Below are 72,089 nucleotides of genomic sequence, written 5' to 3' on the forward strand. Positions count from 1 at the left end.
TTTGAAGTTTCCTGATAGGACCTAGCTCTTCTGTAGGCACACCTGAAATTGATAGTAGCCATTGTTTATACACCTAATTTTCTACATCTAATTCTGGCTCTAGTGAAAACCAGTATATTTCTGAGTCATGATCTTGACAGATATAAAAGGCTAGTGCTCACATCTCACCCTGTGCATAGGTTTCTAGAGAACATGGATAATAAAATCAATGCCATCAGATGTGAGGAAAACTCCATTGAGACGCTGGTTCTGGCTCCTGTATTGCCCACATGCCAAACTTTAAGTAGCTTGGACTTTGTAGAGAAATCCCACCAAGGCCATTTCTCATTATCTGTCTCCTCAGAAGAAAAGTGGTCATTAGGCAATGCCAACAAAGGTTTTAGCCTTGATCAGGCTCGGAAGAAGGAGACTCTCTGGTCACAGTCACAGTGGGTCAGCCCACCTCACTGGCTGCTTATGAAAGCCACTGTCAGAATTACAGATGGAAAATGCATTACAAGATCTGACTGTTACAGCCACAAGGACCACAGTGGCTGATCTCGTCACACCCCTTGCAAAACCCAACGCACAAAGCTATGCCTGGCCAGCTGGCAGTCCAGATGTTTTGTTCTTCCCCAGCACTTATCAAACCCAGTACATTCTGGTAAACTAGACCACGTGATTCAGCAATTATCACAGGCTAGATGTAAAGAGTCCAAGTGATGACAAATTCACCATTTTTCTCAGGAAATGATTTCAGTTATTTCTTTCCTGAAATCTTGGAAAAAACCCCACCCCTGCATCTTACTTTCAGCTTGAATTTTATGAGTTCCATTTTCTGGATTGGACTGCATTAAGGTTTTTTTTTGTGGAGTAACAGGTCTTTCTGCTCTTGGGTTCATTTTTCCTTAATGGAGCACTAAAATATCATAATGTCCCTAAGCTTCTTCAGATAAATTATGTGGTATCCTGAAGAATTTCTTATCCTAGATAGTATCTTAGAGATTGTATAGAATTTCTGTAGCTCATTTCTGAACCTTTCCAAGTCATTCTGCTTCCCTTTTGAATGTGGGCAAATGTTTTGTCAATGCCATGCCAGTGGGAAATGTTCTTTTTGTTACTCCATATCTCCTTAATTATCTACCAGGAGGAATTGGCTTTCTTGCTCTGCCAAGAGCCAGCTTCCAGTGAATTACCTGTAACACTTCAGAGCTTCTCAAAGTCACTGCTTTCCAGAATGCAACCCCATAAACATGCAAAGCTTGTCTGTTTGGACTACTCCCTGCAATATTCTTCTAGGACAGAAGGTATTACACACATCACCTGGTTGCTGACCGATTATAAACAGCAGGAATCACTTTGTATCACTGATGTGCTACTACAGCCATTTTACTTTTCCAGTGCTCTACCTAGAAACTTTCTAGCATGGGGAGCATTGAAAGGCTGTTCTAGGATTCTGCTGTCTTCCAGAATATGGAATAACTCATATTCCAGTCCACTTCCTTTCTCTGCTTCATTCACATTCACCTGAAACTTTTATTTTTTTTGCTATGTGTGTGCAAACCAGGTTTTAATAATTTTTCTTCCTTTATTTTATTCCCCAATCATTATTGTGCTACTATCCTGGTCAGCATGATAACCTTTGGAAATCTGCATCATTATTTCATAATATGCATTATTTTATAATCTACACTATTATTTCTTTATTTATATGAGGCAGTGACTGGAGACTCCAGAGGGGCTTGTGCCTAAAGCAAGACTGTTGGTTACACTGCACCATCAAAATCTGAGAATCTAGGAAGAAGATACACAGAATCTAGAAGAAAGGATTTCACAATCAATTTGTTTTGCACATGGGGCATAATGACATGGAGAAGTTCAGAATAAGGATGTGTGTGATTCTGGCTTGGCTGTTAAAAACCAAACTTTCCCAGCAGCTGAGTATCAGGAAACAACCTCACCTAACCTTTTGACCTCACTATCGCCTGACATTCATGTCTGATTTATGAGTATCTTGCCTTTCTGTTTCTTTTTCCCTACCCTTTGCCATCCCTGCTCTAATCCTCAGACAGCTGGTCTCATCTCAAATGCACACTTACCTGTGTTGCCTTAGCCATGCTAACTTATTCCACAATAGCACACGTCCTCCTTGTTGATGTAATTTTGGCCGAGGGATCCATTCCTTACTTTCAGAGTACTTCCTGCCACTGAGACATGAAACTGCTCTTTTCTGGCTCTCTGTTCTTCTTTCAGAGCTGTGAAGCCTCCTTTTTTATAACACATTGACCAGAGGCCTCTAGTTTATGCAAAAATGCAAATTCTCCACACCTTATAAATTTTGCATCAGTTGTCCTGCATAGTGTCTTTTGATTGTAGTGAGCACAAAAATCTGCTCTCATGAGAAGACAGATGTAGAATCCCAAACTCTGCCTATGCACCTGCTCCTTTAAGCAGTCCTAGGGCCAGCCAGCTCTTCCACAGCTGGCTAGCAGATGGGGAAAGGTGAGAACAGACAGGCTGCTGTTCAGGGTTTCTCTGGCAGAGTAGTAGGATTGCATTAAGCACCTCTTAACACATTATGCAGAATCTTAAGTCTTTAGCTGAACCAGGACTACAATCCTCTTATGCGACTTTGCTGAAATTCCGCGAGTTACATGCACGCACGCACACACACCAGCACAGAGCAGCCTTCAGGAGCAGCTTACCCCTCACAGGTGACAAACGACACCAGGCAAGTTTGTGCTGGAAAACCCACGAGCCATCGGTCACCTGCAGATGAGAGATGACTTTTGGCTCCCACAGGCTTAACGTGTGTTGTGATTGCCTTCTTTTTATTTACGGCTAATGGACTTGCTTGTTAAGGTTGGCTTGTCCTTTCTTGCTGGGGATTTTTGTGTGTTTGTTTTCTGTTTCCACCGTATTCATGTGAAGTCTTTACCTCCCTTGACCTCCAGCAACAAGGCCACAAGGCAATCGTGTTTGGGTTTGACAGTCTGTGAGAGATGTTTGCCGTGAGTGAAACTCACCTCCGTGCAGGACACCAGGACAAAGTTGGGGAGTTGCTGCAAGGGTGGACATGTCTGCCAACGCTGCATGTGCACATGAAAGTAGGGGAGATCCTGCCCTTGCTTGGAAATGGGATTTCCCAGATCTCATTTCCAATGCAGTTGCAATGAACAGAGGTTTATAGTAGCCATTAGGGTTGTCCTCCTTCATTGCAGTCATTTGATATCATAAGTGTTAATTGGCTATTTATTTGGATCAGGATTTTCAATATTTACTTGGGATTTTTGGTGCCCACTCACCTGGGGGCAGGGCTTTTAATACTTGTTGAAAAAAAAATTCAGGCTTGTTTAAGGTATTTTAAATTGACATTTCAAGTCAGATGCCCAAAAAAATCCATAGAAAGAAAGACGGGTCCTCTCCTTTGGAGCTCGAACCCTCTGCCACCTTGAGAGCCCATGCATCAGCAATGCAAGAGCTGAGCATGATGAACTGAAGAATAGAAACCTCAGGCTCTTGCTACTCGCCAACATGGGTATATTTTTAATTTGTTTTGGCTTTCATGGTCTCTCTCATTCTCTCTTTCATACTCTCAGGTAGGATCTTCCTTCCTGTCCTCCCCTTCTTATAAGCACTGGCCAGTGTCTGCATGCAGGATGTTGTGAACAGCCTTGTGTAGCAACTGAAACTGCAGAAGAAGCTGATTGTGAGGCAGCTGGCTAGGGAACGGGCAGATAGGTGGCATCTTGAGAGCTGAACGCAGTCCTGAGGATTTCTGAGGTTGGCCTCCAGGACTCAATGGTGGCTCGTGGTGCCAGTCCTGCAGCCATGTGTCCTGGTGCTCAGCTGAGTCCTCTGTTTAAGTCCTGTCAGCCAAAGGACTCTGGGGCCATGGGGACTGTGGCATTGCCACTGTCCATGGCCATGGGTGAACAGTGGTTGTCTACATGCTGAGGCTGTCCTCTGCAGGGCTACCATCCGTACCTATTACTGGAACTGTGTCAAGGCAGTCAAAGGCAGGTTGTCCTGTGAGATTCTTTAACACAGGGAATTGCAGCTCTGTACTGCTGAGACATCCTTGGTTTTATTTTACATCAATGCTTTTATTTAAGTTTGCCAGCCATGGGATATTTTGAATCTTTCTGGATAACTTTGGGATTATGTGAGTGTCTCTGCATTTTTATCAACAGTAGGAGTGATTTAAAAATAATAAAAAATAGCCAGCTATGTCAGAAGTGGTGTGGTGTGCTCATGATGGTATTTACAGTAGCCATATCCAGGCAGGGTTATAGGAACAGTTTTAACATTTGTATTTCCTTCAAACAAGCCATTTCATTTCTTCCCTCTGCTGAAGCAGAAGACTGACCACCCTTGAGGCAGAGCATGCCCTTTTCCTTTAAGGGGGCTAAACACCTGCCTTGTCCCCCTGTGCTAGATCTTGGGTTTCCAGCAGCCAGCCCTATGCAAAGCAGTGTCTCACAGATGGATGCAGAGCTGCCACTGTCACCAGAGCTAGTACTGCACTGCAAATAGCTCCAAGCCCTGCAGAAATAATCCACTGCATTACCTTCAGCAGGCCAGTTTTGTGTGTGCTGAGGACTGCTGTGAGGTGGTGTTCTATTGCATGGAGGCGTGTGAAGCCTCACCTTAATATCTCATTCTCTGAACAACTTAAGGTCGCTCCTACTCATGCAGCTGTGGTGGGTTTCATAATCTTGTCAGTGCAGCCTTGTCTTTCAGTTTGTGGCCTCACCAGTTGCTGACAGCAGTGAGAGACTGATTGCAGCACCGCCTGGCTGCATGCCAGTGTGGCCACCACTCCTCCTGACAATATCCCTTACCCTGTCAGTCCACGTTGCCTCACATGCAGCTCTGCTGCTGCTGCTGCCACACTGTCCAGATGTAGAACATCTCCACCACTCTTCCAATCCCATGCCTCTGTCGTCCGTCCTCTGGCCCGAGATGCAGTTGATCTCTCAGCTGGTCCAGAGCTTTTCCAAGCCTGACTCCACCAGTACATGTTTCATCTGACCTCAGTATCCCCCGGCTCCTGATTCATGCTGCTCTGCTAGTCACTGTCTTTTAGAATCTCAATGGAGATGGTTAAAACCTCCATGTTTGTCTTGGTGTTGACTCATGTTTTAGGAACAGAATTATGAAGGCTCATTTCTGACTTATTTCAAACATAATATCTATCAAATCTAGGTGTCTGCTGATATATTTTTTTACTTATGGACCAGACAATACTGTGCAAGGAAAGCTTTGTTCTGTCAGAGGACTGCAAGATGCCTATGGTGTCCTTCTTCAAAGCAGTGCTCATAAGTATTTGAGGACAATGCTTTTAGGAAGGAAGTGCTCCATTGAAAGAAATACTGCATGAAGTTGACTGTAAATGTAATTATACAAGGCTCTATACTGATTTCAAGAAAGGGAAATACACTCTAGTGGTTCCTCTGGTATTGCATTATGATGCTCCCCTTTTCCTTCAGGAAACTGAAACCCGAAGAAAGGTGATTTTCTGAAGTTCACCTGCTGAGTGAGTTTCAGAACCCAAATATCAGCTCAAGGTCTAAAGCCGTATTCTCTCTCTCAAGGATATCATGCTGCACATGGGGACTGCAATCCTGGCATTGTACTTCCTCTAATTTTTACTTAAAGAGCAAATCAATTGGAGCTAAGCTACTCATCCCTGTTTGAAGCCAGGCCAAGTCACAGTTGAGCACCATTTATGAAATAGTAACTGGAGCTCTGGAAACTGAATTACTATATTTATTCAGCCTGAGGTGAAATCTGTCACCAGATAATTGCAAACGGGAATGAACTTATTCCAGTAAGGTCAGTTTTACCGTTTCATCCCTTGCAAGCTCAGTTCATCGTTCCTGTTTGTTAACTGCAACTGAGCTGCACAGAAGGCTTTGTGCTGGAGGATTTCTCTGAGAGATAGGATGAAACAGAGCCTAGCCCAAAGAATTTACAGGAGAGATGTATTTCTCATGCAGGTTAGTAGGGCTTTTTGTTTAAGCAAAAAAATTCCTGTATTTACTGTGCTTCTAATAGGAAAACTCAGATCAGGGTGCTTTCTGGGGGACATTTGATTCTGAAACAGGAGAAAGAGAAATACTTTTGTGGGGGAAGGAGCAGAGGAACAAAGAAAGTTTTGGGCAGAGAGGAGATGGGCATGGTTTGGCAATGAAAGGCTGGTGAGGCAGAGGGGAGTGGAAGGGGCTGACATGCAAGAACAATGAAATATAATGAATAAAAAGTCAAGATCAAGTGTGCTGTAGAAGCGTCTCTGGCAAAGATGTCTGCTTGTGCTGTTGGCTGCACACAGGCGTGACCTGCACACTGTCTGTCCCAAATCTAGCAGCAGTTTCTCCCGAACTGGAACTATCTCCAGAGAGGCTGCCAAAACTGCTTTCCTGGACACTCAGCAGAGATGCTGGTTGAGCTCCCATTAGAGTATTGGCCTGACTTCTGGGAACAGAGCCGCTCCAGTCACACCCCTTTCATGCTCACTGCTCTTGGAGTCACCAAACTATTGTTTGCAGAGCCTCAATTGCAGAATTGCATGCATGGAACTGAATCAAAGTTCCCACACCCCAAGAGCTGAGTAGCAAATCTTCATAGCCTCAGCTTGCTGGGGGTGGGTGGTTGTCACCAAGCATATGTGTGTGTATATGGTCCTGTTCACAGAGGCTTCAGATGACCTGCTGTCTGACACATGAACTGTAGCAGTGCCAGGCTGCTGTTTGGTAGTCTTGGAGCATTGTTTTAAATTGATTTGCCATACAGCATCAGATCTGTTACCTGCTGGATATGACCCCCTCCATGCTAGTACCTGTCATGCCCATTTCTGCACTTAGTACCTCACTTTTTCAAAGGTTTTATATTCCCATACATCACCTCTAGATCAAAAACATAAACAATTATGGATCAGGTGGACAGATGCTGTCCATTCTGGTCATAGCAGACATCTGAATCAGCCTAATGGCTCCATAGCTCCATTGTCCATTCTGAGTTGAAATGTGATTGTTATCAGTTCCTCCAGAGATATACTTCAAGATACTCTCCAGTGGTTGGTTCTGGACTAAGCAAGCTTGAGGGCAAATTCCTTCTCAGCTCCGTGGCCTTGAAATCAGTTTATCAGAAGCAACAAGGGACATTTTTCTTCTGGAAGTCTAACATGCTTTAAATAGTTACTATTCCAACACAACATTTGGAGACCATTATAAATACTACCTACTTAGAAAAATACCTTGCTTAGCTCATGTGCCCCTTAGCACTACGAGACAGTGAGTTCCTGCTAATCTGATAAGATGACAATAAGGTCATGTGCAGTGTTCTTGGGGTGTTGTCTTGCTGTTGGGCCTTAGAACTGGGAGTTCTTTCGTGTGACATGGTGCTGACAAGCTCTGGCCCCACAAAAATTCTGGAGGGATTCAGTTTGCCCTCACCCCGCTCTCCGTCATTGCCCTAAGCTGCAGGACTCCTGGAGCTGCAAGGCAGGACTGATGGCAGCACATGTTCCCCTGAACACAAAGATCAATGCTGGCTCTCAGGAAACCTCATGTGTGCTGAAATGTAAGTGGGAAATGGTGCCTTTTCATTAGCACACAGGAGTATTGGCATGTGCCTGCTTCTGTGCCAGCAGGTATTAATGCCCATTGGAGCGTGCCAACCAGCAGGCACTGTCTAATCCTGGTGTTGTATAATGAATAAAATTTGAGAGGGGGAACTGAAGGTCAGACAACAAGAATGAAACTGTCTGGTGCAGAGCTGCTGTGCTCTGCAGAGATGTCAGGGCACAGTCTCCCCTCTGGGGCCGTCCTCTCTTGCTCCGGGAGACTTGACCAGTGGTCTTCTCTTACTCAAGATAACCATGTTCAGGGGAAAGGCTATGAAGACCCCATTTGGAATAGAAAGAACAAGACCAATTTCAGCTCCAGATTCTTCCACCAGCTTGGGCTATATCTGATCATAGGTGGAGAATAGAGTCCCCCCCACCAGTTTCAGACCATATTGAAAACACAGGCTGGATCCTGAAAAAATAAAGGAAGGCTTCCTTCCCTTGGGCCTGTTACGAGTCTGACAATGTGACTGTACTTTGGAGTGCAAAAGAGTGGGCAGCACCCAAGAAAGAAAGAGTATTTCTGATATTACAGTGCTGTAGTGTTACAGGCATGGAAAATGGGCCAAGAGGCAGAAGTGTCAGATGGATGTCCATACTACCCACAGCTGAAGGATAGAGGAAGGGAAGAGGAAGTGGAAATGTGGGAAGGCAGTCTGAAGGAAGTAAACCCAAGCGATTTTCTTCTCTCAGCTCTTCATCACAAGCAGATACTTCCATCCATTGGTCTTGTCTCTCTTTACCATCATATGAAGAACTGAGGATTCGGAAGATAAGGTTAACTCACAGTAGGCAGAAGAGGGTTGCTGCATTACTCTGTAGGACTTCAGGAATGAGTTGGATGCTTAAGACTTTGGATGGACCCTAAAGGGGACTGCCTATGAGCAACCTCCATCTGAAAGGACTGGTCTGAAGTCTGAGGCATTCAGGAAGGAGGAAACAGGATTCTCAGGGTTGCATGAAGTTCACAGAGAGCTAAGTATCTAATTAATTTTTCCAAATGCACAATTCCCTATCATCTGCCTGCCTTTTCAGTGAAATTATCCAGAAGTAGTGGGAGGGGACCAAAAGCTGAGGCTAATGCACAGCAGCCCTATTAATCATTTATTAGTGTTTGGTTGCTGCCTGTAATGTGTGTGTGGAGATGGCTCTGATGAGCTCTGAACTTCTGGTTCCCATCTGGAACATTTTGCTGTGCCCAGACTTTGTTCGGACCATGTTTACCTTCAATTGGGCATCTGGCCTCTCACCAGGAAACACATCAGAACAGGTATTGATCTGTGCAATTGATTTTGTGTCATTTTCTCCTCTGGGACTGAGTTCACATGAGACTAACTCTCAAAATACCAAGCTCACAATGCCACTGTGGCCCCCCGCAAGGGTTCTCTGCCATGAGAACGCCTCCTCCCTACCAGTGGAAATCTGTAAAGACATAGTTCAAGTGCCAGTGACTGCTGGTACACTGAGGACAATGTCCTCTCATGGATACCTCTCTACATGTCCTCTCAGCCAGGACTGAGAGGGTTAAAGGCCTGGGACACAAAACCTCATTTATTCCTGCTTAGGCCAAATGTGTTTCTGTTGAGCAGTTGTGCCTGGAGAACATAAAGATGCATCTTGTAAGAGCGAGCCCACTGGGGTCTTCGGGCAACATTTTCTTGAATGCCAAAGGAACTTTAAAGAAGTAGTCTGGTCCTTCTCATGTCTCCTGAGTTCTCATGGGAAGGCTGGCATTTAAATTCCTCCCCTCCAGCCTGGAGCAGGTTGTCTCCAGATATCTAGGATTTCCCTGCCACCACCACTCCCTTGGGATCTCTGCCATACCCCTAGCCCTGAGGACGTATTAGTTAAAGAGAGGGAAGGAGTGGGACAAGGATGGGACTATTTTGGAATCTGCGGGCAAGGATCCTGATTTTAGTTGATAAAGCTAGCTCCCAAAGACACAGGGAGTGAGAGGCTCCCTCTGATGGGAAGAGCTGAGGGTGGAACTCCTCTGAGTACAGCCCCACACAGTCGTAATCTACCTCCTCTCAGACCCACTGCTTCCATCATCCTGGTTTGTCCACTCAGCAGCGCCTTGGGTCTGTTCTTGTAATAAGGAAAAGCTCTATTAACCTCAGCATTCCTGAATATCCCCTTTGTCCTGAAAGGAGGCACATATAAACTAAGAGTTGTACAAAACTGATACAGGAAGAAAAAGTTGCTCAATTTTAAATAGTCACTGAGAAAAATAACCACTCCTTCGAACGTATTGTGCACCATTCTTGAAAGTAAGACATATCTGAAGGACAAAGGAAGTACATTCCCATAGCCATTCCTGTTTCCATTCAGTCAGTGGCACAACCTATAACCTCATGCCATAGCCCACTGTTGCCTAGGCTTTAACAGAGGTGTGGCCAAGAGCATGACCTTTCTTCTGTTCAGACTAGATTTCTTCATGAAAAGAATGTACTAGAGGGATTACAATGAGTGCCAAGGGAAGAGGTAAAAATAATAGGAGGACCATTTTCATGAAGAATAAAAACAAACAGTGGCATCAGAGATATATTTATTCATGGGCTTACAAAAGAAATGGGTGGAAATCTGCTAACAGACCAATTTTCTGTCTGTATTGTCTTCTACTGTAGCCATCCTCAATTTTGCTAGCCCCTTTTCTCCACTGGGTATAAACTGAAGGACTTGTTAACAAGTGAAACCAAACTTTTCCATCCTACTCACCTCAAATTTGGCTCCAAATACCAGAGTTAGGCGGCTGGGATGCGTTTTCAATAGCTGTGAGGACATCTGACATTGTCCATCTAGATGCACTGAGCTTCTGAAAAGGGCTGCTCCACACAGATTTTAGAACTTACTTTCAGGCACCAACATTTGAAAGGCAGGGCTGCGCTAAGCAGCTCCCCTGCTGCGGCACTATAAGGGAGGGAACAGGACAGAATCCAACTCTCAGAAATTTTAAATCAGCAGCTTTAGCACTAATATTCACAGTCAGCACCTGCATTTGGCAGCCGGGCACTCTTCAGACATTTTTTGGACTATAGCCTTAATTGATAGGTGTTTGGACTCGCAGTTCTGCCCTGAGATGTGTCAATGTGCAAAGGGGACTGGAGGAGCTGATCCCATAGTGATGTTGGGCATCACATAGCTCTTTGTTTGCAGCCCCCTTTTTTGACTTCTCAGTTTTTCAGACAACTGGCACGCACAGTCCAGTGGAAAGCAGGCTGTTGGCGAGCACCTCAGTCCCTGGCAACCCTGTGAAAGCACACAGGCCTTGCCACACATGTTAACAAAAGCTCCTTTCCCTGCTGCTCACCTGAAGGTCATCCTGTTTGAAAGACTCTGGGGATAACTGGACATTCCACTGCACATTCATTACTTGCATGTGTTCTTCCAAGCTAGCTCCCCTTCTTGCTTCCCCCTTCCCAAAGTCAGCGCTTTTCTCTGCTACATCCAGCCGAGTGGTGGTAGGTGGGGGCTGCAGCCACAGAAGTTCAAGCCAGGCTATTTAGTTTGATCAAAACCACTGAAACCCAGGTGGCAGAGAGGGAGAAAATTTCTCATTTAGTGCTGGGAGTCTCAGTCACAGGACTCATATGTGAATAATAAGACTAGACAAATTAGATCCTAATTGGTATCAGGCATATTCAATGGGCCTTGCAGCTGATGGATGTTTTTCCACTGAATTCATTGCCTTGTGGATAAGGACCCATGGACAGAGGGTGCAAACCGAAACCAGAGCTGTAAAGAATGACAGAGAGCTCCCTTAGGGAAAGAGCTGTTTTGCAGTGCCATGTGCAAGGAAAAGACACTCCTTCAAGGGAAAGGGGGTAAGGGAGATGCTGGAGCTGAGTCTTTGTCCTACACTGTGGGGTGGGAGGACAAAACATGGGTTTTGGGGCAATTCCCACTGAGCAGGAGATGGCTGTGCAATGAGCTCCATTTCTTCCCGGGTCTGAACAAATTATTAAAAAGAAGATTGTGGGCTTGAGGGGCTGATGGGCAGTGGCTCTGTAACCTGCAGAGAGCAGGGAGTTTGTAGGACCTGTTTTCAGGCATCCGTTTCAAGTGTCTCAGATCCTGGTGGCTCTCTAAGGGCACTACTTGACACTCAAAAATACCTTTTGTTTCCCCTCCCTCCCCATATTCCCCACTTTCTTCACAGACTCCTGGCCTCTCCTGCTGCTCCCCCCGAGAGGCGATGAGCCCAGCTGGGGCCCATGAGAGCGGTGCCAGGGGTCAGAGAGGCTGCTATGAGCTGGCTGCGGCATGGATGAAACAGCACGTATGCACTGCCCTGCTGAGCCTTGTGCCTCTGGTTGCACAGCAACCCAGGGACACAGGTCTGGGTCCCAGCCAGCTGCTGGGGCCAGCCCTGCTGACACCTGGTCCTCAGCACCCCTCCAAAGGCTGGATGTGAGTGAGCATCCCTGATTCAAGGAAAGACTCAGCTGATGGTGCCCAACGTGAGGCTCGGGCAGTGCACAGCAAATGCTCCAAGTTCTTGGCAGGCCAAAACAGGGTCTGCTGGGTTTATTTATTTATTTTTGGTGGGGAGGAGGGGTATAGGAGAGAGAAGGTTATGATTTAAATATCTCTCCTGTTGCCAACCAAAAAAGTCAGTGTGGTGTTAAATTACTACTGACTTCACAGGTCAGCATTTGCCCCCCCCCCCCCCCCCCCCCCTTACCCCTGAAGCTCAGCTCTCCCTGCAATGTCTCTCACTCACTCAGGGCTGCTATAAAGGGAAGGCAAGCCTCAGTCGCTGACACTGGAGACGTTTTATTCCTCCCTGCCCCAGCTGATCCGGCTGGGCTCCAAGAGCTGGGCAGGATGGGCCCTGCTGGCTGCCTGAATGTCTTTTTGATTCAAAGTTAATAGTCTGCCCTTCATGAAACTGCCTTGCTTCCCAGTGGGCTCTGCAGAGGGTGCTCCAGGTGGTGGAGAGTGCCAGGAGAGAGTAAGGGGAGCACAGATGAGCTCTGGTCTTCTTTTGAGTTTAGCCTGGCTTTGGATAATTTTCCCTGCTATGCCCCCTTAGCTTTTGGCCAGTGCCAGAGGCCTTCACTATCAGACTGCTTAGTGACTTTAAAGGGGTTCAAGGCTTCTAATATCTTTCATCCTCCTCTCACAGACGGTTGGGTTGAGCTATCTGCTCAGATGGGCTCTTCATGGGGTGAAACAAAACGAAAAGTCCTCTGCCACTGCCCGGTGTTGCCTTTCATGGAACTCTCCAGCAGGGCTCTTTCCAACAGTTGCAGAGCACACAGGGGCTGTGTAAAAAAGAATGTGGGCTCAGATGTCACCCTTGACTGATCTTGAGCTACCAGTGGGGTACAGAGATGAAGTACCCAGCTGAGATCAGGTTGCCAAGGGCTCAGTTGCAGGGAGGGGAAGGTGGTGTTGAAGGGGTCTCATGGCACTAGTATGTGTAGGGGAGCAGAAAAGGTGAAGGAACCCTAAAAAAGGGAGAACAAGGGAGTACAAGAGATCCATAAGAACCCACACAGAGGCAACTCACTTCCCCACACTAAGAGGAAGTCAGGTGAAATAAGAGCCTCAGATCTTGCACTGCAGTCAAGCTAGCCTGGAAGCCATAGTGGGCAGCACTTAATCCTGTGAATAGGCACATTTGTCCTAAGGGATTTCAAAGCAAAACTCTGCGTACTGTGTGTTAGAAGTCAGGAGAGGCACACAGGGAAGAGGATGGGCACTCTGCAAAATCAGGGGCCGCACATCAGCAAGGTTTGTGCCAAAGGAAAAAGAAGTTAATGAAAAGCAGTGTGTCCCTGCAATGACTTGGCTTGTTAAGCCTGCGGGCTCTGTTTGATTACGTTTCTCTTTAATAATATCAACCACTTTGCTAATGTCTCTTTAATGAAGTGACCTGTGTGGGTAAGCCACAGCAGGACCGTACATGCTGGGTCAGCAGGCAATGTGGACTGAAGCAAGGAGGGTGTTCTGGAGTCTGGACTCTGCCTGGGTGCTGAAGCAATGGTGAAGAGACATCTTGGGACCTGAAAATTAAGAGTGTATGGAGTTGGTGAGGAGGCACAACTTGTTCTATGCCTCCTCCAATCAGTCTATCAGTGAGTTCCAGTTGTTCCAGCCCCAAATCACCACATTGTTGAGTCAAGACACCAGCAACAGCAGATTATCGTCAAACTTTCATCACCCAGGGCTGAGCATGAGCATGAGAAATTTCAGTCTCAGGGGAAAAATTCAGCTTTAAATGGTTTCAGAAGATTGCAGAAGCCAATGAAAAGAAGTGATTGAAATAGAAAGGGCCACCTCAACTATTAAAGCAGGCAACATGTAAGTGCATCCTGGCAAGAAGGAGAGGAATTGCGTGGTCTGATGTGGTCAGTGCAGGATTCCATAAAGGCGTCTTACTAAGCAGACCATCAAATGGAGACTTATCATTGTTCCAGCAGGATATTGAATCAGGGCACTGTGAATCAAAAAACCATTGGGTTGTCTATTGATTTAAAGGAGTCCTTTTTGTCAGCAGCTTTTCTCCTGTCAGTTTGCAGCTGCAAGAGTGAAGAAGGATGGATTGTGGGCTCTGTCTCCTGTGAGGAAGTAGTGGTGATTTTATGCCCTGCTCGTAGTATCATTGGTGCTTTCCTGCCCACCCCTTCCTAAACAGAAGGATGACACCAGGATCTGAACAACACTACCGTGAGACAAATAATTCCCAAATATCCAGTACCATAGAGGCCTTTACAGGCAGCCCAGCAGAGATCTTGTCCTGCCTGTACTTCCCTAGCTCCTGCTTATCTTTCGTGCTACACATCCAGAATATTGCAAATCTATGCATATTGCAAAAGAACAACTCATGGCAGCCCCTTCTGCTGCATTTCTAGGACTATTCATTCCTGGGTTCCAACAGCCTTACTGCACAAGTAAGATGTGGTGGCCAGAGCAGGAACTGTGCTTGTTTTAAGCCTGAAGATGGTATGTCTTCTCAATACTCTCTTGGATTTCTGACAAATTTCTGCTGCCTCTTTAAGTTTTGTTTCTCATGAGTAGAAAACCATTTCCCTTTTCTTCTTCAAACCATCCTCTTTCAATTCCACTAAATGTCTTACATCTTTTGTCTCTCCTTTCATCACCATCCTCCTCTGTGACATGGTTGGCTTCCTCCTTCATGCCTAATCCTGCCTTGCCTCTTGGTACCTGCATAATCTGCATGGAAAACTCACTGGAGAAAGGGGCTGGTCTTGCTTGCTGTTGGTCTAGCACCAAGTACACCTCTTGTGCATTATAAATAATTAAATTACAGGCATCTGTCAAATACAGATGAGAGCACACCTGCTCTTGAAGCTTGTATCTGCTTCCATGGCAGCATGCTCAGCTTCCCATGGAGGATTCATCCTGGGATGTGTGAGGAAATGTGGTAGAAGGATAGCTGGCTGTGGTACAACCATCACTTTGGGGAAACTACCCTGTAGTATGAGCTGTAAAGCTGAGTCATGGCTGCAGGAAAAAATTTGAATCCTCTTTCTACATCTCTGTGTAACTGGTCCAAGATCTTTAGTGGTTGCCCCTTTATTACTTTCCTGCATCAGACTAAGGGAAAACGCTAGCTTTGATGAGTTGCCAAGTCCCTGCTGAATTATAACTGCTAGAAACACCAGAAAGAGTGATTCTTGAAAGGACAGGAACAGATATATATTTGCGCATTATGTCCCCAGCAATTTTAGCTGACACTGCCAGGGGCCTTCAGCCACAAAGGGCCACATGGCAGTGGAAAGAGACTGGTTCTGCTTGCAGAGGGTGTGTGTGCCCTGTAAACCACAGGGCTGTGCTCTGGGAAGACAACCAGATTTAAGCAAGAGCTGAGAGCGGGCTGTGGGCCCCTGTTTTCAGGGGCTGTCATGATGATCCTGTGGAGGGATGCCTGCTGGCTGTGATGTGGTGGAGTGGGGGAGCAGCAAGGGGACTCCTCCACTGCTCCCTGTCTTCAGGCGGGGCCATGTGCCTCCCTTTCTGGCCCTGCTCAGACATCAAACCACAATGTTGCATTCTAAGGGCCAAGACTGGCCCTTTCCAGCTTCTAATGTCTGTCTCAAAGAGAAGCCAAGGCAAGACTTGCTCAACTTTGAGATGCTGCAAGGGGCAAGGCTAATATTGGAAGGCTGGATATTCACCTCTGTGCAGAGCATAAAACAAACAAAAAACCAACACAAAGCCCCAGCTCCAGATATCTTTCCCTGCCAGGACCATGTTTTTCTTACACAATGCTGTGCAGGGGGGTGACTGCTCTGAGAATTAACCCAGAAACAGCTGCAGTACCTAATAAGAAGCAGTTTGCTACCACAGCAGGACATCTGCGTGCAGCCTGAGCCCGTGTTTAATGACAGCTGGATGGCAGGTTGGCACAAAAATATGATGGCTACAGTGGTGTCAGAGGCTGAGCATCCTCACAGGATCAATCTCTTCCTGCAGAGTGAGGTACTTGAGAAGTGCCAGAAATATAAAGGACTGATGTTTTGGTAATGGGTTGTCTCAGCAGAGACACCATTATGTTGATGAAGCTGCAAAAAACCTCTCATTTTGCATCCTGCTATGAAAGTCAGGAGAGTTTTGTATGAACCACAAGCCAGACACACATCTCATAAGATACTCAGATGTAAGAACACTCCTTAGTGTTTGTGCAAGGACTGTGTCAAAGCTTCCCAGGGCACTTGGATCAGAATGATCAGAATGGATCTTGTCTTAACATTGTTGTTACTGCAGGACCCAGGACTACAAGAGTAATCCAGATTCTCAGCATTTCAAATACATGCAAAGAAAGCTTTCCTGAGCTTCAGACTCCTTTCAGTACTGTCAACCCAACATGTTCCTTTTGCTAGTGTGTGTCTGCTCAGCAGCCAAAAGAAAAGCAAAATACATTTGAAGGGAGGGAGTGGGGAGAAATGTTATGAAATAAAAGATCAGAGGATCAAGAGCACTTTTGAGGCTCAAACATGCCACACACAAGCTCTGGGCCTGTGGTCAGCCGGAAAACATCAGTTTAAAATTCCACAATAGCCCTGGTATTTAATCCTTCTAATGCAAATTCCCCCCACCCCAGTCCTAGATCGGCACTACTACTGTGGTGGCACAACCCGAGCCTTTAAGCCCTTTTGAAGTATGCAAGAGTCCCTGTTTCTCAGCAGGAGGGCTGGGAAGCTATGTCAACAATGTCAAAAATGTTCCTGTGATTACTGTACCTTTCTGAGCAGAAACCAGGAGAGAAAGCAATTAATGCCTCCTAATCTGGCTCATAAATAAAACTTGTTCTCCTTGGAAGCGTCATCTTTGCAGCCCCTAATTAGGATGGCTCTTTGTCACCTCCCAACCTTCCACAGTGGGAGGAAGGAGGCCCGTTATCTCCCTCTGCCCAGCACCAGGGTTAGATGCACACTTCTGCAAGTGAAGCCACGTGTCTGAATGCAGTTGTGAGCACTACTGTGTGCCTCTGTGATATCCTCCATGGTTTGATTCCCAAAGCAGTCAGATATCACAGGATCTGGACGTTGGGGTCTTGGCCAGCCCCTGTGCTGAGCAACTACAATCCAAGATGTACAAAGGGTGAGGCAAGGGGAAGGAGCCAGAAGGCACAGCTGTTGACATATGATGGAGATGAGAACTGTAGACCACTCCAAGTCAGACAGAGGGAGAGGCACAGTGTGTATTGGCAGATAGTCCAGCCTTATCAACAGCTGAAGTGCATGCCAAGTATTTCCACCAGCCTCTCCTGTGTAAGCAGAGTGACTTCCTATCAGCATCAGGAGTGAGACCTTGGAAAGCCATGAACAGTACTTACAAACCTGTTCTCAGAGGGCGTTCAAGTGTGTCTGCATGGCACGGTCATTCCAGGTCTTTGGTACAAGGGTGCTTTGTCCTTGGATATTCTGGGGGGGGGGGGGGTCTTCCCAGTGGGCAAAATGAGCCATCTGCTGCAAAGCAGAGGGGAAACCTTCTTCCATGGGTGAGGCATCTCCATTAGAGACCAGACTGTGCTGGAGCAGTGCTCAGATTGTCTCACAGCCCGACGTGAGAAGCATACATGTAAAGACCACTCGTGTGCATGGGGAGGAAAATGCACATGGGTGAATGGGCTGAGAGAACACATACACCATAAGGGAGAGGCAAGGGAAACACAGAAATGGTTAATTCTTCTGAAAGTGTGGGGAGGCCGGGCATAGCTGGTGGGGTCATAGCAGGTAATGGATAAATACCTCAAGAGAGGACAAATAGGGAGAAAATGGGATGAAACTGAGACAGCAGGAAGGATGATGGCAGTGGGAGAGACACTGAATGTAGCCCAGGAAAGGCCCATGAGTGTGGGAGGTCTTCCTCACCACCTCCTGCCCAAGGTCCAAGTATCTGTGGGATGGAGCTCACACCTCCAAGTTACACACTGTGGGACACAACTTTATCAGCATCTTTTTGTTTGTCAGTAACACCAAAATTAGCCACTGAGGTGTAACCTAGGTCTCAGCTCCATGTCTGAGACCTGACCCAACCTATTGCTCTCCAGCTCTAGCACCTGCCCTCATACATGGAAGAGAGCCCAGGTGGGAGATGAGCACTTGAAGCTTTGCTTTCTTGCCATCAAAATGCCAACCCAGTTCCATGGACATACACCATCCTTGCTGAATATACTGCACCTTGCAGGGAGAAGCATGTCTTTGCCAGTAACTTCTGCCCACAGGCACACAGTCCTGCCTTGCCTTTTTGGTGGAGCCATGCAGAGGACCTGTCCTACCTGCAGCCAACCACACCTGCTGTCAGGACAGAGCACTTCTGCAGCACTTTTAGGTGAGCCTGCAGGAAGCATTGTACCTGTTTAACTTCAGTAATGTGAAAATCCTACCCCTAGAGTGATGGAGGGAAAAGCCATTTTGGATCCTGTGGAGTGGGGGATGATATAGGAATTTGTGATTCAGGAATTTGTGATACAGCATTTTTCTCTGCTGTTGACTGCACAAGCCTGCAATGAAGCCAGGCTTAGCACTACCGTCCCCATCAGCAATTCTGCTAAGAGGAATTTGAGTTTTTATGGTCACTGATAAGATTAAAGTCTTTGTTGCAGCTGGCCGAGGCAGACTCAGCTGCAGGCTGTGCAAAAGCACTGCTGGGAGGGCAGAGTGAAGGTAGTTTTGTTGCTTTCTTTGGGAATTCCCACACTTGCAAATGTTTGGATTTCATCTGAACTGCAGCATTAACTCCATGCTTGCTGGTGTGTGAAAGACCTAAACCTGTGGATAAAAAGGACAGGAGTCCCTTGGGGTTGGTTTTTCATGACTTTCTTGCTGAGTTCGGCTGACAGCCAAAGTACCCTAGCACATGTCCTGAAGGACAGATGCTGAGGAACAACATCAGGAGCAGTTCCTCTTCCTCCTCTGGGGATGGTTCTCCTCAAATGGGCCTCAGCAAAGGCAAGAGTGGGAAGACGATCAGTACCTTGTGCTCTGCAGCCCTTGCACAGCCTGGGGAAGTTTTCAAGGGTCTCCACTCAGGAAGCCTGGGGCTAACTGGCAGAACCCTGGTCTTCCTTCTTTTACATGACTTCAGCAGTCATTAAGGCCCCCACTTCCAGAGCTGTAGAAAGCATTCCCTGGAAAATCCAAACCAGACCTGCAGCTCCTGCCCTGAAACCTCATTCCCATGTTGAGTCAGCCAGCATGAACTTGGGTTCTTGTTGGTTGTTGTTCCTTTTTCTTGCCAGGCCTCTGAGGCACTCTCTGGAGAGAGAATGACTGCCTTCAGTTGCTGCTGACTCCTCACCTGGAGGACCATGCTCTCACAGTGGGATCTGGCACCAAGGAGCCCCAGGGCCTCACTGAGGGCAGTGCTGGTGAAGGAGCATTGCTGGCAGCTCTTTGTTATTTTTTTCCTCTGCTGATAGGTAGAGGTACTGCTGGGTCCAAATTATGGAACTCATGGAGTTCTTCATGATTCATCCTAATATTATAAATTTTAAAACCCCCGAACAACCAACCGATATGAAATGAGCTATGGCTCTGGGTACCAGGTGTGCCCCATATTTTCTTCTGTGCTAAAAACCCAGTTTCTGTTCTCCTTCTGATTTTCTCTGAAGTGCTATTCAGTGACTAGCCTCTGGCAGATGCACCCTGAAGGACACAGCACTAATTCACTTCACCTTTGATGGAAAACATCAATCTCACAGCCCACTCATGGAGCAGGTATTTTTTTGCTTGAAAATTCAGGAGAAGGTAACATCGTGACTTTGAGTTGAGATACCCAGCTATGAGACATGCCTTGGGCACAGATCATGGACTGGCTGAAAGGGCACAGAGGGAAATGAGAAGTGCTGCATCAAGCTGCTGCCGCTTTCTGAGAGCTCGTCGGTTTCGTTGTACAAGGGCACCGCACACACGGGAACCAAATTGGGCAAGCTGAAGTTCCCAGTGCCCTTTCTACTTGTGCCAGGGGGATAAGGTATTCAGGGACACGTGGGAAGCACTGCTTCCATTTTAAGAGAATTATTCATAACGAGGTCAGCCTGCTGCTGCTTTCTCTCTCTGAGATGCCATCCTGGTCCTGCGAGTTGTCCGTAGGGCACATCCGCTTCCACTGTGGTACCTTTTGAAATAAGGCGGTGCTGTTAGTCAGGTTTACAGACACCAAGACCAAGGAAGTCATGCTTGTCTTTGCAGATCAAGGTCCAACTGACTAGCCCCAGGTATCACAAGGAGGCAGTAGCATCACAAGGAGCAAATCAAGGCTTGTCTGTGCCTGGAGCACTGGCTCTAATCCCCAGGTGTCCCTCCTTGCAGTTGCTGTGATACCTTCAAGGGGCTGAGGAGTGAATGGAGAGCTGAGGTGCTTCATCCTGCTGGGAGAGGCATGGGGCTGTCCTTGCAGAGAGTGCTTTGGAGAGTCATTTGCAGAAGGTGCCAAAAACAAAAGGAATAAATTAAATGAGGTATTGGAGAACAAGGTGTAAGAGCAGGTGCTGTCCTGTGTCAAATAAACACGATTAATGCTGGAAGAGTTTGCTCCCAGTCTCCTGGGAGCCGGTCCCACTTATGTATGTGACAACAGGGGCAAAATCCACATTTCAATTTCATGTAATTTTAAATTCTTGGAAACAATATGCAGAGCAGTGCCATGGTTGTGACCTGCACTTTGCCACGCAGGTCATTACTCCAGGCTACAAAGCTGTTGCCATCCTGTCATGGGAGTGCTCTGAGCCCAAGCCGGGTAGTTAGTCACTACACAGAGCACTTCCCATCAGTCCTAGAGCTGGCACTGATGGTGGGAGGGGCAGCTCTACACTACAACCCATCAGCAATGGGCTTCAGCAATGTCATATTTCAGCAGGGCTGCCACCAGCAGAGGTCCCGAAATACCAGTTTTAATTAAAAGCTGTATTTTCTATTATGCTTCTCAGCTCATACATGCTGACTACTGCTCTTTCACCTCACTGGGGCTAAGTCAACACTCTTTAAAATATGTCATGTGTCAGTCAGACAGAGCCCTTGGGGGCTACAGCACTCAGAAGCCAGAGCTGGGTTCAATGAGAGTAATATGTAGGAAAAAAATGGAAGAGGACAGAGGGATGGTGGGGGTAGTGGGGGAAGACCTTGAATGGAAACAAAAAAATTGATGAGATATTGGAGGCAAGAGAGTAAAAAGAAAGAAAAAAAAATGAGCTAGGCAAATATCTGTGGTAGAGAAACACCAGATGCCTTTCTTGGGATCAGTAGAATTTTAGGCGCAGAGCATGCCCTGAGCTTTCGTCCCATCTCTTGTGACCATTGGCCATGTAGAAATACAAGGGGACGAAAGAAGGAACTGTTATGGTTACAGTGGTTGAAAAAAAAAAAAAGTTTCTAGATTTACATGAAATCTCTCAAGGACTATTGAATGAAAGGGGTCTTCCAGTCTAGACCTTCTCCTGCTTCCTACAGCAATTCTTACCAACCTCTCTGAATAGAAGTTCCCATTTTTTTCTAAATGTTTTGCAATCACTGCTCTCCAACTGGAGCCCTCTCTTTTCAATGCAAGACTGACCCTCCTTAGTATCCTGTGCATGATCACCATGTTTTCTCCAGCAGCTGGCTGGGCTCTGCCTCCTCTCATGTGTTGGCATGGTGCTCATGCAGGTTGCCACAGGCAAGCACCATGCAGCAACCAGCAAAGCTCTCTGGAGCATGGCTGAAGTCTAGCTAGATCTCAAGATTGGTTATTAAGGGCTGAAGGTCCCTTTCTTGCTCTGTGAATCCAGTCTCTTGGCCTCACACAGGTCTGGTCTCCTGCTGCCTCACTAGAGGCATGTGAGGGGCTGCTTCGGAGTTGTCTCCATGGGGCTGTCACACCTGTGGTGGCTTGTAAGTGGCACATTGCCTGTGGCTCTCTGGGCAGGATTCACCATGCCAGGGACCGCCGCCAGTCTTCCCAGCAAGCCCAGGTGGTGGCTCCTGAGTCTGTCTTGAAGTTAGCAGCTGTGTGCTGGAAGAGGTTGTGGCCACTCACAGAGGGCACGGGTGCCCTGTGAGAGGGATGGCAGTGACCCTGGAGATGGTCTTAATGCCAGGAAGCTGGGGTTAGCATCTGGGGTGAGCATCTCGCCCTCCCGCTGGCAAGGGAAGGTAGGGCTGTGCCGCCTTATCTCCCGTCACCTGTAGATGGCTCTTGCATACTCCGGCAGGGCTGGAGCAAAGCTGCCTCAGCCCAGCACTCCGAAACAGCTGCCAGTGATACGGCTACAGTGTCCTCCAAGAAGGAGGAAAGGGGAGGAAAATGACCCCACTCTACCCTTCAAAACTATGCTTGGCTCACATGGAAGCAGAAAGGAGAGCTTAAGTCCTGCACCTGCCCCTTCCACTGAGTTCCCACGCCTAAAATGAGTAGATGCTTGGCTTTCCTGTGATGATGTCACAGAAACAGAGTTGTTGGAAATGACCTCACGCTTTTGCCCTCCTGCTTGACAGGGACATGAGGCTGCTGGGGCACATGACTGTGGGGCTTCAGTAACGCAAGATGGGAGCCATTTGCCCCGGTTATATTAAGAACATTTCACAGGCTCCAGCCTCCTGGTTTAGTTCACTCGCTGGGATCCGGTGTCAGCAGTTTTGAAAACACTCCTCTCTCCAATAGCAGTGGAAATTCGTAGAGTCCCTGTGAGACCATCTCAGCATCCACAGGAGTGCCCGGAGTGCCAGAGCAGGCTAAACATAGCACCGCTAATTTTGGAGAGGTTAGGTGATCACACAGAGGTGGGGGTAGGAGGAGAGGAGGAGAGTCAGTGAAACTAGCAGTGCTAGGCAGGGATAAGTGGGAATCGATGGTTCAAGGGTCTCACTAGTGGATTCCTGAAAGGAGCACGGCTATTCAATGTCAGTAGCTGGCTGCAGAAACTCACTTCTCCTCCAGTGCCCCCAACAAAGCTTTGCAAGGCAGCTCCAATTGCATGCAGAGTATGTCTGCCTCCCACATGGAATAACCAGGAAGGATCCCGTAGTTTAGGTAAATGACCCAGGCAATGCAGTGAATGAAATGATCTCTGCCACTGAGAACAAAGATGCACACTGACTTTGCAAGTGACCAGGAAAAGTTTTAGGATGTTTGCACTCAACACCTACTTGCAGTGATGCTTCTGCTGGAGTTTGTACGACATCCCACAGCTCTGCTAGGGTGGTGTTCCTCAGCTGAGGAAGGACAGAGTCATCTGGTTTAGCTTAACCTGCTGCTTAAACTGGTTTGCACTAAAAACTTCACACTAAAACAGATGAGGGAGAGCTCCCATCAGCCAGCACTAGTGACTGGCAGCTGGGCTGGGTAATATCTTTGCTGGCTCTCTTTAGGACCACAAAAGGATGTTTTCCTCTGCCCTGAGCAAATCAGTCACTCAGCCTAAATCACTTCTGAAGGCCCAGACATATGGTCTGTCATGGGAGATTGCCGTGTGTCAGCTGGACAGGGGAGTGGATTCTGTGTGTGAGCATTTCACAAATATGAGGTGGGGGGTGCAGGTTTCACCGCTACCACGAAATGCATTTAACTCCTCCTCTGCTGTGGGTGAGGAGCCTGGGCATGGCCAGATACTGTGGCTCAGCTGATATCTGGGAGCTCATGGAGCTTTTACAACCAGTTGCACTTCTGAGCACCACAATTAAAGCAAAAGAGCAAATAATCTTTATCAGGTGGACACTGCTCCCTTTTTAATTTCAAGCTCACTGATTCAGTGGCTAGGGTGGCAATATTTCTGCTGGTGGAAATAGATATAAGGCCATCTAGAGCATGGGGGCTCTTCTCACCCAGGTCAGCTGCAAATTCACAGCTTTGTGTTTAGTTCCTGGATCGTGGTCCTGGGACAATTACAATTTCCCAGCAGAAACTGCAGGGAGATGAGAGGTTCTTAAGTTGCTTGGCCTCTAACTGGCTCAAGTGTTAACTGATCTCATTCTCTGGGCAGGTCAGGGACCAGCTTTCCTCAAACAAAAGGGTGAAGGCAGGGGAGAGGGAAGTCCTGAGGAACTTCCACTCAGCAAAATGTTCCTGAATGGCCCCCCACTCTCACATGATTTGAGCTTTTGGCATGAAGACAAGTAAGGCCTGACAAAGCTCATGCTACAGCTCATGAACCAGGCGCATGCTTTGGAGACAAAAATAAGTATTGGCTTCATTTCCATGTTCCCTTATCACTAAACCCCTGGCATCAGCCTGGCATTGGCACTGAACATCTCCCTTTGCCAAGACTCTGGACACAAATAAGAAATAATGTTTAAGAGATGGACAATGAGAATACTAAGATGCCACAGGTGGGATAAAATATTGAAAAGCTCTCTAAGGGCTGCTTTACCCACACCTGGTTGTTTTCCACCTCTCTCCACAGCCATCTCCCCAGCTCAGCAGGTGCTACGTGAAGTGTGTTGGAGACTAGGACATGGTGGCTGCTGGCAGCAAGGATGTCATTTCTGCAGTGTTAATTGCATTTCTTGTGTAACTATAGCAGCCTATATTCAGGTATGTATCTGGGGGTCAGGTCACTTTGCAGTTAATTGATGAATGAATGTTAAAGAAGTAATGAGAAGAGCAATCTGAGCTTCTATTCAATTCCCATGCTAACCACATCATCATAGTATCATTAGATGCTATGTCAAAGTCATACTCCTCTGCTCCTTCTTGAGAAGAACTCTACTTTCTTGTGAAATTGAGCAGGAAATGCCACTACCTGAAACCATGTGGTCAGGTCCCCAGAAAGTAATGACCTGTGCATCTCAGCCCCCTTTATGTGCTCTTTCTAGAACTGCTCTTTAAAAATTGGAGCTCTCTTTTGTGTGTCCAAGAAGGCAAAGCTCCAGTAATTTGGTCCTGCAATCAGCTGACATTTTCCTTGTGGTGATTGTCTTACTACTCATTAAAGCTTCTGTCTGAGCATTCAGAACAGAATGTTACTTTGAATCCTGTTCCTCAAACTGTGACTCACTTATGGGTTCTTATCACACCAATTCACTCATCAGGGCTATAGAAGTAAAGGTTAGAAGCAGGAGAAATTTAACAGCTCAGGCCTCAATTAAGAGTGAGATGGCACAGAACTGGATGTTCCCCAGGCGACACCTTTACATAAGACTGCACTGACAGAGATCACATCTCTAGCCAGATTTTTCAAGTGTGTCCTGCCAACAACTCTTCCCTGCTCTCCCAGTGATGGAGAAAGGACTGGACTTGGAGTTAGGAAGATCACCAAGTGTTTTTGTGGTAGCCTTTACTAGGACATTTATTCCAGCAATATTAATTATCAAACAGTTTTCTCTTGCTCAAAGGAGGGAAGACTTCTTACTGCTTTCAGGGACACAGCTCTAGGCCTAGGGTGAAATAGTCGTATGGTTGCTTCTCTCAAAGAACCTTCTATCCAAAGGGAGGCTATTACTATCTCTCAGTTTCAAAAACAGAGTTTACAACTTGGGGTTTGAAGGAGACTCCTAGAGACTAGACCATCTGCTTCCAATAGGGTGATCTTGAAAGTCTCTTCCCTTAAGTTCGGCCCCTGGACTTCCTATGGCTTGTTTTTAAATTTGCCCATTGGTAAATCTTTCCATTCTTCTGTTACATAGAATCATAGGATTTTATGCCAAGCCTTGCCCTGTGGCTGGCAGCAGAAGTGAAGTTCAGGTGAAAACCAGTACCAAACAGATGAGTTTATCTCAACAAGTCTGGCTAGCAGAAGTAAGCTGCAGGAAGAACACAAACATTGTTAATCACTTAAGCACAGCTGCATCTCTGTACTCAGGTGTCTATGCTCAGGGGTATGCTAAAATTCATATATTTGCAAGTCTTCCACTTTTTTTTTTGGAGGATATAAGTTTTTGGCACATGAGGAGGCCCATGCCTAGGAGTTTGTACATGTGGCAGCAGAACTTTGCGTGTACTCATCTCAGCTAATGACAACGAATCACTTTGATTAAAGTTCTCCTTAACATTTGAGAGCACCTTTTCCTGGATATATTAAACTGTGGTCAAATATCATCCACATGCTTTGCAATGGCCTCATTAGAAAGGAGGCAGAAATGATGAAAGCTTTGAGCTAGAGCGAGGGTGTGTCAGGCCTTTGGATCTGGGTGTGTAAACAAGGGTACAACAGATTTTGTGAGTATAAACTCTGCAGACCTATAAGACTAAACTCCTGTGACATATTTATGTTTCCTCATACACAAATCACATTGACTCTCACACTCCCCTATCACGTGGAGTCACCGGACTTCAAACGGAGCGGAGGAGGCAGCTGGATTCACTAAACAACATCTTGGGCACTATGAACGTGTGCCAGATAATAAGGGGAGAATCGCAATTAAAATGTCAAACTGTATCACATTTCCATAACAAAGTCGGAGAGGATTTCCCTCTCTGTGCCTTTCCTTTCTGTTTAACTTGTTTAGGGAGCTGAGGCTGCTCTTTCCGTGCTGTGGTTTTCAACCCCTGCAAGACATACGAGGGACATTGTTCTTGTGATATTTGCTTCCTTCATGAGATAATTTGTTGAACACTTGAGTAAAAATGTGTAACAGAAGGAGCCTAAGTTGTCTCAGAGGAAGCTATTTAAAACCTCTTGCTCAGCATGATGCCTGCTTACAGAGAGAGCAAGTGCTCTGCTCTTTGCTCTCTGCTAATAATACCTCCACTTTGTTCTCTGGAACTTGAAGCGCTTTCTGAGCACTCTTACCAGGTATATCAAGCTGATTTGTATATGAAGCAAATGGGGAAAATTTTAATGTGAAATCCAGTGTTGCACAGGCTCACCCTCAAGACTATCGCAGATGTTGCCTTCGACCTTTAAACCCTTATTCCAGGCAAAAGATTGAAGCGGTGCTAGCGTTGTCCAAGACTTGGATAAAAATGGAAACTATGGGGAGTTTCAGGTGTTTGGCAATAATAAGAACCCCTTTAGACCTAAAAAGGAATCTCTATCAAGTGTCTGTCTTCTGCCCACCTGGAAGTAACGTGATGACTTGCCAAATAGGGAGGAACTAGACTCTGAAAGAGGAAAGAAAAAATTCAGCATGGACCAAGTATCATCTGCCTGGAGAAAAAATGCTTCCCAGGCAGATTTTACTGCAATACTTAACTGAGTGACCATTTGTACAATGTCTCAAGGCTATTAGTGCTGTGAGCATTATCAACTGTTGTTTAATTGTTGCTATTACATTTGACATGCAACTAAGGACCAAGATGGAGGTTGCTTCCTGTAGCAGCTGGCTCTTGTCCTTTTGAAGAATATCTGAAATCCTGAGCCAGCCCTTTCTGACCTCCATAAACACATCTCTTGTTTTTATATACTGTAATAAAGGAGGCTACACTCTGCTTTGCCTGCCTGTGGCTGCCCTGGCTTTGCATAAGCTCTTCCAGCAGCTGGGTGTAACTTTGAACCCTGGGGCTCCTGCAGCAGCACCATCTGTGAAGGAGAGTGTGGAAACAGATGCTACTGGATAATGTCGGAAGCCACCGAAGCTGCCTCTCAGATAGGAAGCCCCAGGCAGACAGCAGCCCATGTTTCCAGACATCCTGAATGCTATGGACTTCCTGAGGAGAGCCATTGATAAGGATTTGGTGCAGTGTTTCTTCCTCACAGAGGAAAAGAGGAAACTTGGAAGTGGCATTCAGACCTTTTTGTGGCGGAGGACCATGAAAGCCCTCCATGGTGACGTGTACTAGCTCCCGCTCACTCCCTCTGTGGTCCCTGTGAAATCCTTCCCCTGCCTGCCACCAAAGGAGGAAAACACCATGGAAGGAGAGTGGCCTGCTAAAGAAGAGAAGCAAGATCTCTCCATGTCACTTGAATGGGTATCCTGTTGCAGGGTGACCATTGTGGGATCTTGTGAGCTCAGCTATTCAGCCAAAAGGGAGAGGAAGTGGTTAAAATGGATGTGTGATCTCTGGATGTATTCTGCTTTCATCCCATTGCAGCACTTTCCATTGCAGCACTTTCATCCCAGTGCTCCAATGGAATCCTTAGAAAGAGTTATAGGCTCTGTGTAAAGAAAACTCTAATGGGCAAGCCTGCACCATTCCCACCATCATGACTAGTTTCCTCTTCATCTTCGCTGTGCACACGACCTCTCCATACTTACCCATCTGCTCTGGTTTTCTGCTTCTCTCTGAAGTAATTCAGGATCACCCACAACATTTTTATGGGGTTTATCCACAGAGTTCCATCCTCAGTTTACAGGTAACTCTTTTTTTTTTTTTTGTTTTGTTTTTTGGTCAGCACTGTTTCTTTATGCAGGGTGCAAAATCATCATATTACAGAATTACAGAATTGCCAAAATTGGAAGGGACCCAGAAGGATCATCAAGTCCAACTCTTGTGGGAAAAGGTCCATACAGAGAGCAAACCCATGGCCTTGGCATTCTTAATTGCAGGCACAAAGCCTGGGTTTGCTGGGTTGTGACTTGGCTGCTTTGGGCCCGTGGGCACCACAGAGATATGAGTCACCTGTCTCTCTTGGGAAGCCCCTGCAACATTTAATTGAAAAACTTCAACCTGCCCATGCAGGTGGTGTGTAGTGGGGCTGCTGCTCCTTTTGCTAACTTTGACTGTTTCACAGCTCCTTTGTGCTCCACCCAGCTGCTGCCTGCCTCCACCTTTTGGCTGCCTCTGGCCAAATAAAGCGATTGCTGCTGTTTTGAAGCAGACATCTTCTTTCCAAAGTTTGTTCAGTTCTGAGTATGGCAAGGGGTAAAGGGAAAGAAGCCAGGGCCAGGCAGCCTCAAATCAGGCACCAGTGGCCCACTCCCTGCCCAATCCAGCTGCAGGTTTATTTGCAACTCCAACAGAATTTTTAGTGTGATGCATGGTGTAAATATGTCTGAAGGAATTGTGCCTGTACTCCCCACAGGTTTCTCTGCTGAAGGTTAGAAAGACAAAAGGCCAAAGCTGCATTTCTGGACCTTGTTTTCTACTCCACCTTTCTCCACATTCCAACTTTCATCCCTGCCCTTGCCGCAGATAGGCAATTTCTGTTGCACATCTTCCCACAGCAGTACCCCACATGTTTGTTCCTCCTTGCTGATACAGAAAGAGCTGCCATTGCATGTCCTCGTGCCTGGAGTCTCCCCAGTTTTGTCATAATATTCCATCATGGAGCCCTGAGCCACGTGTGCAGTGTGGCCAGTGAAACCACAGTGGCTTTTTTATCATTTTGTTAGTATAGCAGACAGGGATAAACGGCACAGCTGCTGGCTTATCTTGACTATCTGGCATGTGGGTGATTTCACAGAACCACTGCACCCCAGCCAGGGACAGCAGCTGAAGCTGCCATTTTAACTTTTGCTATATGCAGGTTATTTTGGTTTTTTAAGAAGGATGTTTGGTTGCTTTGCTGTTGTTGTCTTGGTCTTTTTGTCTTTAACCAGTTTTGTGTATAGTAGATTCCTTTTCGAAAAGTGGAAGGGGAGATGAAGAGAGCAGCTAATGCTGGGAAGTGTTGTTTGCCTCAGCAGCCCCCTTCAGCCATGGAGGGTTTCTGTTCTAAGGGGATCCCTGCTGTTTGTCTCTGCTGCTGCCCCAGGCATCCCCTAGGCAGAGTAGGAGCACAACAAAATCCCTAGGCTGGCAGCCTGAGCTGTTAATTTGCAGATGGAGAGCCCAGGTTTCCATGTTACCCTCCCTCCCTAGTGCCCTCTTAGAAACTTGGACCAAGTGATCTCCTTTCCAAGTCACACAGAGAAGCGGCAGCACAGGTGGTGACTGTACCCCAGTCTCCTGATCTAGCTCTAAGGAAGGAACTGGTCCCTCCACATACTAATGGGCTCCTCAGGTCACCAAGCACCTCTCCTGTCCTGAGACCACTTGTCCTTGTGCAGGGGGAGGATGTTTGCAGTGAAGGCACCAATGCAGGCTCTGTACAAGCCCAATTCTCAAGGTCACACAAAGAGCCCAGGAGAGCAGGGAACTGGACTCCAGCTGCCCTAGTGCCAGGTTACCACTGCTGCCAATGCATGGCTGAAATATTCCCACCATCTGCACTGCCTTCCCAGAAACAGGGAAGGCACTCCTGGCTCCTCTCTGTCTGCCAGACACTGATTTTGTTTTTTGCCTACTCTGAGTTCACATGGAGTTTAAACAGAGAAGCACAGCTCTGACTCCCTTCTGGACTGTGCACTGGTATCTCAGGAGACCATGGGTGGTGTCATATCCCAGATGTGGTTCTGGAAAGAGGCTGTGTGTGCTCGTTAGTTCCTCTGAGAGAGGACCAGGGACTGTCTGCTGCAGGTGAAGTTCCTGAACACAGAACCACCTGTGCTCATAATTCCTCTGGGATAAGCTCTGGGAAATGGGGATCAGAGGCAGTGCTGCCAGTCCGACATGCCTAACATGCAGCTTCTTCCAAAGGGCTCTTTCACTTTAATGGATCATCCTGCAATGTCAGCTCAGGTTACCAGAGGCAGGTAGGCTGATGCCAGCCAGGGCACTGGTGCTCCCCAGAACTGGCAGAACCCCACCTTTGTGTCTGGCAAGGGTGGGCGAGCAAGAGTGGCATCTCCACAGCTGCTGCAGACCTATGGCACCTTGGCTGCACATCTCCTCAGAGGAGGTTAGGCAAAGCCTGTCCAAAATACCTCCTGTGTCTGGATACACCTAATCTCCAAACCCGAAATCTCCACCCCTGTGTTCAATACCAGTACTCAAGATGCCTCTTTTTAGGAAAGGAAAAAAAAATAAAACGAAAAATAATAAAAGAGAAGCAGAGAGAAAGAATATCCCTCTTGTTTACTTCATTCTTCATCAGGTAACCTTGTGATTCTGTGCTATTCTGGTGTGACATTCCTAGGAGCTTACCGTAATGAGAAGCAAACACCACAAACTAAAATAACAGCATGAACCTGAGTGTAAGCCTTGGATTCCCACCTAGAGATTGACTCATCTCTGAGGGCTGCTGTGTCTGCAGTTCAGTATGACCAGTGGGGAATTAGTGGGACACCTGGAAGGAAGGGAAGGTTGAGTGGGGTCCTGATGGTCTAAAACGATGAGATTCCGATGTGCCGGTCCCTCCCCACCTGATGCTCTATCTGTTGCAAAGCAAATCTCTGTTTTGCCCTGCAGGTGCAATCTCCACTGCAGTTTTTGAATCTTTCCTACTCTCATGTCCTGTGTGTTGTCACAGACTGCAGCAGTGCCCTCAGGTACATGGTCAGCGCCATGCAGTGGCAGGGTGTGAAGATGCTGAGTGTGGGGCAGATACTAATCAAACCCACCACGGAAGGACATGCAAGTGAGCACATTATACTGGCCCAGGAGACCTCATGTACCTGAGGAGAGCAGCAGTTCCTACCCAGACAAGTGCCCCAGGCCCCTGATAGCCTGTGCTAATAGATGTTGCAGGTCTGTGGGGTGAAGTGCCTCAGTAGGGCCAGCTGGCTGGATTGCTAAACCCACTCAAAAGCTGGATGGAAACCTGTGTGCAGTCTCTTGGACTGAATTCCACCATTTCTGGCTGTTGTATTGGAAGTGGGCAGCCACAACACAATATTTTCTGTTGTAAAACCAAACCATTTTAATTTTCAAAGCCCTGCCGCAGTTTTATGGAAAGGAAGACGCATTTCTCTCCTCGTGAAACTTCATGACATTGGACAGGGTACAAAACGGAGGCAGCCTTTCTCTTTAATGGCCATCCTGGAGCAGGCTGTGCAGCATCCAGCCTATCACCCAGCAAAGTCTCCCATAGGCCCCGTTATATAACGCAACCCGAGCTGCCGCAGGACCCCGTCTGAATTCACCTGATTAAATTATTAGCCTCATGTCCTGGCAAACATCTCACGAGGCTGCAGTGCGAGCTTCATAAATCAAATGCTGGGTTTCGGGTGTCAGAGCAACAGGGAAGCACAGCCCAGCTTAGAGCATTTGCTTCAAAACCGGAAGAGCTCTAAGCCCATGGCAGTGCAAAACCCACAAGAGGCTGCTGCCTGTCTGACAGCAAAGCTGCATCCAGCCTGATGTGAGGTCACCTGCCCCCAGGGGCTGCTGGGACCACTTCCCTGCCCACTATCTTCTTTCACTTTAAGGAGCTGGGGAGAAGAGCAACATGGAAGCTGTCACAGAGGTGTGTGAAGAGCTCCCCTCTGTGCTGTTTCCTTCTGACCACATCCATAGGTGTCCTAAAGGGTTCATGGCATTGGCCTCAGGCTGCCTGCTGTGCTCTGGCCAGGCTGCTTCCTCCCTGGCATGGTGCTCCCGGCCGTCACAATGTCCCTTTTCTCTGCTGGGGACGGAGGTATGGAGCTGCGTGGCAGGAGGACTCCACATTCAGCTCATGCCTTCTGCCAGGCTGCGTTCCCCAGAGTACAGTGGGCATTAGAAAATGTCTCAAATTAGAAACTGACTTTTGGGTGTGTGCAGTGCCTGGCAAGCTCCGTCCTGCATCTGTCTAACCTTTGGGAAAGGCAGCCTTGGCATGCTACCCCCTTGTCACTCTGTCTCTCCTTGGGCACCAGGTTAACTTGGGTAATTTTATTCTGCTAGGTACAGGCCCATTTTTCCTCTGACCTTGGCCTTCACCTCTCTGCAGACACTATATCGCTGCCTTGGATACCTCATGAATGCTTTGGAGAATCTCCCAGAGGATCTGCAAGTGCAGAGTGCTCACTCTGGTCTTCCCAGTGAGGAAGGGAGCAGGCAATGCCACACAGCAATTCACAGAAGCATCACAAGGAAAAGAATTTCTCAGCTCAAAGGCTGCCCTATGAAGCCTGCTCCTGGGGATAACCCTGGGATGTGTTCAAGAGGAACCAAGCAGTCTTTATGGGGTTGCCCTGTTGCCTCCACTTCTGGATCACTCGGCACTGCTGGTAGGAGCAGTGATCTAGAGGTCTAGAAGAGGCCATAAACTAGCAAGACAGAGTTGCTAGAAAGTGGAGGGAAAATCAGGACTGAGCAGACTTTGCAAAGATCACTTTGAGCTCTGTGTGTGACTGAGGATGGATTCATGTCTACAAAATTCAGCTAAAGCAAGATGACCCATAGAAAGAAGCAGTGTTGCCTAATAGAATTGGCATTGATCTCCCCCGAGTGTGAGAAGGCTGCAGTGTGACAGGATTTATCCTGGTACATTTTCTGCCTAGGAGATACCTGGAGGTTTGCCTGCGGTTGGCTTTTTATTCGTTTCTCTTGCTGTAAGTGTGCTCAATGGGGACAAATCTGCTGTTTTGTAAAAGGTTTTCCGGCTCCCAAGCAGCCCAGTGAGTGAGCATACAATGCAATCAATGTTACAAGCACTGCTTATGCTACACTCTGGTGCACTGCCAGGATCCCACACAGATCAACCTGACCCAGGCGGAAAAATCATTGAGAAATAAGAGAGAGGGAGAGGGAGCAAGAAGAAATCCCCAAATCCCCAGAAACACAATGTTAAACCCTCCCACCTGATCTGCAAAGCAAAAGCCAGCCCAGACCAAATATAAACCAAGGCTGCACAGCCAAAACAACCAGACTGCAGAAGGTCAGATAATCTGAAATGTGCGTATCGCAGCAGGGCGGACGTGCCTGCAGCCAGCTCGCGGAGAGGAGGAGGAGGAGGAGGAGGAGGAACGATGTCTCCCTGCATGGGCGTATTTGGGATCCTCTGAAACTCTGGTGCTCTTGGCAATCACAGGAGTGACTAGCTGGGAGGGAGCCCATCATGTCCACAGCTGTTGGCTGGCATCTGTGCGCCTGGCAGCTGCCATCCCAGATGCATCACTAGTGCTGTTCCTCCCTGCCCACACTGGGATGCCACTGCAGTTTGTAGGATGAGTGACAGGAATAATGGAAAGGCATCTTTGAAGACTCCAGCAGGCCTGTACCTGAGGCAAGAGGACTAAAACATTAAAGAACTTTAAAGTTGTTTTCTTTTTTCCTCTCACATAACATGTCTGATCCCTTTTAATCTTACTAAGCTAATAGTAAATCCTGCTACAGCAAATGCCCCAGCACTGCTAAAAGTGTTTTCTCTTACTCTTATTAAAATGTTGTTGTTTGCGAGGTTTTACCCATAAGTCCTAGGACAAATGTGTCCCTTTGCCACGTTGGGAGGAGGAAAGTTAAATGTATTTCTAAGAAGTGGAATAGTTTTTCTCAGAGTGTCCAGAGTTGCCACTGTTACTGCTCTACAAAGATGGGTTTGCTCCTCATGATACTGGTGAAAGGGTTGAAGGTGGTGACATCTCCTTTGGTGTCTGTATGGGTAGTAAGCTGGAGAGTTTAGCAGTCACCACTGGTCCCAGCTTCAGCTCAGACCTCAGCAGGACTGTCCCACTGGTGTGGCCTCCCATCAGTGCTATGTAATAAACAGAGATCACCCTCCCCCTGCTCCCTTGTAGCCCCTTGATGCTCCTCCCATGGAGACTGCCGTGGGATATAGTTATTTCAGGCCAGCTGGTGACACTGTATTTCAAATATACTTCAGGCTGAAAGTCTACCTTTCTCCAACTCCACTTCTGGCAACCCATCTCCTACAAAAAGCATCTTCATCTGTGTATAGTAATGGTATCCTTTGAAGCCATTGACTCCATCACCTCCAGGTACTCCATCAGCTCGGTGCTTCCCACCTGTGTTGTGGATGGGAGTTCACAAGAACTGCAGCAGCCAGAAATTGCTCTCTCCCTAGGCACAGTTTTATCTTTCTTATGGTTTTGGATTCCAGTACCATCCTGAAAGACTTCAGCTGCTCATACAAAAGGGAGGATTAAGGCTGAAGCTCATAATTTGAATGCCATTCTTTGCCAACCCAGCTGAATTTCTCAGCTGTTCTTCACCAGATAGTGCACAGCCCTTTGATTTCATGTAGAGATGTTTAGCTTACGGTGTTTACAGTCATATGTTATCCTTACTGTGACAACACCGAAGGGAGTGTCCCTCATGTAATGATAACTCTCGCTTATCTTCTTAGAAACACTGAGGATTTCCACCTGTTTGTTCCTGGACACATTCCCGCCCAGAGACTGTGTACTTACAGTACCACAGTAAAAACGTGTGACTAGAGTGGCTGGATTTAAAAGCATCACCCCTCAGACCCAAGGCACACAGCCCGTATTCTGCTGTCTTGGCAGGGAGCTGATGGCTGCCCAGGAGGAAGCAGAGAAAATCATTAAGGAGTTTTGCATCTTCTCAGAGGGGACATTATACAACTGTCCTACAGGGCTCTGACACAACAGGCTCTCTCCTCACACCTTCCCAAATCCCTCTCTCTCCTGCATTCACACAAGCCCCAATTCATGACCGATCTTTGTTTTCTCATGCCATGAGCATAAATTTCAAGCTGGGGACACTTGTGAGGACTTATGGTAGACCTTTGGTGAGTCTATATCCATCAGCTGCAGAGATCCATCACTGTGTAGACTGTAGAGCTCTTAAAGCAACTGAGAAAATTCCTGCTAATTTTGCTGATTTGCCTTAGAGACTGAGTTTACATGGGGCTACTGAGTTTTGTTCATGTGGGATGGTGGGCTGAGGTACCAGGGATTCAGATGAATTCTGGTATGGCAGTGTGCTGACCTGAAGTACACTGGCAAACCCTACACCTGGTGTTTGGGTCATCAGCCTGCAAAGGCATACTTTCAACATTCCACAATATTTCCCATTTGTAGGTGTTGAAATCAGGTGCTTGCTCAAGGAACCCTTGTTTTATTTAAACATGTGTGGGTGGTGGGGCTGTGTGCAGGGGAGAAGGCTGCTGTAGCTCAAATTGCAACTGATGAATGCTGAAAGCAGAAGGGAAATGCCACTTCTGGTTTGAGAGTAAGTGGATTACAACTTCTTATTGTGAAGAAAATAATAAAAAAAAAAAACACTCAAAGAGGAAATAAAACATGTCCCCAAACATACTCCAGGTCAAAATCCAAAGGAGAGTGAACAGAAGAAAAAGAGCTGAAAAAAAGTGAGTTTATGCATACTTATACAATGGACAGGTAGGCCCTACACTTGTTTTGGGGCTGCAGAGACTACAGTAACAATAAGATGAAGGAAGGAAAAACAGGTATGCCATCTAGAGAAAAGGTGTGAGCAGTGGCATTAGCAGAAGTGCCTTAGCCAACAGGAGCTCTTCCAAAGGGATGGCTTAACTCCATGACTTGACTTCATGCTCTGCAAATATTTGCCTTTGAAAATGACAATATTTGTGGGTACTTGCAATTTCTTTGACAGCTGCTACCAGTAGCTTTCCATAGCAAAGCAAATGGGAAATTTAATTTCTTGAGGAAATTTCCATGAAAATGTAACAGGAAAAAGCTGGCTAATATTACCAGAAATGTTACCTTTTGCACCATAAAAATGCCTTTCTTTTTCATGCTAAACTTACAGCAAGGGGGAAAATCCTCCTCATTCTTACCCCAGCAGAGCAGCAATGAGAACAGACTTACATCCCCCTTCCCTCAACACCCACAGTCTGGGGAGGCAAACTTGCCAGGAAGAGAGTGTTTTGGTGTTGTGATACAAACTATTTCATTTATTCAAAAGGATACAGGGGAAGCTGGGACGTGCTTACTTTTTCTGGTTGAGAAGTGCCAAGAGCTTCCCAGGAGCCTGACAACTGGTAACTGTAACCAAAATGTTCAAAATTACATTTGGAGATTATTAGACTCGGGGTAAGAAGAAAGATCATAGTGAATGATGATCTAGCTAATGGGCTCTGTGGATTGAATAAATAGAAGAACAAATAGGCACAGAACAAAACCTTATGTGTCTCTCACATATTACAGCTGAAAAAGATGATTCAGTGCTAATCCAAATAATTGCAATAAGAGCAACAAGAAATCTTTAGCCTTTTGTAAGCTATTAAACTGATGGATTTAAGAGGAGAGGTAGTCAGACAGGGCTAGCTTGTAAATGGTCTTGTCTCCAGGCCTCACAAGAACATCATGCTGAGCTTTTTGGCTTCATGCTGCAGTCTCCTCTTTCCCAGGGATGTGTTTTCAGGAGGAAACAGTGAGGATTCACTTCTGCACTAAGGCTGCTTTGCCCTTTCTAATTCCCTAAATTCCCTTTGCCCTGCTGCCTCTAATTTTCCTCACCTGAAAACACACTCGGCAAGGTCACCGAATCCCACAACTGCAGTGTGGTTGGGCACGCACCTCTGGAGATACCTAGTCCAAGCCACCCACTGACAGCAGGGTTGGCTCAAGCAGGTTGTTCAAGGCCATGCTCAGTTGTTTCATAAACTACTACCACGATGGATAAAAACTCCATAACCTCTTTGGTCAGCTGTTTCCAGCTCTCCCTTTTTGACAAATCCAAGCCTTTTCAGCCCTTGGCTTGCAAGCCCATGTACTGATAATCACTGCAACAAGTCTGCTCTGGCACCAAACATCTTGCTGGTGCTACAGCAAGGGAAGGCCAATAACCCTCATGCAAATATATGCTAAGAGCCCTGTGTATGCAAAGTGCAGTGAGACGTGCAGATCACCACGCAGTGTGGGAGCCGTGCCCGCGCACGAACCGACGGGGAAAAAGCCCAGCGCTTCCAAAGGGTTAGTACCCTCAAGGTCACCACAGCACAGGCTGACGTAAGGCCATAACCTTGGCAGGGTGGGAGAGGGGGAGAGCAGCCTTTCCATTTTGTGGAATAAATAATACCCAAGGCTTCTCTGATAAGAGGGGCTGTATCAATAGAGAACTTTATTCAGAAGGTTAATGAATTGATCTGATCATTCCTGAGATCATCTATTAGTCCGGTGCTTGCCCATGAAAGAGAGCTGCCCTGGAGCATACGCTGCACATCAGTGAATCAAACGTGCAAAGAAAGACACACGACTGGGGAGAAAAGAAGCCCGAAGCAAAGCCTGACACTGAACAGCTGGACAGCAGCATATAATAATGGAAAGCACGTTGTGAATGCCGCATTATCCAAATAAAACAGTGCAGAGGAGATTTAGAAAGATGAGAGGGACATGTGGTGAGGATGTAAGAGCTACCATCTTATTCTTTCCTGAAACAGGCCATAAATATTCTATGGGACCCTTTGTGACAGAAAAGTGCTCTGAGCCTGATTTTTATCTGAAACAAACTGTCTCAGACACAGCAAGAGAGCAGGAGCTCAGTACCAGCCTGGAGGAAAAATGCCTACAGTTGGAACACGCCCTGCATCTCCTGCAGTAGTGGGGTTTTCCCCAGAAATCATCCCTAAATCCTGTGCCTGTGAGTGCCAAGGGGAAGCATCTCCCAATGGGCTACCGATGGCCACCAGCACTTTGTCTCAGCTCAGCTCCCAGGTGCCTGCCTTGCAAAATTCCCCATCACACTTGTCACTAATTGGTACCTTTGTTAGGAGGCTTATCAAAGAACGGGAGAGCTGGACAGGGTCACAATGGCTGAATTATCTCCTTGTTCCTGGAAGTGACCCTGCTGAGCCGAGGCTGAGGCAACTTGACAGGTCGCTGTAGTGGAAGCAAATGCTCGTGTTGTAGCACTCTGGGAGATGAAGAGGACTTAAGGCTCCAGGGCTGCCTGTTCAGCTCAATGGGCTGCCAGCACTAAACTTACTGTAATGAAAGCAATAATCATGCAACTCTGTCTGTGTTAAAAATCCACTTTCATCAGGATTCACTTCATTTTAGGAGCTGTCTCTATGGCCGAAGTGTTCCTTAAAAGACTGAACTAGCTCATTAGGATTGAATTGTGCCCGTGGAGTTCAAAGAGAAACACTGGCAATACATATGCAATACATACAAGCATGTGTCACGGCCAGACAGGCTCTATAAGTATCTTGAATTATCGTCTAAACCCACTCCAGCCAGGGAATATATTTCTCTGCTCCACTGTGAGTGTGGAAGACAGAATGGGAGACAGAATGGACCTGCTGCTGTGATGAATTATAAAGCAGCAGATTGCCTGTGGTTTGGCAAGAGTGGTTGTATCATAGTTATTTACTGTTACCATTCATGTATGTGAGGTTAAGACAATGGTTTGCCTGAACTACACAGGAGTCCAAGAAACTAGCATGTCTTCACATCAACCTTTCCTTTGGCCTAGGCATAGCATCTGCTGGCTGTATGGATGCAGGAAAGTGCACTTCCAGTGCTCTGCACTCCAGAACTTCAGTGACCAGTGGCTCATTTTTCAGCAGCTCTGACCATCCATTCTTTGTTTTGGAAGCACTGGTGATGGGTGGGTGAGAGGTAGATTGAGTGCAGCCACATTTTTGTTCATGAGCACTGCATTTCAACCTGAGTGGCTGGTTTGTTTTGTTTGCTTGTGTTTAGACCCTTCATGTGGAGTTATAGTAGACACAAATGCCTAATATAGGCATTTGTTCAGAGGTTCAGCTCTCCTTTCAGCTGCTGAGATCCATGCTTCTGTTGGACACCAGATTGGACCATGAGTGTGGGTTCATTCAGTCCTTCTGCCCTGACTCCCAGTCTGAAAGCCCCATTACTTGATGTGAAAGCCTCATTGTCCAAGTCATTTATAAAACAGAATGGGCATGGAGAATCCATCCGACGGTGTTCTGCTCAACAGCGGCAGATCTGACAAAACCCCTCGGCAGTGTCAGCTGGGGCTAGATAAAAGCACCTGGTAAGCTCATCAGCCATAGGGTTGTAAGGTCAAGGAGGGGATAATCCCTCTGAGCCATGTCAATGGAACAAGCTTATTTCCAAGATCTCCCATTCAGTGGCAGGGTCAGAGCTCGACCAACACTGTCAAGGGAAGAGTATTCCCACTCATCCTTACTTTCCAGTGCCTTCTGCCATCAGCCTTTGGCTCACCCACAGAAAGCTCACCAAAACAAGAGAGTGTCCCACTCTAAAGGCTTTTATGGTCTTCACTGGAGATTTGACATGAGGGCATGCCACATGACAGCAGGCTATCACCAATTCTCTTTGGAGTCACAGAGAACAGCACATCCCACCGCATCTTCCTGCCTTCAGGGCCAGTCTTCCTCTGAGGTCAGGTCTAAGATTTGCCAGCTTGTGAAACATAACTGGGACATTTCTATGCTGTCCCTGTCACACAGCCTTGAGTTCAGGGTTGTCTTGAATTCTGTGCTTGGTTTGCCCTGCTTTGATGTCCCACGTTGGGGGTGTTGATTAGTATGCAGAAAGTAGCTGTACCTGCCCTTTGGTTTGGAGTATTATTTATCTCTTCAGCCACTTTAGTCTGCTGATTGTATAGTCCTTCTCCTCTGTTAAGTATAACTGTGCCCTGAGAAGTAAAAATGGCTTTTGGTTGCAAAGATTGCATCTGTTTGTCATAAGGTAATATAAAAACCTCGTGGTAGCACAGTCCAGCAGCTTCATAGAGGGGTGCAACATCTGTTGCATGCCTGCTCAAAAGAAATGGGGAGTGAGCTTGGTGAATTACGCTTAAAAGTGGCTGTTTGGGATCTTACTTTTCTGTGACAGAGGAAGTGGAAGTGGTATTGGGATCTTCTATTGCAGCTGAGTGGATCAAGGGGAAGGAGATGCTGCCCTTTGTGTAAATCCTCATTTTTCAATCTAGTTCCAAATCATCTCCATCTTCCCAGCTGTAATGACTATGAATTCAGTCAGGATCCTTTGATTCTGCAGCAACACCTTGCTCCAAAAGGCCATACATTGTTTGCTCCGACATAGCTGAAATTCTTCTTCATGCCTATCGTGGGGACATCAGCAACAACCTTCCCTATTAAGCCAGGATGTCCTGATTTGGGTTCTCTTGTCCCGTTTCTATTTGGGAATCAGGTAAGTATGGGAGACAATGAATTTATTTCATCTCTGGAGCTGCATGATGAAGTGATTTTGAGCTTGGCAGCCTCACTGGAAAATAATTTAGATCTGGAGAAAAAAACAAATGTAAATTTTTGGGGGTTTAACTCACAGGCAGACGAAGGGGATCAGTCTTATTGTCTTCAGTTGACACAAAATGTTCCATGTAATCCAAAATGAAATGCTTTCCTATGGACACATGCAAACAAAAGGCAAAGAGGGGGTTGGTTCTGCAACCTCATAAGGAAGGAACAGTTATTGCCATTGCAGTCTTTTATCTGTTGTGGAGGGGGCCATAAGAGATTCCCCATCTCTAGTGCAAGGCTAGTTCAGGCTGAAGTCTCTGACTGGAGTAAAGCAGCAGCCCTGAGCATGGGGCTCTGACACCTCCTTGCCCAAGAGTCCCAGTCTCCAAAGGATTCTGGGCTGGCTGATATTTAACTCTCCACTTTTCCTGTTGAAGACATTCTTGTTTAAATACTGATTGGGCCAGAAGACAGCCTTCTTCATCCTGCTGGACTGGAGTACTCTCCCACAAGACGAGATGCACAGATTCCCCTCCTTTTGGGAGGAACTGTGAGCTTTGTGTCAGGAAAAGCCAACAGGATCCTGGAGGCTAAGAGCCGCTCGCACCCTGGGAGGGTCTGGACAGGACACTTTGTGTCCTGCTACCCACAGCCACACTCCAGGCAGCTGAGAGGCAAGGTTGCCTCTTCCCTTGCTGGGTGGGAGTTTAACTTGACTATTCTACAACTCTTAAGACTAGACATCGAGATACAATTTGAAGAGCTCCCCCTCTTTCCTGTTTGTGAAGTTAATTACTTTTTTTCTCTTTTCCTTCCCAGCTAGCATCATTCATGAAAAGCAGTACTAATAACGTGTGAACAGTTTCAGGACAACTAAAACCACATTTACAGAGTATGTCCTATTCTCTGCAAAAGTGGTAATTGTTCAGGTCTATTCATGATCACACACTTGCAGAATTAGTTCCATATATCTGTGAAGGAATAATTTAAAATCCTCTTTCGAAACAGAGCAATTGTTGTTTTTAAAAAATTGATCAGAAAAATAGAATGAGACACAATTGGAAGTGCTTAAAAGCTAATGAAGAAAATGTCATTTGCATTGGTGCCAGCCTCATTGATATTAAGTGAAACACAACTTCATTCAGCAAGCTTCTTCCTGAACCTATTGTGTTTGTCAATGGTCTTGCTTATGCGAAGAGGATGTGCTGCCTGTTAAAGAGCTGTCTTTGCCTGTGTTATATTGGCGAGGGAATCCACTCAGCCTGTGGAGTGGGATTCATGATGTACTCCATGGGGCTGAGTGTGGGACACATACTTGTTAAAGGGCAGGCTCTGTCCTTAAGGAGCTCCCAAGTGAAGCAAGAATCAGCTGCAACAGGTAATGGAAAGACAAACAGGCAGTTCATTATGGGATAAAAGGCAGCAGCTTAGTCAGTGCATGGACTCTGGATGACTGCCAGTATGAAAGACTTGGATATGTGTGGGCCACAAATCACCTTGCTCCTAAGAGAGAACTGAGTGGTGGTAATAGAATATGTCTACCCAGAGAGTTACAAAAATGCAGGAGGTGAGAAGGGAAGAAGAGCTTTGATATAAGGAGAAAATATTGCCAGGGGAATTATACTCAGGTGGGAGCAAGAGGAGGGGAAGCAGGAGTACATAGCAATGCAGTTGACTCCAACCAGCATTGCTACTTCACTTTCCAATGAAACAAGACCAGGACTCTCCCTGTATTTTAAGAAGATAGACTTGAAAGTATAAAAGGAAATACTTTTTCTGGCAATGCATATCGTACTTTCAGAGGGCTCTATGTTGCAGGATGACATTGAGACAAACAGTTTAGATTGAACATGAGATAGACATGGGACTAAATTTACCTTTGCTGTTGGGTAAAGGGAATGGGCTGTGTCTTAATAAGACATGAATAATGGCATCTGCACTTACAGCACACCAGCCACACACATGCCTCCAAAGCCCAGGCTGGCCAGGATGAAATCACAAGCACTGTCAGTGCCCAGCTTCAGGGCCAGAGTAAGATATCCCTATTGGCATGGAATTTAGGTGAATTTAGGAAGGGTTTTGCACTTGTCCTTCAAGCATCCACTACTGTTAGCTGTAGTTCTGGCACTGGACCATGTGGACAATTTTTTGTAATACAGCAATCCTTTCCATCACATGTTCCCCAATAAGCTGATCCCAGGAACTTTCTGCACAGCTTCACCCAAGTGGGTTTCTGACAACATTTTGTCAGAAGGCTGATGTGGTTGGCTATTTTATTTCTGTTGAAATCTGATGGACAGGATGTGCTTTGTTAGATTTTTGCTGTAACAGGAGGAGATTTCTTGGGGCATGGACCAAGGAAGTATTATTTCTTCTGATGAACAAGTTTCCAGCAGCCAAACAAAACATTACAAAACTAAACAGGACAGAGTGTGTGCTACACTTCAAGAGGCTGGTCTTGTTTTGACAAGAATCTAAAACAAATGTTAACACAGAGGACAAATCAGAGAGGACAAAAAGTCATCTCTCCAGATTGGTCAGAAATGAAGTCAGCCTGATGGACACTTCTACATGCAAGACCTGCCTTTCATCTTAGGTTCTTGAGGAAGAGACATTGCTCTCTGAGCCTCTTGGCAGGAGAATTCCTCTGCTTAGTCCATGGCTGTTGGTCATATAAGTCAGAGATGTACTTTGTTAAATGGAGGACAGCACCCTCTCTTTAGATCTGGTTGTCTGCTCTGGGTTTCTCTCTCTTCCTTGGCATTTCATTCTCACTGGCCAGGTCATTTGTAGCTTATATGGCCCCACTCACTCTCATGCTTCCAGGCACATGAAGGAAGCAATGTTTGCATCGCCCAAATGCTGGCTGTTATTTTACCAGGGAGCAGGGAACTACTTGGCTCTTTCTGTTGTCACAGAAGGTCTCAAGAAATATTAGATGTCTGTGGTCTGCCGTAGACCAACCCCACTGGAATCAGCAGGATACTCAAGTGACTATCAAAAGGGACATGTTCAAGTTCTGCTTTGCATTACCCCTGCCACTGGTGGGGAGGTGGGTGGGCTTGCCCCCAGCCTGGGTCCTGGTAGATGGAGCTCTCCATCTACCTGTGCCCATCCTGCCCTCAGCTCTTCCTCCTAACTGATGTAAGAGGAAGGTGCCAATGGTGAGGGTCTCAGGAGACCGTTTTATGCTGTTTTAGGCACACTTGCACTTGGATGCCTATGCTACAGGGATGAGGTGTTAGTAGAGGTCAGTGGCCATTGCTTCCTGGGTTGAGTGACACGGACAGAGAAGCAGGGGATGCTCACAGATCAGGATGCAGCCAGAGTCCAGCCCATCTGTTTGCTTCATTTGCATTGGGACCACAGGAGGGAATGGTGGAAAAGGACTGAAGGAAGGGTAGCTCACAATGTCCTCAGTGGTAATGACAAGCTAGTTATCAGTCAATTATCAGGATCCATCCCCAAAAATTTGCCATCAGTCAGACTCCAGAACAGTGTTTTTAACCCTGACCCTGATGTTTCTAAGGTCTGGATAGTGCTTAAGATGGGAAAATAGCAAAAGGCAAGTGTGTTTACAGCTATAATCAAGAATAAAAAGAGGAAATACAGAACATGACTTTAGGCACGGATGGGATTTACTGCCTGCCCCCATCCTTCAGGACATAGATGTACAGTCTTTCCTGAAGATACTTTTCATCTAAAGAGGGAAAAAACCCAGATGGGCTGATATTTTTTTAGTGCTAAGAGCTGCAGGATGCAATATTTATTTAGCAGAATATAAACTTCAGCAAAGCCAAGTCTGAAAGATAGGAGGGTCATTCGTGTATTATAAAGATGAGAGGAAGTAGTGAGCAGTCTAGAAATAACACAGTTAGAGAGGCTGATTTTGGAGGATTTCTGAAGAAATAAAAAGGTTTATTGGTTTGAAAAATTTCATTCACCTTCCAGTGGACACAAATCTGTCTTTTTTACTTGATTTTGTACACAGATGAGCCTTTTCAGCTATTATTTCAGCTTTTGGAAAGGCATTGCAAACCTAGCTGTGATGACAGACATTTGAACTCAAAATGATCAGTCCTAAGCTTCATGAAATGTTTGACTTCACAACACAATGCATCACAAGATACTGGTCGGTGTCCAGAAACTGGCCTGCTGGCTTCCCCTCTCTTATTGTGCAGCCATTCTTTATCCTGCTACCCACTTTCTTCACACTACACTGGCTGCTTTTGTGATTTCATTGATAAGAATTTCACCTGCCTGTACTTTTGCAGCTCTCCCTACTTAGAGCTGTTGTTCTGAGTTTAATTGCAGTGCCTCATACAGCGCATGATAGGAAAAGGTCCAGAAGGGCTGTCCCCAGTTGACAATTCCAATCCCTTGCTATTACAGGCAAGTGTGTCCTGTCACATCTTTCATAAATACAATAAGCTCCATCATCAAAAAGCTTTTAAAGTAACCTTTTTAGCAGGTTGTCTTGCTGGAAGATCGTTCTGCACCTCTGCTCCTCCCCCTTGGGTGTTCTCATTATTTGTACGTCTCTCATTGCTCATTGCTTTGTTTTCACAAAGACGGATAAAGAGATGGCTTCTTAAAACCCCTCCTTTTATAACTTTGACACGTAGTTAATTCTTTGTTGTTGGTGATTAATCCCCTGGCAGAGCATTCAGAGCCTGGTAATTTACAGAGTAATTTGGAGCAATCATAGCTGATGTTGATTCAGTCCCAATACCAAATCAATGCCAAGGTACACGACTTCTGATCTGCTCTCTAATTTATCAATAAAGGCTACAGGATTAAATGCATCCTGGCATTTGACCAGAACTTAGCAGCTACCTCAGCATTGTGGTATGTCACTACAGAGAGCTGAATTTCACCCGCAGAGAGCACATTCTGATGTGTGCAACATTGCTGTGGGCTTTTAATGACCATTTCCAAGCATCGCACAGCCAGGCTTTCTCTGGAGTCAGAGAAACATATGCTGCATGTGCTAACGCACCATAAATCAGTGCTTGCTAATTCTCCATGGCTTTTCATGTCAGGGAAAGTTTCTAGAAAGCAGATAAGAGAGAAGAATTTATCTACAATCAAGGAAGGTGTGAGACACAGACTGTGAAACAGCTCCAGAAGCTCAGAACTTGCCTGACCTGTTTATGCTTCTAGGATTTGGAAGTGCCCAGACCTCAGACCACCATAACCTGAGATTCTTATAACTTTCTAAGGAATGATGCTGATGGAATATCCACATTGACTTAGCATATAAAATGTGCTCAGTTTAGTGGACAGTTTCTAATTGGCCAAAAGAAAATGAACCAATAAAAAAGTGTAACCAACCACAAATCCATCTCACCAATATTACGTATCTGGGAGGTATACATCATATGCTGCCTTTTTCCAGCTTGGTGTTAAGTCAGTACCTAAATCAGAGGCACTGGAGAGGTATGATATTTTTGTAACAAGTTACCCAAACAGACTAATGCTCTTGGCCTCACTGAGAAGAAGACACATGGGAACTCACCAAGAAAACACTCCCCTCTGTAATGAACACTTTCAATCAGTGTTCATTACAGAAGCTTTTGGAGGGAGAATAACTGGAAGAAATGAGAGACGTAGTATCTTCTTCAGTGACAGGATGAGAAGAGAATCCCTGTCCTGCTTGTGGGGAAGAGCACGCTTCCTCCTGCAGTGTGGTCTGTCACTGCAAAGGAATTTGGAACTTAACTAGATGCGTGCATTTGGAAAAGAGAAAATTCAGACAGAGGAAGGATCATTGAAAAAAAAAGTAAGTAAAGCTAGTCCAGGATTTTATTTGAATGACATCAACAACAGAAGATACCAAAACTGGCACATTTTGTGGACAGAACTAACTTTTCCAGAAGAAATCCATATTAGACTTTGAGGGTTTATGTCAAGTAAAACTTTTTTTTTTTTTTGGTTTTCAGTTGTTGAAAGACAAATGCAATTACATTTTTTAGGGACTGTGTACTGAAAATTGCAACCCAACATGGAAAATTTTCTTTGCAACCAAAGTAGTTCTCTCTTCAGTTTTTTTTTTTTTTCCTAAAAAAAACCTTAAAATCCTTTTAAGTAAAAGATTTAGTATAGTCTTTTCCAGACTAAACTTGCAGAAACAGTTGAGGTTGCAATTCACGTGGCTGTTCTCAAAGTTGGAGAGCTCATCTGACAACCATAGCTGAGTGGTCACTAGAGGGTCACAATATCTGAGATCATTTGCAGTCCATGCAGAATCACTTGCAGAGGATCTTAGGGTTACAGCACAAAAGATACTTATTCTTGCATTAGAGGAGGTTTATATAACTAAGTCAACAAAAAATACAAGCACAGAATGACTAGAAAGCCTCAATGGATCAAGAATAAAATGAACAAACAGATCTATCCTACCACTCTGTAACAGCGTGTAGGCAGACAGCAGTGATTCACTGCATTCTTTAGGACATAAGAACCCCAAATTCGTGTGTGCAAGTGCTGCTGCCAGTGTGAGACAGCTGACTTCTGTACATTCCTCTTTCCTACAGTCTTCAGCATGGCTCTCTGTGTTGTCCAGGGACCAGAAGTTTCTGTTCAGCAGAGGACTTGTATATGAGTCCTACTGCAGATTAACAATAAGCATGGCCCCAGTACTTCCATGAACACTAATGGATGTGAGCAGATCCCTGAAATGAAAGAGATGATTTGCAGAAGTGGGATTGCAGAACTCAGCATGACAGAGGAACTACACTGATACAATCCCCTGGATATCTGTGCCTGGAACTTGCTACCTGGGACTCAGGCACAGCCAGCACTGCTGGTCTGCCAGCCATGTAGGTATGATGGAAGATCCATTCAAGCACTGTGCAAGCCTCACAAATTCCATCTGGCAATTCAAAGAAAGGAGATACTCTTCTACACTCCATGAATATTTCTTGTTTTTGTGCCAGAGGCTGAGGAGTTGCATGTGTGTTTCCTCAAAGCCCAGCCTAATGTCCATGTCATTCCTATATCTTGGGATCAGTGCTAAGCCTCAAACAAGCCAGATTGACTTCTCTTCCTGCTACTGCAGGGGATCTTGCTAAATAAGGCTCTAAATTTTTTTGTGTGTAGAAAGAGGCCTTTAAAATCTGTTCTGATCATATCCAAAATGAATGTCTGACAGTGGCATTTTTGAGGAAGTAAAACCAACATCAGCTATTAAGAGTTGTAGAACTCCTCCTATTTTTTCATCCTATTCCCCTATTCTCTCCTTCCTCATGACAGAGAAACACGACTGTAGATTAATGATCCATTGATGATTTTACTGAAGGTCTCTCCATCCATTCATGAGCACTGTCTGTATAAATTCTGAGGTTTTTGTGCTAAAGCCCTTAGCATTTCAACCAATCCAAGCCTTTTTTTTTTTTTTTTTTTAAGCTGTAAACTCTTGGAATTGGCGATTGTCTATTTCTCTCTGTGTGTTTAAGCAGTGCCAAAAGCAATAGGGCTGTTCTTGATTAGCCACCACCATAAAAGCAAGAGTATGGACAACCTGCTCTCACCTTCACTTTGACTTGAAGATTTGTAAAATATCTGCTGGTGATCCCTCTATAATGAGAAATAACTCACTCCTCCAACATCAGAAGCTAGGACATCTTTATCCAGAGATATCCGATTTGCATGATAACATCAGCACATTGTGTTCTGCTCAGAGGGAGAAGCGTGTTTATGAATGCCAGTGAGGAGCTTGCTCACAGGTATGAATATGAATAGGTTGTTCCACACAGGTAACTCAACTCCACTGTTGTCAGGGCTGGTAACCTTGGGTACTGATGATAGCAATCAAGTCTGTATTGCACACGTAATCCTGGGTACCAAGGTCATCCACATTAACTCGCACCATCACCAAGCATGAGTTTTCAATGATTGTGGGGTCATTGGCCACAGTTAGAGAGATCCAGTCAAAGGAAGATATTAGATTACAAATCTCTCAGAGGGTTTCGATCACCATGAAATGCTCTAGGAGCATTTCCTGCAGAAAAATGTCATAAATCTGAAGGTTATTACCTAGCTATATTTGAAGAAACTCTCCTTTAGAAAAAACTATCAGTCACAAAGGGCGCTTGTAGTAGACAGTGAAGGATCTCAGGTGCTTCTGTTTTGGGGAAGCAGGTGACACATCAGTCAATGATCCCTCATTGTCACTGATATCTCTCATTCTGCTAAGCATCAGTTCTGATTAGTCTCTCCTCAGATGACACAGTGGCTAGATTTAGATGGTGAGTACACATCTTATCTATCATAACGCTTATAAATAGTTGTCATACCCATGTACAGTATCTTGCTGGCCTATTTACAGCACTACCCAAAGCCCCTTGAAGCCAATGAAAAGGATGCCATTTACATTGCAGGGGATTGGATCAGACCATTATAAACTCCTCACTTCTAGAGTATGTGATCGCACTCTGCTAGGCCTACAACTTTGTGCATGGTGAACCATGGTTAGTATCAGGCTTCCATTAGGACCCATTACATTTTCCTAGCTATTTTCTGGGTAAATGATCTCAATGGGAGAGAGGAGAAGTAAAAACATAGAATGTAAGCAAGCGGAGAAGATTTGGAAGGAGTCCATCTTCTGCTTTGATACATTTTCCCATTTATGATAAGGGAAAGATTTGAGGGAAACAAAAATTGGAGAGGGCAAGGTGAGAACAGGTTAGGAGAATATGTAGTGGGAAGCACCAAATTCTGTGGCTTGAAGTCTGTTTGCATTGAGATGCACTGGGTAAATTTTTCCTTTGTTTAGTATTTGTCATTGTGTCTCCTACCTCAAAATGGGAACAGCAAGTCCTAAGAAGGTGTGTGCCCTCAGTCCTTCTGCACAGCAGGTATACCACAGAATCCCGCTGTGTAAACTTCCTCTGGCAAGACTCGCAGCAGGTAACAATGTGCTTTCTACAGTAACGGGGAGAAGGGAAAAGAAACGTGTCCCAGCTTGGAGGACTGGGTGATGGGCTGTTCTGTCACTCCTCTTCCAGCCCTACCTTACTCCTATAATCTAATTTAACCAGCACTTGAGCAGTGACTATGGACTCTATTAACCCAGTAAGATCCTTGTGTTCGATGCTATAAAAACAGAATGGAAGGGTGGTCCCAGCTCCAAGAAAATTGCAGACCAAATATAAATAAAAGGCAGCAGTTCAGGGAGAATGTGTAAAATATGAGACTTTTCTGGCCAGCACACTAGACAGTAGCTCTCATCTTTATCCAGCACCCTGTAGGCAAAGGGGGCGTTTTTATGATCGATATGAAGGAAGGATTAAGGAATGCTTTCCCTGCTCATCTTGCCATGCATCAATGAAAAACAGAGATGAGCATGCTGCAAAGATCCTCATCCCTCTGTAACTCAGTGTTTTGAAGCAAATGGGGACACCTTTCATAATCCAGCCTCAGTACGCAGGAAGGAGGCTGCTGATAATGAGGAAATGGGTGTCAGTGCCATGGGCCACACCTCAGCATGGAACTGCAGGCAGGCACAAGCAGCTGATGGGCTCTTATTGGTGGGAGAAGGGAGCTGGGGCGATCCCCCAGTGCCATTCTGTTCCCTCTCAGGATGCAGGAAGAGAAGGCCAAGTTGGGTAAGGAGACCCCCACCCCCTCCCCGCAGGCAGCATTTGCATCCAGGTAGAAATGCCTCTGCAGGTGTGTGGGGACTCAGCTCCATCAGGTCCAGCCCCATGCCTATGCCTTGCCTGGTCTCTAAATGCTGTGCTTGGAGAGAGGGAGAAAGGAAGTAGGAAAAGGCATCAAGGAAAGTGGGGATGGCTAAGGCTGAGGAGAAAGGAACAGCAGTGATGGGGAAGGAAAACCAAAAATTTTCACTTCAAGTTGTAGCAAGACATGACTGACAAAAAACCCAGGATGAACAGGGGAGAGCTGGAACCAGCTGCACGTGGAGAAAGTACATGCAACAGGGTGTACAGTCTGCTTCTCCAGGCAGGGGCAAAAGCTGGCAGCAAGTAAAAATCCTGAAAGGTAGTGCAAGAGGTCAGTAAAACAGGCCAGGAAGGAGGAGGGGAGGGAAGGGATGCAGATGGTGCTGACTTCTGTGGAGAAGGTTGTATGAACTCCTACCCTCAGGCCTGGCAAACATGCCAGAATTTGAATTGGTTTGTGCCCTGAAGCAGGAGGGTTAACTTCTTTTTCTGTTGCAATCTTAGCTAGACAAACTGCAGATATTATTATTCATGCAAGTATCTAACAAAAGATACAGTGTGGAGCAGCTGGAGCAGAGCTCTGGAAGGTGAATTATATTAATGTTTTTGTTGAGGACTTGGCAGAGTTTAGGTCTTTTCATGCTCATCTGTCATGACACAAGATGGATGACAGAAGAGTGAACAAATAGAAATATATGAACTGGTTGGACACTGTGCCTCAGCATTCAGGAGAAGGCAAGTAGCTGGACAAACTCCTTGTTGCCAGTGTCCTCATTTATCCCTGTCCATGGAGAGGAGACATCACTCCCTTTACCAGAATCGTGACTCATCCATCATTTTTTTTGGTGCCAAAAAGTGGTTGCAGATAGCTAGCATCTATGAGTGGGACTTTTCAGAAAGTGGGAGAGAGCCCAAACAATCCTTGGATAAAACAAAGTCAGTCCTGAGGCAGAGTACTCAGCAGTTGTCCTGGAGAACACGACCTTTTGGTTTCTGTGAACTATGAGGTCAGAGTCTTTACTGACCTTCCTGAATCCCTGAAACCAAAGGGGAGAGGGGAATGACTTATTACCACAAAAGACTTAGTTCATTTCCTTTAATAATGCAGAAGTTGTTCATCAGCCAGATGAAAAGAAAGAAAAAACCATCCCCAAATGTTTTGGTTTGGATAGAAACAAATCTCTTCTTTTGCTTCTTTGTTTTGTTGCTGAAACACTTCTAAAATTTAGTCCGGTCACTGGAAATCTTTAAGTCAACTGGAAGTACAATATGGTGATGAGTGAGTGCCATCTTAAGCTGACATCTTGGCCACCTTCCAGATCTGGGCTCACACCCCCAAGCACTCACCCCAGTGGTGAGTGGCTCTCTAGGACTTCTGCTGATGGGGCTCAGTTTTGCACAATTAATGAGCTCCTCCCTGGATCAGAGCTTATATGTCAGGTGACTCCCCTTCCCAGCCCAGCATGTTCTAACCACTGAGCCAGAAAAGTAGCCCCTTGCTATATTAGCAAAACTTGATCTGCTCTAACAAGAGGTAAAACAGAAAAGCCATCTTGGATACCCTTCAGGTCTGTGGCTGCTTGACAAGGGAGAGACCCCAGTTCACTGTTACCTGGTCCTATAGAACTATAGAACATCCTGTTTCCTTAGCAGTGAGTTATTCACTGGAAAGGTTTCACCACTACAAAGGCTGCTGAAGGATAATTTGTGTCCTCCATGCTGCTGTCTGCCTTTAGGCTTTCATTGTGTTACTTTTGCATGCACAGTCCAGATGTGGACTCTGATCTTACTTGAGAAACTCTCAGAGAGTCTCCTTGAAACCCAAGCCTCAAAGGAAGAGTTAATGATAAGGTTGAGAGGACTCTTTTCTTTTAATTTCAGTTCCTCCTCCCCACATCCCTTTGCTCTGGGCTAACATTAGGTTGGTCAGTGTGAAGGCAGGAAACACAGCTAGGGTAGTCACCACATCCAGCTTCAACTGTATGGCAATGGCTCCTTGCCAAATTGTCATGAAAGAAAGCTCTTCCACTGACACCATCAAGAGTTTAGGTCATGGATCAACAGATGCAGTTGCAACCTCAAGTTTTGCTCTGCCCCATGAGTCCCATTCCAGCTACAAACAATTCTGCCTTTTGCAGCTATGCCACAGCAATACACACGTGACAAAACCTCCAGGTACAGCTGATCTGGTAGCAAGGGTCTAGGTCACCGTGTGTACTGCCCAAGGAAATACATCTCTGTGTGGTATAGCAATTTGGGGAAGGTGGAGAACAAACAAACAGACAAAAATAGTGTTTCACAGTGTCTAAAGGAACCAGTTTTAGGAGTAACCTAAAAAATAAACCTGTCAAAGCAGTTAAGTCACTTGGTGGTTTATGGAAGTGGATAGAGGTGTAAATAAGTGGATAGTGGTGTAGAGCAGATAAAAGTGCTTAATTTTAGTGACTCATGCCTTTAGACTACTATTACCTTTACCAAACATACTGTGAGGTATTTGGAACTCAGCCCTGGAAAATTTAACTAACTCATGTGTTTTAACAAAATAAAACATAACCACAGGCTATTCAGACCTCCTGAATAGTTAATTCTCCTCTCCTCTCCTCTCCTCTCCTCTCCTCTCCTCTCCTCTCCTCTCCTCTCCTCTCCTCTCCTCTCCTCTCCTCTCCTCTCCTCTCCTCTCCTCTCCTCTCCTCTCCTCTCCTCTCCTCTCCTCTCCTCTCCTCTCCTCTCCTCTCCTCTCCTCTCCTCTCCTCTCCTCTCCTCTCCTCTCCTCTCCTCTCCTCTCCTCTCCTCTCCCTCTCCCTCTCCCTCTCCCTCTCCCTCTCCCTCTCCCTCTCCCTCTCCCTCTCCCTCTCCCTCTCCCTCTCCCTCTCCCTCTCCCTCTCCCTCTCCCTCTCCCTCTCCCTCTCCCTCTCCCTCTCCCTCTCCCTCTCCCTCTCCCTCTCCCTCTCCCTCTCCCTCTCCCTCTCCCTCTCCCTCTCAGAAGGGACAGCATCCTTAGCGTGTCCAGAGTCTTCTTTACACTAACTGCTACTCCAGCAATCCTGGTTCTCCTTTGTCTCACAATTTCCAGGCTAACGACACTTGCTGCTTCCCATGCAGCCTTCTTCCCTGTTTATTACTGGCAAATGCAACTGTGCTTACTACAAGGGCAGAAGTTGGCTGCCTAATGCCACACAACACCTTGACAGGTTTCATTTCAGGTGCTTGATGAACTCATATATGGCAAGCTTTACTCTGCTTAATTGTCTTGTCTTTCTATAAAGAAGTGGGAAAGAATAGCAGTGCTCAGATGACTCTGGTCACCAGCAACAAGATGGAGAATCTCTGACCACTGCCACCACTGGTCACAAGACCATGTGTAAGTTAGGTGCGGTTTCATGACCACCCTGAGCCCATCCAAGCCTGGATTTTGCCAAAATGTTTTGCCCTGTCCATAATTTCCCATCCCTTCCTTTGTGCCCGCTGTAAGGCTCATGTGTCTGGGAAATGGAGCACGTCAGGCTGAGCCAGATAAATGCTCCACCCAGCAGAAAACAGCAAAAAAAGGGAAGAGTTTCCTCATCCAAATCCCTGATCTGACTGCTAAATGACTTGATAACCAAAGAGCACAGGTGATGAGGTGGGAACACAATGATGCAGGACTGAGTCATTCCTTTCAGGTGTGGTACAATTGCTTAAGGCAATGATGAAAACAGAGAAAATTTTAAAAAACACCTTTTTCATGTAGGAATTAAAAGAATGCCCATTTGTCATTATTACAGTGTCTGATATCTTTACAATAATTACTGCAAAGTTAAAGGATGGGGCACATCTCCGCTCATTTATACAGCTAGTTTGAGCTATTTTTGCAGATTCCTCTGATCAGTGGAGAAAGAAGCTTCCAAAGCAGGGTGTATTTCATACAAAGATGGGTGTTTGGGGGATCTGAGACATCTGGAGATCAAAGAATCATAGAATGGTTTGTATTGGAAAGGACCTTAAAGATCATCTAATTCAACCCCTTTACCCTGGAGAAGGACATTTTGCACTAGATCAGGTTGCACAAAGCCCTGTTCAGCTTGACCATGAGCACTTCCAGTGATATGGCATCCACAACTTCTCTGGGAAATCAGTTTCAGTGTCTCACCATCCTCATCATAAAGAAAAGAGGAGGCTCAGGTGGACCTTTTCACTCTCTAAATTACCTGAGAGGTTGCAGTGAGGTGGGGGTTGGTCTCTTCTGTCACATCTCAAGTGGAAGCACAGGAAGGAATGGCTTTAAGTTGTGCGGGTGGTTCAGATTAGATATTGGAAAACATTTTTTCACTGAAAGAGCAGTTAGGCATTGGAATAAGTTGCTCAGGGAGGTGGTGTAGAGGAGGTGTTCAAGAGGTGTCTGGATCTGGGCATATGGTTTAGAGGTGATAATGGTAGTGCTGGATGGATGGTTGGGCTACACGATCTTGAATGTCTCTTTTGCTCTCACTACAGGTCCTGGTAAAAAGTCTTACAAAACGGTGAAAGGCAACATTAAAGTCTTCCGGGAGCCTTCTCTTTTGCAGGCTGAATAATCCCAACTGTCTCAGCTTTCTAGGACAGTTGCTCGAACACCTTGAACAATCTGGTGCTCCTTCCTTGGATCTGCTCTCACAGTTTAGGTACTCCTTACTATAAATTCCAGCTCCACCTCCAGGACATCTGCCTTTCACATCCCATCTTGTTTTTGACTAGAGATTGGCTCGGAAATGTTTACTCTCTGGGCACCAGGCTGAGCAGTGCAGGCATCCTCCACACTGATGTGTTCCTGGTGTATGCCTGTACCCTTGCATCTCTCCTCCCCTCCTGCACCAGCACTGCACCTGCCCAGGCCTGACATTTCTCTGTTAGCTTTGGCTCAGACTTGTAAGGCCAGCAGCAGGTTCACAGACACAGGGTTTATCACACTCTGGTCATCACCAGAACTAGAATATGACATCATAAAAGGCAGTTTTGTTATTTCCTGCTTTTTGTCTGCAGCAGAATCAGCAGGCACAAGTGCTGGGCATGAGGCACCCACCTTTCTGAGTGCTGCCAGGGCAAACCAGGCAAAAGTGTATCCTCCCAGAGGGCAAATTATTTGGGAGGCTAGAGGGAAGAGACACTATTTTACGAATAATTTTTTTACAGTTTTCCCTCCGGAAGTATTTTTCTGCTATCTTAGGGTGAGGTCTAAGAGTGTTTAACTTAAAAGATCTGGTATGGAGATTTTGATCACGAAGACTTAATTAAATGAGGTGTTTGGGGAGTCTAATATTACATTTTTGCTGATGGCTGGCTGATTGTTTTACTTGCCTTTGATCAACTGTGTGAGTGGAGGGTCATCCCAATCACCGCGGGCCTACAGTATCCGTCATCACCCCTCGGTCCTATTTGTCTTGCGTGTGTATGCAGAAGGCCTGCTTTTGATGAACTGTGAAAAGAAAGATGAACTGTTGTAATGAAAACATTCCCTCCCCAAGATCCTCTTTAGACAACATTCAATTGGTTTGACCTTGTCCCCTCTCATGGAGGATGGTAATGATTCCTGCAGATGGCTGGGTCATTCCTTGGACACTTGGGAGCAAGGGAGCTGGATTCTCCATCTGTGTTAACTCTCCAGCTATGCAGGCTGCAGCTGGGAAAAGCAAGCGCAGCGTGGGTAGGCATACCTGAGGTAGCTGGTTGGAATCCTCAGAGGTGTTCTGGGATGGCTATTTACACTTGAGGGACCTCTCTTAGGACTGTTTTGCTCATGGCACACACTGGCTAGGCAGAGAGAGATGGATCTCCCGGGGCTCCAATTTCATCTCTGAAGCAAAGGCCTGGCCTGAGAGAAGCCATTCAAGATGTCAGCCCAGCTTTCCTTGCCCATCTTCCTTGAAATAGCCAGCAAATATTAGTAAATGGTCTGTTAGCTAAACTAGTGGTCTCCTCTTTAAACCCCTCTTCCTCCCAAAAAGGCAGTCTTCTCTGATTATGTCACATTTGGAAAAGTGACATAAAAGCTGATGATGAATACAGCTTTCATGTTCATTGTCATAGCTTTAGGGAAATGAAATCCCTGGGGAGACGTGCCTGTCCATCTGTCAGATGAAAAGGTGACTGTGTGGGAATTGGTTGCCCATTTGTCTTCACAGGAGGAGAACACAAAGGCTTTCAATTACTTTTGCTGTTTAATAAGAGACAGTGGAAAGAAAAAGTTCTGTGTATTGCAAAGATTTAACAATATTTGGAAACTAAACCAGTAACTTCATACTTAGAGGCATCAGAGGGCACATGAACCTTTGTAACAGCACTTAGTAATGGCCTCTGCATGGCCTGATTATTTGGTGAGTGTAAGCAAAGAGAAAAGACAAATAGGGAAGAGAACACATGAGAGTGATGGGGCTTGTCCCATGTCACACACCCAGACCTCAAAACCAGAGACCAAACAATCCCAGTTGGTGTCCTGTTTGTGAAACCACCAAATCTACTTTGGTGGCCCTTGAAATACTTGATTTTAGATGAGTTCAGTCTCCACTTCTACCTGAATAGACTGAGGATGTCATGACACACCAAGTTCTTGCAGCCTCATAAATTTGTCCACAGATCCTACAGCAGCACTGTCAAACCCACTTTAAGGCAGTTTATCTTTTTTAAAAATGCACTTATCCTGTTCTTCCATGGCTGCAGGAAGGAGCTGCAGCTACTTTAATGACTTAAGTCTTGGCTGTGGAAATATTCCCAAATAAAGGGTATGCCTACTGGGCTAATCCTTCTGAATTCCTCATACTTCCTCCACTTCAGGAGTTTCACAAAAATACAGACACGGTGTATCACATTTATAAGACACCCTGACACTTGAGCGCAGGCCAAACACTGACCGTTCTTGCTTTGTCATGCTTCAGTGAAGCAAAAATGACACCCTTTCTCCAGGAAAGAACACAGATACCAGCATCTTGGTAGCTACAATAAGAAGCCTTTTAACAGACACTGCTATCTGCAACTCAGAGTGGTAGGGGTGGGATTTTCTGCCTACCTCTGCAGCACAGGATTATGTAGGCGTGACTCATTTAATCAGTTTAATCATGTTTCCTTCCATTTTGGGTGCCTCAGATATTACTGCCTGGGCTGCCCTCCTTTTCTCTTGACCTCTGAAAGAGGCAGAAGAAAATTTGGTGTCCTGGAGGACTGCAGCCCTGCCATTTAGGTAAGCCCACTTACCTAAAGTCAAGGCTTCATAGAGGGGTACTCCACTTTGACTGATCTCAGTGGGATATGAGAGCAGCCAGAATGCTTTGTTCTTGTACCAGGACCACAGCTTACTCCATAGTGCATTAAGTGCTACAATCCACCACAACTGTACTGGGTGAAGAGTTCTTCCGGCTGAGGTGTGCAGATTTAGCTACATCCATTCAGGCAGAATTCCTCAACAACCTTAAAGCTGTTGTTTAGTCTCAGCAAGATCTGCAGTGCTAGGTGTGCAGCTGGCACGAGTGGCAGTTGAGGAAAGATCTGGCTTGGGATTCCCCTGCAGGATTTTTCCAGACAAAGAACCTTACCCAAACACCATTGCAAAAGAGAAGAGGAGGTCTCTCTGACTGGTATCTGAAGCAGTGCCATGAGGCTCAAACCCTGAGCCGGATTCACGAGGCAGCTGCCTGGGTCGCAGCAGTTTGTTGTACGTGTGACAACATGCACTGGGAGATTACTTGCTCCAGTAACTCAGGCTGGGTGTTCAGGACCCAAAGTAAATACACAAGCCACGGTACTGTACAAAAGATTAATACTCTCTACACATAAAACACCTTTCATTCAGCAGCGTTTTAAAGCATTAGTACATCCTGCATACATGGAGCAGAGGGTAAAGCTGAACTCAATAACCTTTGCCCTAAGCAACAATGGGAAGAACAACCAGGAGTTCGTACAGAGCCTGCATCCAGCTGCACCAGATGTATTCTGGCCCTGCCCCGTGTGCATGGCTCCTGGCCATCTGGTATCCAGGTGATCCATGCTCCCAGAGACAACTTGGGCACACACAGTGTGACTTGTGGTCACATCTGTTGTGTTTGTGAGCGAACACACAGGAAGGAGGAGTCTGGGTCTCACAGAAAGAAATATACTCCCAAATATAAAAAATAACTGAATGCTTTGGCACCCTGTCAAAGATCCCTCCAGATACAAAATAGCCAAAAAACCTAAATACTGAATGTGATCAGCAAAATTATGATACTGTTTTCATTGGACAGCACATGAAGGTCGTAATCCCACTGTCCAGGACACACAACTCTCTGTCCTGCCAAGTATTTCCAAAGCATCTGATGGCATTGTTATCCCAGCCCTGACTTGGTACCAGCACTGAACTAGTCAGAAGGGCAACTTTCTCCTCCCTCAGTGCATGCCAGCAGCTATGTTCAGAAGCCACAAGCACATCCCAAGTACTGAGCCACCGAAAGTCCTGGGCACAAGTCCTTCAAGCACAGAAAGCCTTCCAGGTGCCTGAGGAGCGGGATAGAAGTAGAAAAAATTCTCCAAGAGTTGCCACTCTTGGAGTGTTATTCTACCAGACCTGTATGTTTTCAGCTGTGCAAAGATTGGGGATAAAAGAACTGATGCACATAATTTGAAAATTATTTCCTAATTTACAAGAAGTTCACTATATAAACCAAAAACCCCCTCCATCTGCAATGGAAACTTTATCCTTGGAGAAAAGTTACCTTTTACATCCAATGATAGAACCAAGGTTGTGCATAATTTACATTAAGCTTGCTAACCATTTAAAAAGCACTGGAAAAGAGTTAGAGAAACACAGGGATATTCCTTTGCAAGTATTTTTGAAAGCATTTCCATTTTTTCCCATAATTTTCATCTCCAGCATTTATTCTAGATTTTTCAATTGCCATTTCCCTTGATCAGCATGATCAGTTTTTCACAGGCAACAACAAAAAAGACATTTTTTCTTGAAAGAAATTTTTAAAATTTTAGTTGAGAATTTAATATTCCTATTTTTTTCAAGAACAGAAAGATGAACTTAAAAATCTGAGCAACCAGCAAATCCACAGAAAAATAAGCACTTCTGAAATCTATAGAAGTTCAACTGAATTGCTGACCTTCAAAACTGCACAGTTGAAAGAGAAAAATATCCACCCATTTCTAGTTTTTGGTGAAATTAGAAATTGCATGCATTTGCACTCTCAGATGAATGTCAAATATTGCACCTCATCAGCATCTATCATTATTCCAACTTAGAAATGGGTCTGTTGCAGATGAAGTGGAAGGTCGAAGGAGCTTGCTGGCCCTTGGCTGGTGTGTGCGTCTCAAATCTAAATTCCAGAAGAGTCACAGAAGAGGACAAAAGGACACAGAAGTGCAACAGAAAGGAACTGAACCCACAAACAGGGGAAGAGTTGCTCTCCATGAGTATGTCTGAGATGCCTTTTACTTCTAAACTAGACAATGATAATTGTGCTGGCTTGGCTGCATGGAAGAATTCTGCACAGCAGTCCCTGGCTCATAGCAGCAAAGATGGGCTTCAACCTCTTCAGGAGTAGCATCATGGGCAGCCACAGCCTGGGGAGCCCTAAGCCACCACTGCCATTCAAGCCTCCCCTCCTTCTGTGCTGGCCCGTGATTGAGCACTCCTCTGCACAAACGCTGGTTGCATAATGTTCCCTCATTAAAAATGGACAGAATTACAGAAAACAAAGGGCTAAAAATGCAGGTCCAATGAATCTGCTGAAAAGGCAGCTTCTTTGCTGGGTCCTAAGCCCCCGTGCACCTCATGGTGTTTAAATCTGTGAGGGTGTGCTCAATGCTGTTTCACCCAGGTCTCTCATATGCATGGCAGGGTGCCCTTGGCTTTTTCTTTTTATTTAATCTTTGACTTTACAGTGTTGGAACTTGCTTCCCTGTGAAACCGGAGAAGGAGGGATTGTTGTGTTCTGCTTGTTGTGTGTATCAGGCTTTGCTTTTGTTTTTATTCCTTTTATTGAGTTACATAAAGAAACTCAGCAACTCTTGGCTGCTTGGGTATCTGTCTGTTCAGTTTGCTTGGGCACCAAGGTGTACCTCACTGCAAGGCTACCACACAAGTCACCACTGGAGAAATGGTTTAGGACATTGTCAAGGGCAGCTGGTCCAGCAGGGAGACTTACTTATTTTTACATCAGCTGAGACCTGCCTTTCATGGTTGTTTGCATCTGTAACTCCCTTGAAGAGGAGCCCCTGTGGTGTTTTAGGGATTTTCTTCTGGACAATTTTAGGATGGACAATTAATCTCTTCTCCCACCAGACAACAGTCTGTAAAACCAGATGGTGGCCTGGTCACAAAACACCTACCAGAGGACTAAGAATCATCCTTGGGCCTTTTTGCATCCATAGCAGAAATCACACAAAACCAAGCTGGAAGAAACTTTTAAAGGTTATCTTGCCCTTCCACTAGCCTCCAGATAGGATCATCTGTGCTGAAGGTGATGAGATAGTTATCGTAGCTGCTGCTAAAGCCTTCCCAAAAGAGCACTTGCACATAGCAAACCACCCCAGAGGTGCACAAGTTTCACAACTGGAAAATTACTTTTAAAGTCTCACCTTAATTCCCTTTGTTTCACTTTAAGCCTGTTATTTCCTTTCCTGTCCCCAGCAGATGCGAAGAACAGCTTATCCTTCCTCCTTGCAGTAGTTTTTCACATACTTGAAGGGTGTTAGCACATCTACCCGTCTTCAATTCCCCAGACTAAACAAACCCAACTCTCAGTCTTTCCTCATAGCTCATGTTTTCTAACCCTCTGATCACTCTTATTCCTGCCTGCTGGACTCTCTCCAGTTGGTCAACATTATTCATGAAGCTTGGTGCTCACAAGTGGATGTGGATTGATTCAACAGGTTACTTCAGGCCAAAGGACAGAAGGGAGTAGTTTCAAAGTTGGGAGATCCTGACTGTGAATGACCTAGTCATTCTAGTTGTGGCAGCTACGCAAAACTTGGCTCTGAGTCCGACTCGCAATCTCACAGAGAAGCAGCAGATTCAAAGATGGATATCAGCATCTCAGATTCATTCTGGAGCCTAATGGACAGTTGTAGAAAGGAAAGGGAAAAAAAAAAACAACAGAAAAAAACCCTCACCACTAGAAATGCCATAATGGACTCACTGCCTGATACTCTTTGTGATAAATACACAGTTAAATTTATTTTTGCTTCAGTTTCTGGATAGATTTATGATGAGTTCCTCTGAAGAGCATGTAAAGAACAAAACAGTCTGTTAGCAATATATTCAAGCACAAGTGATATTGTCCTGTTGTCCCAGAAAAAGAAATTGTTTCTTTTCATGTGCTAGTATGCCTATACTGCCTTTGCCAAAATTCCAGAGCAAACCCCAGACTCACCTGTAAACTGAGTACAGCACAACACCTGAAGGAAGGTCAGCTCTCCCCTGAAATCATGGCATATTGCCCTCCGAGCAGGCAAGACACTGACACAGTTGTTCTGCCCCTGGTCCTGCCATTAGCTCAGTGGCCAGCCCTGGGATCCTTACAGCATGTTTCATTGCATGCTGTGGACGTGCCCCAAGGAACTTCTTGGGTTTGTGGGAAATATTTTTACTCCCAGAGCTATTTTTCAAGGCAGCAGGGTTTCTGTCTGGTTTCATTGTCATGTTAGAAACTTTTCCCCTGGAAATTGCTCTTTTCAAACTCTAACCCTAACATCCCTCAAAGAGCTTGCCCTTTTTAAGCCAAAATCTTTAGATTCTGTCAAGTGAAGACAATGGAAGGACGAGTTAAAACAGCAACACTGCTACACCTCAGGCAAGGCTCAGCTCCACTCTTTTCTGGGGCACTGCTCAAATACATATTGGCTAGGATTTGAGCCAAGATTTTTTCAGTTAATATTTGCAAAATTTAATCACAACAGCCCAGATGCAACATTGCCTTAATCCCATTGAATTGTTCCTTAGTCTGCAGCAAACGCCTCCGGTTTCAATTAGACCATTCATGGTTACAGGCACTTTTGAATGAGAAGAGATCAAAACCTGATTCTGGAAATCTGGCCGTAGAATCCATTCATCCAAACCAAGGTTGCATTTCATCTGTCCAGTCCACAGCATATTATAAAAAGGAAAGTTTTAAATAAACACTCTATCGGACCATTGTAACAAAAGACTGTGAAGACCAAACTTCTTGAAAAAGAAGAGTGTAGGCTGGGTCTTTGCAAAAAAATCTCCCTGATAACTCCCTCTTTAAATGAGAGATCAAACCTGGAAAACAAGCCATACCTACCCCAGGAGGCAGGCTTGCCTCCTGAGCACCAGATAATAATAAATGACGTGTCTGTAATCCATAGCAGAGGTGCAATGGCATTTTCTTTGACATCAAATGCTAAAGAGGGAGCGAATAGTTCTGTAAAGTGCTTTTTCCAATGCAGGATGAAAGATCTTTCACCAGAGAGAGGATGATCTCTGGGGATGGTTGTTAGTATCTTTTCATTCCACATTAGCATAAAGAACCCAACTGTGTTTATGTACCTAATACTGAATACTTTCAGGAAAAAAAAAAGAGATTCAACTATGGCTAAAGTGAGTCAATAAAAAAGACATATGCAGGAAGGGGGAGAATCTGAATGGGAAAAAGCTTGGAATCAAGGGATAACTGTACCTTTTTGCATCAAGCGCTTTAAATTCAGCCTGAAAACGCCTTTCAAATGCAAGGCAAAAGAGGGATAATCCCAAATCCTCCTATGGGGCAGCCAGAGTGACATTTGGAGAGCACTCCTAACAGCAGCAGCACAGCACAAGGTGGTCAGGGAAAATCAGGATCCATGTACCTCAAGTGGAAAGAAATGAATTCCAGCAGGACAGAACTCACTCAGTTATAATTTGATCAGATCACTCTATGTCTCTCCTCCACAAATACCAAATGCCATCCAGAACGACCTTCCGTTCAACCAAATAGTCTGGGCTCGATCCTGTACCCCACCAAAAGACTAAAGGGCAAGCTTAAACTTACAGGAGGACATTTTAATTCTCTGTATTAATACCACCTTTAAAAAAAGTGCAGCAGGTTTTATTCCCTGGTTATTTCCTAAGGCTACACGTTGGCTCAGCAATGCTGTGTTTCACTGAAACACCTGCTCTTAGCAGGCCCGGCAGACCGAAGGACAAGTTAATTAGGTAACTTACCCAAAGGTCACATGCTGAGTAAAGTAGGATTAGCACTCAAGTTCCTCCTGGCAACTAGTCCTGTGCTGTGACAATTAGAAAAGGTTAACCATCCTCTTTTAGCTTTTGTTTTCCACCTTCCAGAATGGTGCAGCACGTACGCAGGGCTTGGCTGTGTTACATTGCCTCTGTAGTATTATGGAAAAAAAAAACCCCACAAAAAACCCCAGAGAACTCACCCCAGAAAAGGGATTTGAAAAGTCGTCATATCTGGTGGGATATGATGCTTGAAAGGGAATGGAGCAAAACGGTGGATTAAGCTAAGCACACTGAATATGAATTCTGGAAAATGCCCCACTCCCTTGCTAATCCCCACGCACAGCCCTTGCACGCCCGCTGCTCTGACACTCCATCATGCTGCTGCCCACCTCCCGTTCAGAAGGTGCTCTGGCCCCCCCTGCCCCTCTGCCCTGCAGGCAGATGTGAGCTGCTAAATATTAGTGAAGGGTGCTACACATCTGTGTGCCTACAGTGCCATTTTGCTCCTCAGCTGGACTGGTTTGTCCATGCCACCTTCCAGCAGACATGCCTGGGAGCACAGGGCATCATTTTTCCATGCATGCTGGTCCTCACCCTCAGCCCACTGCTAACTTCTCCAGCCTGTCCTCACCCTGCCTTGCCTACAGCCCCATACCCTGGTACTTGGTGCTTATAAGGAGCAACTGTGCTGCAAAGGAGCACAGGTCCCTCCTTGTTCTGGGGGTAGCTTGTGGTATCCTGGGCTGTCTAACACCCTGTAACTCAGCTTGGGTCTGCATGGGTTGACACCTGATCTCCCACAAAATGACTGATCCCTCTCAGTGAGCTGCCTGTGTGCTGAGGGAAAGACAGGTCTCCATCTTCATTTGGGGGCAGCTGTGAAGGGACAGAGGGCTGGTCTTCCCTCTTTGGGGCAGTTTTGTGCTACTTTTGGCAGGAAAGCAAAAGTAATCTAAAGGACTTTTGGTCACACCAGGGCATACAGTCACTCCAACCCCACCTTGGCAGAATCCAGGTAACAATATCATCACAAAGAGGTTCTGGAAGTCATATTTTGGGACCACTGGCTCCACCAGCATTAGTAAAAAGAGCAAATGCAAGTGTGTCTTATCATGGAGAGTGATAGGTTTTGGCTCTGACTGGGCATGAAGTGTGTGCCACCTGATGACACATATTTGTGTGCTCTGTGCACTTATGTCCTGAAGCCATCCCCCCAGGACTCTTCACATTTTCCTAAGAAGCATCCTTGGGGAAAAGGGATTTGACTGTTTCCGAGCAGGAGGAGAAGGTTCCTTCCAGGGAAAGTGAATCCTCCGAGTCCTTTTCCAATTCCTTGAGTGCTGCACCTCCCTCCTCCTCTTGGTGATGAGCAGATGTGAAGATCAACTGCTTATCATATTGCTGGAGTTTGCTGAACACATTTCACCCACAACCTTCAGCAGCAGTGATGTGAGTTGGTCACTCACCTGCCACAGTATCAGAAAGCACATTCCACACCAGGCAGAATACATGGGAGCCTTCCCCTGTTATAAATACAACCCTAAATACAACCTGGGGTAAGGGCTCAAAATGGAAAAATCCCCATTCAGATGGCATTGTGCAATGGCAGACAGTCATTTCTCTGCTTGCCAACAGCTCTAGATTCAGGTGTCTTTGTCATGTGAGAGTTTGATAGACCATTCATCAGAAGCAGTAGTATCAGCATTAGCCAGGGACTATGTCCCAAGATATTAGTCGTTCAGGGTAGGTGAAACTTAAATTCACAGCCATTGAGGGCAATCATAAAAGCGAGATCTGGGTCTAGGCTATGAGAAGGACAACTTGACTTTAAAAAGTCAGCTCATATTTACTGTGGGTTAGAAAAAGCACCTGTTTAAACTCGGCAGATCTGACTAACAGTGGGCATGTTTTGGGCACTGATCCGTTAATAGAAAGGGTGGGGCTTTGCAGTCATTAAGAGCAAACAGCAACTGAAACAAATACAATGAATGAAACCCAGCAATTTCTTTAACCCGAGGATAGTAAGGAGGGTGAAGATCATGACTAAAATAAATCTGTAACAAACATACTCTCATTCCCAGTTGCTGGCCTTCTGACATATCCTCCACTAAGAGGCAAGAACCTCAAGATACATCAATTATTTATCTTCCTAAAGAGATCCCTAGCACTAAATGGTATCTGATGACCCTGAACTGTCCAAAGGTCCAGTGCAAGATATTAGAATTGAAGTAGAACACTCCCATATGGAAAAGAAATGTACTATTCCCTCTGAGAATAAAACCTTGATTAAAAGCCTGAGGAGAAGGAACAAACTCTCTCTGCTGGATTTCACCAACAAGCAGTGTTGAGGGGCTTCAATGTTTTGCCACCTCTTTCTTGCTTCTTGCAGAAAGGACTGTCAGAGGAAGTTTTTCTGCCAATCTGAACTTCAGCTCTCCTCCAGTCAGCTCCTGGGCCAGTCTGGTCTTCTCACAGGTATTTTCAGCACGGTCCTTTTTTTTCCCCTCTTTCATAAACTGCTGTGCAAACAGGACAGATTTCTGATCAACAGCTGTGCCTATCAGCCTTTCTCTGAAAGCGATTCTCTATGTGTTACCTAAAATAAGCAGCTGGGGCTACCCTCTCACCTTCATCTCTGAGGACATCACTGAGGCCATGAAACCTTGGCTGGCTGCCCATTCCCAGGGTCAGGCCTGGCAAATGCAATTCTCATTGGCTTCATGTATTAGCATTGTCTGTCTCAGCAGCCCAAAGGGTTGGAATGCCGATTTATGTGCAACTACTGAAACAGGCAGCGGCGCCCTTCACAGTCAGTAGGCTTAGAAAATATTTCTGGTACCAGGAATGGTATCAATCAATCAATCAATCAATCAATCACCAAAAAGCTAAATGGCAAAAGCATTTGGATATGAAACACGCTGTGTAGAATCTACAGTGTCTTGACCTTGTGCTGAACACTTAATACTTTTGGAGAGCTCCTGTGTTATGGGACTCCTGTCACACAGAGCCCTTGCTCTATCACAGCCATGTATGGCCACTTGAGACTCAGTAATGTGACATTAAAGGTCACCAGCACCACAGAAAATACTTTAATATACAGGTTTTTTTTAAAAGATCAAATCTATCAAAACCAGTAAAGTTTTCTCTACATCAATTTACTGACATTCAATGAAGCATGTCTCTTTAGATCCTAGAGAACGCAATGAGCCTCATAAAACAATAATCTTTGCATTTCATTTCTTGATGCCTCAGTCTATGGAGGTATTTATACAACCCCTATATCTAGTCTGTGGGTATTTACCTCATCTGATTAGAGTATAGATTTACTGAAGAAACAAGATTTGTCTGCCTAACCAACCCAATTTTCTTGAAACAGCTTTCTGAAGGAGAGACAAACCTGTTAATGCAATTAGTCATAGATCATTTTGCTGCAACAAGGGTTTTTTTCCTGTTTAGCGGGATGCTGCTTGGTTGTTGTCATGTAATTTAAGAATTATCTCTCAAGATATGACAGTAAAACCAATCAAAATACGAGGAGCCCAAACCTTAACTGTATTTCAGAACTTTTGCAGCAAAGCAGAGGAGTTCATACCGAGTCTTTTGTCACTGTTGAATTCCCCATGGCACAGGAACATCAACAAGAGAGGTGTGTATTACTTGCTGTTTAATCCCCTTTGCAGAGAGGTTGGACTAATGTCCATGACACAATCTCTGGTCTAATTCAGCCATTCCCAGCTGCCAAAAGGAAGCTTTTGCTGACATGGTGAACAACCCTGAAGGTTCTCTGAGCAGTGGGATGTACTTGTGACCGCCTCAGGGGTTTTGGGCAGTGCAAACGTAACTTCAGAAATCTCTGTGGGGGAGAGCAGACCCTCTTCTGCTCACAGTGCTTTGGAGCAAAGAGCTACCTGTATTTCAGGCTGTGGTAATCCCTTGGAAAAGAGCCTGGTCCATTACCGTATATTGCTTCACAAGCTGAGTTGCACAGCAAAGGGGACAGATTCACCAAGACCCGGGTGGTGGGCTGGAGAACCCACTCCCTGCTCCCCAGGACCTGGGGTGACCCCATCTCTGGGCTGGTGGTCCATGCTCGCCCAGAGCCAGGCACCATCCTCACTGGGCGGCTGCATTGCCCTCCCAGAGAGGGGAGCAGCCTCCAGTGAGGGGCTGGCAGCAGGGAGCTCTGGGGAGAGCCCACCACAGCCAGAGGAGCCTGGGGAGGGTGGCTTTTATCCCCTCTTATCAGTGCAGCAGAGCTTGCTCCTGCTGGGAGCTTGGCAGCTCGGCAGCCGGCAGCCTGAGGCCTGGCTGATGGGGGCAGAAGGGATTAGCATACAAAATCTCTTTTGGGAAGATGTCCCCTGGAACTGGGAGCATATCATCATGTCACTGTAGACCCGTCAGGCAGCACCAGGCTGCCACGGCCGGATTATTCTCCTGCCACTGGAGCACAGCCCTTCCCTGGGCCCGGGCAGGCCTCCCATCTCTCCCTGTGCTGCAGGATGCCCTGAAGGTGCTGCAGGATGTCAGAGCTGACAGCCCATGGCTGTGTGGGAGTTCACTGGCACTCCTCCAGCATCTCTCACTCCTCCAGCTTCCTCCCAGCTGGCATCCCAGTATGAATGTCCAGGTGGGACATCCTCATCCCCACGCTGCAAATGCAGACTTTGGGCTGCAGTGTGGAGCCTCCCTTCACACCTGTGCCCTGCCACTGGATGAGGAAAAGGAGGGCAAGCACCAAGCCCCACTGCTAGCTAAATATGGCAGTCAGTGATTTTGCTGGAGAGGAGAGGAAGAAGCTGTTACCTTCCTGAGAAGGAAAGGTCATGGCTTTCAAAAGAAAGCCGGCACAATAAGTAATTACTGAGGATCACTGGGCAAACCTTTTCCACTGGAGCATGGGAGCCAGCAGCACTGCAAAACCTCGCATCACCTTGCAATGCCACTGTCTGCCTTGTTTTACAAAACAATACACCTGCACTTTCAGATCAACCCAAATACCAGGATGCCCCAGCCACTGACTTGGAGATGCCACTCAGAGCCACAGAGGGCCTCAGGAGGCCCTAAGACCGCCTTGTTGCATTTTCTTTGTGCAGTGTTTTCATCCCATTGAAAGCTGACTGCCAAAACCAGACACAAAACCTCCCAAAGCAACCCCTTTCATGCTCTGACTTAGCATAGCCCCCAGCTCCCCAGCCATTCTCAGGGGACTTTCTCAGCAGATGCATCTGGGCCACAGCCAAGCTGACATGAAGCCTGCATGAATCTTGAGACATTTTATGACCTTAATGATGTTTAGCTCAAATAAGTGGGGCTGTTTACAGGCCAGGCCCAACCTAAAAGCATTTCTTACTAGGGCACCAAGTACGTAAATCCTCTCACCTCTCTGTCATTGACCTTTCTGTGGGAGGAGAAGTGGTGCAGGGCGTGTGGATAGCAGAGCGCTCTCATGTGTAACTGTGCCGGCGCCGTATCCATTGCGAGCTTCTGCCCTTGTTCTTAGAGGACAAGTTGCAGTAATAATATAGCCCAGTGCACATTTTGAGATCATGAGATCATGCTTTCTTCTGTGGCAGACGCAGTAGCACGTTATGATTTACTGGCCTTTAGCTGACCAATAACAATTTTATCACCGTAGTAACATAATGCTGCAAAGTTTTCTGCAGTGAAAAAGTAGTGACCACACTTTTAAACAGAGATTCACTTCCACTTTTACACCTGCAAAAAGGGACTTTTGTCTTGCATGTAGGAGAAACTACATTTTTATATACTGGATTTTTATATGCCTGATTTATGCTTCCCCTCAGACAGCTCTGAAGGCCAAATACTTGGACTGACAACCATGAAAAAATTGGGAGCACAGGGACAAAAAGCAAATGCTAATTTTGCTACTAAGGACCCTGAAAGGGAGATTTATACTTTTGAAAATGCCTAAAAAGAAAACTCATGATGTTGTGAATAAAGCTCAATATATTGTAACCAGGACAGGGCATCACTGTTGATTTATATTGATGCAGTATAATCATACTTGTTTTAATAGTTTCAAAGGGAAGAAGTTCACAGAGAAGGGAAACGGATTACTCAAGTTTTTTGTAATTTGAAAACAATACAAACTGCAGGATTTATTGCTGAATAATCAAGTTTTTATTAACACCAAATGTAATCAGATAACAATGTCTATCTCCTAAGTATTTTCTCAAAACACAGTCTGGCCAAAGTTTTTTGCTCTGTTTTGTTCTGCTCAGATTCTAGACTGCATGAGAGTGGTTCATGGTAAGAAAATTGCACTCTACAAAGAGAGATTTAAGAAATTCTATCTATTTAGCTGATCAAAGAGACAGCTAAGAGACAACTTGATTTGGGTTAAAAAGCGTCTGCACAAGGAAGTGTCTAGATAGAGAGGTTCTTAACTCTGAAATGCGGAAACTGAAGTGGAAAAAAAAACCAAAACCCTAGAGCAAAAATAAGCCTCTAACAGTGAGGTTGTGAGCACTGCAGTAGATTCTCATGAGACTTCCAGATTTTTCATTGTTTGAAATCTTTGGCCAATTGTGGATTTTTTCCTGAAATGATGTCTTGTTCAGTCATTTGTGGGGGAAATAAAAAAAGAATGATCATGTGAAATGCAACTGCCCGTGACTTGGCTAGAGCAGATCCCCTCTTTAGGCATTCACAAAACTGTTCCCAGGGCCCTGGCACACTGTGGTTGATCATAGCTCCCTTTTCTCCATGACCTGTCTCAAAACACATCTAGGCCGCTGACTTTGCTTGCTGTCCTGTAGAGATGAAGCCTCGAACCCAACTGCTTTGTCTTCCACTTGCTGTCGTGTAGAGATGAAGCCTCCAACCCAACTGTTCTGTGTTCCAGCCACCACTTTCAAAGCACTCCATTCTTCAGGACCACAGGTACCTCAGAAATCTGGTCCTTCTTTCTAAGCGTTTAGAGCATGTCACGAATATTTTGAAAACGTGGGTTGAGATGGGATTCAGTAACAACTGAGCTCTTTACTCAGTACCAGAAGTACACAGAAGATAAAATTCAAATAAAAAGCTCTGCACAGATTTCTGTACTTCAATATCCTCTCTCCAGTGGGGTAATATTAAATTTGAATCAGTTCCTCTGCTAGCTCTGCTGATAAACCAGACTTCCTCCTGGTATGAAATCACACTGGATCCTTCCCTTTCTTCCACAAAGATTATTCTAGGTCCTTGGAAAAATCCCACAAGAGTCTTCTTCATTTTTTTTAATCCTGTCTGTTCTTTGCCCTGTCCTATTTTCATTCTCCAGTCCCTCTCTTTGTAGATAGGAGCTGCGTTCCCACCGTCATTAGCATATCAATTGTTTGCTCAGAGGACGGTCATTATGACTCTGTTCCTCCCTGTTATTACTTCTTGCCCTTAGATTGGTGCTAAAGGCCTTGTCAGCAAAGACAGAAACAGAAAACATTGCAGGATAGAGCAATGACCATAGCAACAACATCACATTAATCAGGGCCTGTAGTCTGTGCAAAGACAAACTTCCCAAACAAACAAACTGGAGGATGCAAGACACCATCAAGTTCCCTTTCAGCCCGAGAACTAGAAACCCCCAGATATTTGCTCCCAGAACTCCCTTCTCCAGGAGAGAAAATCAGTCAACTGGGAGCAAGGTGACCCTGCATAACCCATTCACAGGACTATCGATCCTTACTGTTGGGGAATTTGCATTCCCCCACACGTGGGGCAGATAGGGTTGAGAAGCCAACTTCAAATGTCAGAGGACTTCTGAAAAATGGGCTTATTGAGGTGTTAGGAAAGGAATAATAGCAACAATTCACTTATATTGAGCATATGTGTTTTTATATAATTTATTATAAATAAATAAATTTATATATAAAATATGTGTCTCAACATCTGTTTCAAGAACAGTGACATGACGGTAGTCTTGGGAGGCCAGAACACACATGGAGCACCTTCACCACTGTTGATTTGTGGAGGCGTTAAAATCCTCTGGGGGTAAAATGTATCTTTGAAGTAATTGGCTCAAACTCAGTCACCCACAGTTGTGTCTGCCTCAAGATAACAGCAAGTTTGGGGTGCACAGAGATCCCATGGACAGCATCGAGGTCAAGCACACAAACACATTGACATTCTCCCCATCACTTGTTGAGAGTCTGGGAATTGCTGGTGAGTTATTTAAGAGAGGTAAATAAGAAAAATATCTCTTCTGAGATAGAGATTTTCTCTGAAAAAACATATAAATTCAGGAAAGGGGACAGTTTAAAACTGCCATCTGCTTATCTTCCTGTCTTATGTTCTTCCTCTCCCATATCTCCAGGAAGTTAAAAATCTTGGGCTGCAGTACTGAGGACAGTAGCAAGGAAGATTTTGTGTCGCTGTGGTGCAGCCCGGAGGGTCTGTGGGCCTTTCTGAGCAGGTGCACTAACAGCAGAG

At 45.7% G+C, this 72,089-nt stretch overlaps 1 long non-coding RNA gene across 1 annotated transcript; it reads left to right on the plus strand.

Annotated features, from left to right (window-relative positions):
* Positions 1-5,812: 5,812 nt before the first annotated feature.
* LOC132325789 (uncharacterized) lies at positions 5,813-34,007 on the plus strand. The gene is made up of 3 exons (XR_009486022.1): positions 5,813-5,981; positions 24,462-24,592; positions 32,585-34,007. It is a non-coding gene; the product is annotated as an uncharacterized LOC132325789 (long non-coding RNA).
* Positions 34,008-72,089: the final 38,082 nt, after the last annotated feature.

This window comes from Haemorhous mexicanus, chromosome 3 (assembly GCF_027477595.1).
Source record: "Haemorhous mexicanus isolate bHaeMex1 chromosome 3, bHaeMex1.pri, whole genome shotgun sequence".
NCBI lineage: Eukaryota > Metazoa > Chordata > Aves > Passeriformes > Fringillidae > Haemorhous > Haemorhous mexicanus.